Source organism: Ctenocephalides felis, unplaced genomic scaffold, assembly GCF_003426905.1.
Source record: "Ctenocephalides felis isolate EL2017-DRISC unplaced genomic scaffold, ASM342690v1 CF-g0.4_SCAFFOLD_01170, whole genome shotgun sequence".
In the NCBI taxonomy this organism is placed as follows: Eukaryota; Metazoa; Arthropoda; class Insecta; order Siphonaptera; family Pulicidae; genus Ctenocephalides; species Ctenocephalides felis.
Window position 1 is genome coordinate 21,169,487 of NW_020537324.1, and position 72,089 is coordinate 21,241,575.

Genomic DNA, 72,089 nt, shown 5'->3' on the forward strand with positions numbered 1-72,089 from the left:
TTTATGTAGATCTATCTATGTAACCATCTTCCTTGGAAACACCTGGTTGCTTCTGCACATATATTCCCATACAAGTACATATATTTTCTTTATAACACATCTTGTAGCAAAAGATTTATTATTATTTCAATTAATTTTTCACTCTGGTGAAGTAAGTACACATGTTACATTGATCTTACAATTTACATAAAATGTAATTTGATGTATTAAAGTATTAATTAAATACACACCTTGAATATCCATATTAATTTAAAATTGTATGAGAAATATTAATAATAAATATTAATGTTTGTAAAAATCAGTTTCAAAATATATTTTTAATAGAATACAAGTTTTGCGCTTTTACTTATAACTGTTACTTCTATAGAATTATGACTAATTTGCGATTATTTTATAATCATAATACGTATATGCTCGAGTTTGTTTATTTATTTTATCTAATAGCAATATGTCATGAAGTATTATTGGTAATGAATTGAGATTTGAAATACATATTTGTACGAGTATTCTGTTTAGACTTCAACACTTTTACTGGAAACAATATATAATAATTTTGCGATAATTAGCTTATAAAACTATTTGAATATTATAATATAAAATAAATGTATGATATTTATGATGATGAAATACGTTTTTATAATTGTTTATCTCTGCACATCTTAGATTATTGAGGGGTCAACAAAGTTTATTAAAAATATATCTTTTTATTTGATAAATTGAAACGCGACTTTGGCGAAAATAATTATATTAACTATTATCATTTACAAAATGTTCGGTTTGAAAACTGTTGCAAAATACATTTAAAGAAATGAAAAATCCTAGCTAAATAAGAAAATTTTTGCACAATCATATGAAAATTTAGGAAATTAAATAATACTACTTTCGATTTTTTTTTAAAAAAAAAGCAATCTTATTACTGTTTAATGTTTGTCGTTGACCGAAAACCTTAAATTATAATTTAATATTTCTTTATTTAATATAAATTACAAGCTGTCTTATAAAGACTATCTGTAATTGAGGTGATACTGATTTTTTTTAAGACTACCAAGTAGACCTCATACCAGTGGAATTATAACATATTTTTGGGGCATGATTGGAATATATATATTTTTTTAAATTTATTATTAATATATATTAAGCCATAATAATTATAGGATTAACGTTGTTAACGTCCATTTTAAATATTTTGAAATGACTAAAATATATTAGCCCAAAATAAATAATAATCCGAATATAATATTTGTCCAATTATATATTAATTATATAGCTGAGAAGGATTTAAGATTCGTAAAACATTGTCATAATATCGTACTGAACCCATAATATCACACAATTTTATTATTTTACCAAGTTGCCGATTTGTACTATTTTTCTATTAAGTTTTAAAAAAGTTGTTAGGTTATTAAGTTAGTTAATGTTATCATCATGTCTGTTAATTTCATTTAACTAAAATCATATAATATTTGCCAAGTTCTATCATTATCTACCCGTAGGGTAAGTTACAGTAATCGCAAAAAAATCGAGGATGAAATTTTTTATATATCTTTACGTTTCAAAGGTTTATGAACAGTTTGGCAAACCTTAGAAAAAATGGATGTATGTGTGTGTAGGGGCATGTTTGGATACAATTTTTCGTCGACGATTTCGGGCGCACGAATGATTCAAAAAACATTCAATTCCTATTGATGAGAAGACGTGCTGATTAGTTTTTGGTGGAGGCAGGTTTAACCGTTTCGAAGATAAGGGACAAAAAGTGCCAAAAACAGTAATACAGTTTTTGAGAGAACGGAGTACCCGATTTGAATGAATCAAAAAACATTTTACTTGAATTTATGAAGTGAAGAATGATGAAATTTTTGGTAAGGCGGTTTCGGAGATACGGAGGAAAAAAAATTATATTTGGTGGTCAAAAATGATCATTAGACATATGCACATCAAATTATCAGATATTTGATAAACATTTTAAAAATGAGTACTAATTTGTTAGGTTCCGTACCAAGATTGTTAATTTTCAAAGTTTACTTATACGGTTCAAGCAAATTTTTCAAAAATTTCAAAAATATACAAAGTTTTATACTTCAAATATGAATTTTAAATTTACAATTCAGTTTGAAAATGTATATAGTTCAAATGCGTTATTTCAATCGTAAGAATATATCCTCAGATGGATTCATTCGGCACCTATTGCTAATGTAAAGTTTCTCAAGTGTTTTGAGTGATTAGATCCTCACTGTATATTTTATGAACTATGAAATATATAGTGATTATAATTATCTATTGCAAATGTTAACAATTGTTACTAATCATTGATCAATATTTATTTTGATTTATATTGATTACTGATTCTTTTCCCTCGAATATTTAATTCTGGTACAGGAAGTTCCTGCAATTTGCCTTAAGGCACGATGCCATGTACTACTAGTTTAATTTCTAATTTACTAAGCTCATGATATCATATTTGCCCAAAAATATTAAGTAATTATTTGCCCAAGAATATTAAATCGTACCAACCCCATAATATTTTATTTGTCAAAATTTTATTATTTTCCTATTGGTATCATTCGAAAACAAACGTTCAGTCATTCAAGAGTAGGTTTTAAGAACGTTCGGTCATTTTATCTCTGGTAGTTCATCATGCGTGCTGTACGCCGACGGGTCGACTGTTCGGTGCCGCTCGTTCTTCTCCGCTCTGACGAGACCGCAGCCGGTACGGGCATTTGAACCAAACCATTTCGTTGAAATTAACTACATTGCAAGGCTCCGCTTCTTATTTTATGTAATTTTTATCAAATTTAACTTAAGTAAAATTTTAATTATATTGATATTAATTTATCATGAACTTTATGACACGTGCAAACAGTGTTTGTTAAGTAATTAGTTAAGACTTGTTTATTGAGTGGTACAAAGTGCATTGTTTATCCTATCCCGGATGGTTGGAATTGTCTGGAGTGATTCTTATTAGAAGTGATTATAATAAGTGAATTTTAACTGGTTTATGAATTGATGATAACTGTGGTTTTGTGTGACTTTTTATGTTGTGATGTACCGGATTTACCAATATGAAGACTTCTATAGATACCGTTCAGAATGGTGTCGTACTGATAAAATGTAAGTTCATTTAATTTAATTTAATAACTAGATACTAGTGTGTTTTTAATCTAACGAGTTCTGTGTGCATCTGGCTGAAACATTTTCGTTATTGAGTAGTCTGTAATTAGGATTCGTTTGTGTTGATTCACATCAGTGCTTTCAAACATTTTTTATATTGGTTGTGTGATAGTTTTTTATGTAGCCTCTACGTACACTTTTTTACATAACGTTTATGTATATTTTAAGTTACATATATACATTTCTTTAACATAAACATAATATATACTTTTTCTGTCGTTTTATTTCAATATTAAGTGTGAGAAATACTCATACCCTCTCAAATATGAAGTATATATATATGTATGTATTTATATGTATGTATCATACATACATACATACATACATATATACATAATATATTTATGTATGTATCATACATAATATATTTATGTATGTATGTAATAGCCCCATGAAACGGCTTGACCGATCTTCATGAAATTTTACAATCACGTTCAGCATGACTAAGAATAGGACAATATCTATTTTACATGCTTCCAATCGTATGCATGTATGTATATGTATGTATGTATATGCATACATACATATATACATAATATATTTATGTATGTATATGTATGTATCATACATACATACATATATATATATAATATTTATGTATGTATTAATCTATGTATGTATTCGTGTCATGATGTTAGTGACAATACTCCCCTGAAACGGCTTGACCGATCTTTATGAAATTTTACAATCACGTTCAGCACGACTAAGAATCAGATAATAGCTATTTTACATGCCTCCAATCGTAAGTGGTAAGGGTTGGCCACGTCTAGATTTTTTTTTAGTTTTTCGACCAATTTTGTTTATCTTATTTTATTATAATTTATAATTAAAGCACCACATACAGCCTTAAATTTTCATCGGTCTATCACAAACTCTTATTTCGTAATGATCATTCTACTTATCGAATAATTTTTGATCTCAAATGAATGAATATTTTTGACTTAAAATTTGATTATTATGATTTATTTAATTATTATTATTTATTTTCATTTTGATTTTGATTTCGTTCAGATTTTTTGAAGTTATGAAAGAGTTCAAAATTTACTTATAAAACAATTTATTTTTATCAAGGGTTGTCCAACCCTGATACATTTTTTTTTAAATATTTGGTGTCAATCTTCTTTATTTTGAATTGAAAAGTATATACAACACTAAATTTTCACTGTCCCACCACAAATCCCTGTTTTAAAATAGTCATTTTAGTAGTCTAATCGTTTTTCATGTAGATCGATATCCAATCAGTCTAATATATTAAAACCTTGATTATCCAAATGTGCCAAATTCATGAATTTAATGAAATCTGTTTTAGATTGGTACTTGCAATGACTATTAATAAATATGTTATATGAGACATGCATTGTAGTGGGTAAACCATCCATTTAATTTGTGTTAACTGCCTCTTTCACTTGGATACCACTTACTTTTACATTCACAATCAGTTAGTTATTTTTATACTAAAAATTTACCATTTTTTATGGCTCAATAATGTTTGCAGTATCAGCTAGTATGTATATATATATATATATATATATATATATATATATGCTCTCCAACATTTTTTTACTCATGTGTATACTTTTTTATGTAACTTATATGTGAACTTTTTCATATAATATTAATGTATATTTTAAGTTGCGTTACATATCTTTAACATATACATGATATTTACTTTTTTCTGTTTTATTTTAATATTAAGTGTGAGAAATGCTCACTTAATTTATACAAATGTATCGAGTATATTCTATACTAAACTCACGTGATTTTCAAACATAAAATTGTATTGTCCAAAATGTTGTTTTTTTTTAAATTACTTGTTTAGTATATTTTTTTCCTGCTGAATGATAATACACATTATGTTCTCGAAATTTCAAATAATTTTCATATTTCATTTCGATGGATTTGCTGTTAAATACTTAAATAATACGTTTCAACTTCTAACAAAAAACCTTTATATAAATAAATTTAAAATAAAATGTAATATTATTATTTTAAAAATAATTTAATTATAAACAATTGCAATTGCAATTATAATAAAGACCATCTGCTTTATTATAATTTAATTTTTAAAAATTAGTGATGCTGCGACTTAAATATATATTACCACACTTTTATTATTATTTACTTATATCGATGACTCTTCATATGTAATATCTGTAAATAATCATGCGTCACATAATTTCCCGAATTATTTGTAGTCCTCATGGTCTCAAAACTAATATTTGGCACCGTCAAACTTTTCTTCCAAGATCAAGGTGATTTGAGATCAATTCGACATTTCATATAGAATAATACAATTATTATATTTTATTCATATAGAATACTACAATTATATTTTAGAATATTTTGCAATGCTAAAAACATATTAGTTCTTGTTTGTACTGTTGCAGAAATTGAATTAAATCATGATTTAAACATATATAGGATGGGCCCAATTAAAATTTTAAACAAATTAGGTATAGTAATGACATTACTATTTGATTTCAGTCGATTAGAGTCTATTTTAATTCAAGGCGATATGTTCCAACTATTTGAATATTTTTGCCAATCAAAACTGTACAGAGAATACAAAATAAAAAATTAAAACTAAAAGCTGAAAATATAAATCTGAAGATAAAATAAAAATGTATAAACCTAAAAAATAAACAGAATATTAAGTAAATAAAAAAATAAATTGATAATAATGTTTTTTCATATATTTTTTCCGAAACAAATGTCTTAACTTTAAATGGCGCCTGCACTTTAAATAGCTCATTTTGCATTATTGCATACCAGGCATAACACTGATTTTTGAGATTGTTTTAATTTTTATTAAATTATTTAATTAAATATATTATCATATTTTTACATATTGCTATGTGATATAGTATCTAGCCAAAATTTGATGTGAATATTTATGTTTTATGCGAATGATATTGGCTTTTCTGTTCCTGTTGTATGTTTGCGAAGCTTTCAACCATGCCTTGCGTTTTCTCTGCACCTGAATGGCGTCTTACACCTGGCGCTGCGTGATCCCGACCCTAAGCCAATTATTTTAAAATATATACCTACTACAAAATTTACATCACGAAACATCGCGTATTATTTACCAATTTTCAAGTATTTTTTATTAAATTCAGGAATGTTATTAGATCATTTTACTTTTTATAGGATTTCCGGACACATACCTCTATTGTGAAACGAAATAAAATCCGTTCATTGTCCGATGCGGCGCGAATAATAAATGCGTACCACGTTGAATTTGTGATTGAAATGCTGATTATTTTATTTGTCTGCGGTTGTTCTCGATCAGGTTATTATACTAACTAAGGTTATAAAAATTCCTGGACAACTATTAGATTTGTTATATATAATAGAACAAAGAGTTTTTATTTTGACATCCATTCAATTAATATAAAAACTAGTTGTGTATGGCATCGTGCCTTAAGGCAAATTGCTGGAACTTCTCGTACCGTAACGAAATGTTCCAGGAATATTAAATGTTTTCAAATAGATTATTATGAATAAATACTGTAATATTTGTCTAATATTTATTTATAAGAATTATATAAACTAAATTACAAAGTTGAAATAAAATTGAAATCTGAATTATATTCAATATAAAAAAACTTACAGAATTTTTTTTTCAAAAGTAATTATTTTGTCAACACAAGCAGAAAATTTATTGAATCATTCAATTTGGATGCTCATTTCTCTCAATCATTACTAATTGAATGTTTTTTAGATCATTCAAATCGGATCCTTCGTTCTCTCAAAAACTCGATTTTTATTTTCTGCACTCTCTGCTCTTGATATCCGTAACGGCTGAACCTGACTTTGTCAAAAACTAATCAGCATAGCACATCTCCCTATCAATAGGAATCGAATGTTTTTTGAACCATTCAAATCGGTTGATCCGTGCGCCCGAACGAAAAAATGCGGACACACAAAACACACACGCACAAAACACACACACACACATACACACACATCAATTCTTTCTGAAGTAAGCTGAAATGTTCAGAAACCTTCAAAGCGTCGAGAAATGCAAACATTTTCATTATCGATTTTCGGCCAATTACTATAACTACCCTTTGGGAAATTGATAAAATCCAAAAGTATAAAATTGTAGTATTTTCAAATTAAATATTTATTATTCGAATGTTTATGGCGGTAATTAGATATATTAGTTATGGACCTGTCTATCATATTTAAATTATGGTAATTTTTTTATCTGCACTTATTCCATATGGAACATCAGAAATTTTTTGTTAGAACATAGAATGTTTAAATCGAATGCCAATGATTAGACGTAAGGGTTTGAAAATTGTGAAAACCAAAAAATGCATATAAAAATATCAATTTTGTAACCAATATTATTTGCTCTAAAATCATTTTCACTTGTACAATTACTTATATTTATTATACTTTTACATTGGTGTCAAGAAACCACATATTACGCTTTTAAAGTAATAAATAAATATAAAACGATTGTACCTGGTTTGCAACCAAAAATTTTTACTAAATATTTTTTTACATTTGGAAGCACTGTTATTTATATTCATTATATTTATTCCATTTTTAGAATAATAATCATTTTGAATCAGAATCAGAGTTCTATAGCAGTTGTAAGAACTGCTTTCTTAACTACCTACTTAGAAGGCAACCTAACGGATGGTCCATCTATATATGTTTGATATATTTTTATTATTAGAATTTTTTTTATGCTGATGACTTTTTAATTTGATGCACCAATGCTTGGGAATGGCTATTTTCATTTGGAAACGTTTTCCCATCTATGTTTTCAATTCATTACTGCATTATATCATACCTTCAGGGAAGAAAATGATTCTAATTAAAATATTTCCCTTAATTCTGGTCTAACGTCCTTTTAGTTTAACTTACTATTCAATGATCTTTTTTGTGGTTCAGTTCATAATATTTCATAATGTGAATCCTTTCATGTGAAACATCCAAAGTCTACTAGCAACCAGTCGTCATAAATTATGCAAATGATTGAGTCATCTCCCACATATCTTTCTAATCCTGCACAACATTTATGAGATATGTGATAAATACTCCCGCGTCTGTTATGACTTCCAACGGCTTTGGAGTTGTTGACGGTGCGCGTGTGCGCGAGGGTCGGTTATATTTAACCCGGTTTATAAATATAAACACCCTGAGGATTCTATCTGTTGGTTAGACTCTCTTTTTGTACTCAAAATTTTAATCGTGGCATGATAGAAGGAATAAAATTTTGGTAAATGTTGGTATTTCGTTTTTTTTTTAAATTTTATTTTCAATAGCGATCAGAATACATGACAATTCTATGAGCTATTTGGCTTATGTCATTCACTCGCACACATACACACACACACTTTCAAACACACATATAAATTAATCTGATAAATATTACATTGTTAGTTAGAGAATCACTTCAATAAGTGATTCTACTATCCTGTTCATATAAGTTTGTGGTAGTTCTAAAGCTCCTCCATATTATCTTTGGGCAACTTCTTCTTCAGTCTTCTTGAAGTTGGTGTCTCAAGAAGCTGAGTGACTTTAGATTTTGTATGATGTTCTAGTTTATGAAAATGTTTGACACTGTTGATTTGTATAATTCTGTTTACAAATTCAATATGAAGATCGTCGTGTAAGGTTTTATTTCTAACAAACCACGGAGCATCACTAATCTGCCTCAATATTTTCGATTGGGCACGTTACATTAGCACTATGTTGGACTTGCCCCACAATGCTATACCATAAGACCATATTGGTTTTATTACTACCTTGTAAATTAGAAGTTTATTGTCAATAGATAGAATTGACTTGAATCGACTAATTGCAAAATGGGTTTCTATAAATTTATAAATTGATCTTTGTAGATGTATAGTATGAATATTTCATTTTAATTTAATTTGTTAGGCAATGTTTTTATATAAGAAAATAGATTCTTCAACACAGAACCCCTTGTTCATGGAAAACTGGCTTATTCGGGAGTTATAAGGCAAAAAGTTTCTGACATCATTTTTATTATTATTCTCTTAAGCTTGGTAATTGGTGGATTAGCCACCGCTGGTTACTGGTTTGATCCCAACCTAAGCCATCAAGCAGAAAATATCAGATTGTCACCTGACGTTATAGATCTCTAGATCTCAAATTTGATATCAAGAGAAAATAGATTCACCTGAAATCAGGAGAAAATACTATTAGAAATTAATAATGTTTTGATTGACAAAAAGCTATTAGTCTAATCTAATCTAATCTTAACATACAGAGATTGGAGAACCACTGTTTTCTTGAAAGACTAGGTTAAGAAATGTGCAGAACTGCAGTTTTTGATATGACTTGATGATATGACTTATTACAAAGTAAGAAGAATTTTCAGTCTAAGAACGTGAGGTTCTGATTGCTGTTCTATAAATAAATGAAAAAAAAAATAATGGAACATAAGTATTTAAAATTCACGCATAGGAACATGATTTTTATAGATCTTAAAGACCTTTTATAGAGCATAGAATAATTAAATAGACTGTCTAAAACACTATTTTAAGCATTACTCAGTCGATTGGCTATGAGCTAAAATTTGAAATCATCTTTTTTTCTATTCTGGATAGCAATTACACACCTCTGTTTTATGTAATGTTTTGTTGGAACGTAATTCCTTAAACCTAGCATTATTAAAAAAAACAATCTAGTGTCCATTCCCTTTGTGATGAGTTTATTATTAGTTATATTTCCAATAGTGATATAAACGAATGTGCAACAATGTCCTGTAAGGCTAATTACTTTTAAAATCATATTTAGTTCTATATTTTTAAATAAAAACTTTTATCACGATATCAAACAGTCCGGAGCACGAACAAGGCTCATCAAATCATCAATTATCAGCTTTTTTCGGTTTGAATGTCGTCCATGGACGGCATCAACATGACGTGCTGTGTGTGTGACTTTGAATTCACTTTACTATTTTATTCATATTATGTTTACTTAACCCAGAAATGTAAAAATACACGTCAAATGCCTTGTTCGCCTATAATTTAAATTTTATATTTAAGTAAATAGTTCATTGTTAGTTGATACAACACATGGAATTCTCTTCAAGCTGTGAATTTTGGCGCCCAATGACTTTTAGCTTCGGAATGCTGTTTCTGTTTCAATTCATGTCTGTTTGCTTTAATACATCACATTTCACGAACATGCAATTTTTATGACGTCCGCTGCCTCTGACTGTTAAAACAACTGTTTTACTTCACGGTTTAGGTTAAGGATACACACGTGCTTATTCTTCTCGGTTCACTGGATGCATAAACTATGCATCCGTTTCGATATTGGGGTTAATTGTAGAATACATGTAGAAGATATTTATTATTTTATGGATAAATGATTTTCTGTGATATATTAGTAATTTGATATTGAAGTTATCGTGTTCGAATTAATGGTTTGATGGTGTTATTGAATTTTTTACATTATTCTGTGATCTTTAATTTCATTAGCACTAAGAGCAGTATTAAATTCATATACTGCAGGCTTTGCCGCTTAATTACACTCTATATTAGTATGACTCAAAAAACAAGTTATATTTATTAACAACATTTTATAAATTTAAACCAATCCCAGACAGCACGAGATGATCTATGGATCATCCCTAGACTATCCGCATGCGGACATTCTTCGTCCGCAGGACCATCCAACGGTCCGTCCCGCTTGTCCAAGCCTCATCCCTGAACTGTAACTATGTCCGCTCCTAGAGATAGCCGCCGGCTATCCCGCGTGGGATACTCCGTCCGTAAATAGGATAGGAATAGGATAGGAATCGGACATGCATTGTATCTTAATTCTGGGGCATTTTAATTCATACTTTCTAGCTAAAAATAATATTTACTTAAAATATAATAAGAAAAAAGAGATCATTTTTTTAAAAAAAAGTTTATTTCTCAAAAATAGTTTATAAAATACCACTTCAATGAATTATAAATTATAAATATTATACTGCCTCAAAACTGCATAGCTTTTCTGAAACATAAAACAAATAATTAATGCTGAGCAAAATTAAAACAAGTACACACATTATATATATATATATATATATATATATATATATACATATATATATAGTGAGTCAGAGCCAATACTTAGTTGTTGCGAAATGACACTTTGTTAGGCATGAACACAATTTTTAAAAACTGTGTCTGTAATTAATAGAAGATTGATTACATCTCATCAATACCTTTATCAATTACTCGAGTCAGCTTGTCACAAAATTTGCACTTTCTTCTCGCTCCTGTCTGTCTAATATCTTTAGTCACCTGCTCTCAAAAAATTCTGCACATAGCGTAGAAATAAATATTTAATTACATCAAAACTTTAATATTTGGGTATAATATAATACAAATTATTTAATAATATTTATACCATTTACTTTATTCACATATAATGAAGTACCACATTTTCTCGGTACTGATATCACTTTTACGACAGCTTCCTGGGTGAATGTAATCAGTCATAGGTGATGGAACTGACAAAATAAAGCATTGATTCTTACTCTGATTACATGATGAGAGTATAACGTTTGCTTATTCCTTTCATCATATTTATTCACTCATATTGATTCATATATTTGTTCATTGTTGTTTGCTTCATCTAACAATAAGTGCATCTCCGCTTCTATCAGACTTCTCGACTGTGCTATAATGATTTTAATATATAATACATATATATTATAAGCATTTAAATTTATTTAATTTGATTGAATAATTATGATTTATATGTAAATTTAAACTCACCACAAGAAGCCAAAATTCTGGAACTGAAGAACATTTTTTTGACACTCAGACACTTTCATTTTTTCTGCTTCTTTTATTTGTTTCCAATGGGGTCCAAAAAGCTAACTTTTTAGAAAACGTAATCCAATATCATTGAAGATATTAATGAAATCACTAAACCTTACCACGCGAAAATTTTAACCTCATTTTTACTAAAACAAAACTCATAATTAGTAAAATGTAAACATTCTTACAATATTAGAATTGAAGTTATTATATTCATACTTACAGTGCATTTTTCCCGTAATATTATATATTAATTAAGATAAAAATATTTCGGCGTCTGTGACATGTCTGTGAAAAAGCACTAACAATAAACTTAACACTAGCGCCGATGTTCACACAACATGAACTATTAGCAACGCGCTAAAGCGAGAGGGACATTCATCCTTCGCCACTGTCCCATCTTGCGGATAAGCAAGTTGGTCCATTGGACCATCTTGCTTATCCCGATTTGGGAGTCCCGATGCGAACAACGCTAGGAAGTTCCGTGGGATATGCGCGATATTGCAACGGTGTAGCGGACAAGCGGGATACTCCAGGGATTGTCTTATGCTGTATGGGAATATTAAAGATTATATTATTGAAACTAATTACAATATTGAAACTTTTCTTAATAATAATTACTACCAAATATGTGTGCTCCCTATATTAGGAATAAAATTTTGATTATGATAAAAAATAACAGTTTTATTAACATTTATGTAAAAAAGTGCCCAATGCTCCCCTACCTCCCCTACATCTAATCCGCCATTAACATAACACATGTACGAAGCCAAATTCATATACATAACAATAATCACTAAGGAGACGTCCTTTAATCACGTGAAGTTTTCAGGGGGAGAGGGGTTTGACAAAAAATCGCGAAATATCACGTGGGGGATGGAGGGGTATAGTAAAATATCACGTGTATCACCAAGGGGGAGGCGGGATTAATGGACGCCCCCTAACTTCATACTAATTGTCTTCAACTCAACTGATTGCAGTTTTATTTAAATACTTATTTCCTCTAACCTTATAATGTTAAAGTACAATATAAAGAGTAAAAAGAACGAACTAGTAAATAAAATTGCCACTTATTTCTCGATATGACATTTCTTTATTTTATATAAGCATTGGATTAGGGCTAGGACTCCTATCATAGGAGGTACTTTACAAATGTATTGTAAATAAAATAAAATAAAATTTTACATTTTGCATGTCCCTTGAGTTTAATTTGATATTTCTAACTTTTGTTACGTATATTCTCTACAAAATAAAATCATGGCACGAGAATTATCAATGAATGTTTTTTAAATCGTTGTTAGTGATATACATATATCAGAGAGAAGCTAACAAAACGGAACAAACATTTTTTACAAATATTTTTAGAACGGCAGTTTTGATACGCATTCAATTATTTTTAGTTTAATATGTGGTGTGCTTCTGCCTGGTTTTCAAAACATACTTTTTTGGCTATCGACAACTATTTTTTCCAAAAAATAATGCTGTGAGAAAATTCATAAGGAGTGCGTTCTGTACAATATTCTATATTTTTTCTAATATACTTTTTCATTGATTAGCCTCGTTATTTTTTAAAACTGAATTGAAGTTAGAGTTAATTTACAGATCATTATTATCAGTTGTTCAATTCAATTTTCAACTAAATTAAATTTTAGAAATCCCTTAGATAATTTTCAATTCTGCATATTACTAAATTTTTACTATTTAGAAAAACAAGCTTTTCAAGAACCTAATATTTATTAATTCGATCAATTTTGTTTCAACTAAATTAAATTTTACCACGTACATAATTTTTATTTAAGATAGAATATTACTAAAATTTTACTGTGTCAGACAACAAATTTGGCAAAAATCGAAATATCTCTTAATTCAATCAATAACTAAATGGATAATAATTTCTGAATCATCAACTAGTTTGACACAGTTAAGTCTGAAAGTGTTCCAAAGTGATCTGGGTGAGATATTTGAGAAATCATACTTTTAACAGTATATTTTATTTTTGTTTGATTAAATTATTCTAGTAATGAATTAAAAAAACTGAAATTCTTTTTTTTTAATTAGACACTCATTCTAATTCTATAATGCCGTTAATACAATAAAGTCACTTAACTAACAGTGTCGAATCTCACAGTAATATAATTACCATTAACTAACACTTTAAATCGTCATTACAGAAAGTTAGTGTTTATGAATTAGATATAAAAATATTCTACGAGAGCCTTACCATTGTTTTCTTACAATACTAGAGTCGTAAAATGTAGGAAGTGGTAACAATTCTTCTTGCGACATGCTGGATATATTTTTTATTATCTTCTTCCTAGATCGAATATATACACGTGTAATTCTGGACAACCATATAGTTTATTTGAAATTGTATTTGATTGTGATGATTATTGAATTAATAATTGAGCAATTAAATCACAGCAATCGCAATTTAATTGATTATCTATATTATATCATGGTTAGAAATAGAAATAAACTGGATGACATAGCAAATCGAATATAGAATTCTTGGTTCTAATTCACATTAGAAATCAGTTAAATGTCATAAAACTTTATTAAAGCAAAAGCGCGATTTTTCCAGAAATTTTTCATATTCGGGCGTTGAATTGAATTTTCAACTAAATTCAGTTAATATAGTAATAATAGTAATAATAGTATAGGCATAGTGATATTGAGGTTACATGATATTCTCTATTTTATTTATTCATTAAATTTATACTGCATGGTTTCAAAAATTAAGTCCAAAAACATGTTGAGAGTTTTAGGTTGAATGAAAACACATAGGCCTAATAATCAGTTTGATTGATCTCAACTTTTACCTGCAAAAAGCACTTAGAGGTGCTATTTTGAAATAAATTAATTTTCATTGTTTTTAGGCTTTATTTGTGCAATTTTGAAAGTGATTGGAGTAACAAAATTCACTATTCATGAACAGTGATAGGAAAAAATAATATCAAATATTCTAAGAAAATTCCATGAAAATCAAAGACATTAGATTTTCTATTTTCTATTTTCCAGTTAACCCAGTTTATTTTGTATTATTTACCAAATGTACATTGAATTTTTAATAACATCTTTGTATCATACAACCCAAATAGCATTTTTAGGCGTCATAAATTCCAATCAAATAACTTTAATTACTGCCTGCACCATAATCAATCATATTAATGACCATTTATACGTTAAAATCTATTATTAACAACAACGTTATCGTTCTAATAACACTTTGCCATTAATTACTTTTCAGTAGTATAAGTGTATCTTGAGTGCATTAGAAAATATTTTCATAAACAACATGATTCAATGGTGTTTATTTAAGACAAACAATTATTTGTTATTGAATTTATTAATAACAATTTGAGTTTTTTAATTATAAAATTAGATAAACGATGTTTTGTTTTTTAAATGTCTTTAGATAGTGAAATTAAATTAGAAATAATATGCTCTTGCACACAAGGACAAGAGTTCTACTTTTTTATCATGCAGTTTCAATGACAGTGAACCTTGCGAACAACTTTTTTCAATGATATATTTTATTGCGAAAAAAAAACATGACAATTATTTTTTCTAGTTGATTGAATTTGTTTCTTAAAGATTTTTTACGCTATGCTTTATTTCAACATAGTTCATGGTGTTAAATTCCAAACAAAATTTGCTAATTGGCTTATGAGATTTAATCTAAGCATAGATTTATGATTTTTTACTCGTAACTTTTGTTAACGTATTTATTTTTCAATCTTGTTTCACAAAACTTGTTACTTTTATATAAGTTTTAATTTAGTTCTTTAAATGGATTTTTGTAATACATACATCCAATTTCAAAGAGAACCTAGTAAATGTACTGGATTTAATCTAGTGATTATCCCTTTTAAAGGGTCAAAAACTCGCATCTAACTTTGTTAGTTTTAATCCAATGCCATTCTGAGTCCCTCTGTTGGTCTTGCTAAGGGAGAAAAATAGATACTAGAGTAATTTTTTTGCTAATATTTTCCATATAAAAAAATTGACAATACAAATCTTGCTTTGGTCTCCATTACGAACAATCTGGTATCAAGGAAAACTGATTCAATTTTGATTGAATATATAAATCAAAATTATGTTTACCTTGAAATGGCCTCTTCCGGGAAAATCTACGTGATTTGAACTATAAAGAAATTTCAATAAATATTTACAAATACGCACTGGAAACGTATCTTCATTCTAATAAAGTACGAAACAAAGTAATTTTTTTTAACTAAAAAAAATCTTATTAACAAATATTTTTGAGCACAAAATTAAATTTGAGATGATTCATATATTTTACATCGTAAAACTCAAAATAAGCATTCCCTAACGTCATAGCAGCAGACATAAAATTCAACTAACTCACTTTATGGTTTTAACAATTACGTTTTCTATCATTTAATATATCTTTATATCTTATATCTTACGACATGATTTATTATTAACGGTAATAACGTCACAGTTAGCAAAGTTTTAGAGTGACATAAAACAAACGTGACAGCATCAGAAGTTTCGACTTATTAAAAATTTAAAGAAGAATATAAAAATATATCATTGAGTGAGTAAAATAAGTTTTGGAATTTACTTCCAACCTATTTCGTTATTATGAAAGGGCTTTGTTCTATATATGGAGGAGAATGAAGAATTTTAGTTCCATAAATATTTATACTCGATTAAACAGACGGCTAACCAATGCGATAAGAAAAACGCTTCATAATAAAATGATTCTGTATTCAGAACAAGATCTTCATTTCAAAACAGTTTATCCATGTAACCCAATGCTTCGAGTTCTATTGAACATGTATTTCGAAACATATGATTCAGCATTTAGTGTATTTAATGTGTAAATCAAAATAGATTTTACCATAATAATTTAATTAATAGAATATTGAAGTCGTCCATAAACATTGATGGAGATCTGAAAGAAAATTGTACATCATAGAATCATTGTCAAATTCATTTCGATAACGCTTACTATTTCCACAAAATGCATTTTTAGGGGATAATTCTCTTATAAAATAGAAATGTTATAGTCCTTCATATAAATCTTCTTATAAATTGGTATCTTCATATAAATAGGTAGTAAAAACTATTAAAATGCCATGTATGTGTCGTGCGATCAGGCATTTCGCATATAAAACCTAACTTCATGTAGATGTTATCATTACAAACTCTATGGAAACAATGACTTTAAAAATTCCAAACCATCTGACTATTTTCAGATATTTAGAAAATTGACATACTTTAAAGTAAAATGAATTTTTTTTTTAATTTTGCCCTGGTATTGTTGTGGAATAGTTCTCTGGCAAGTGGGTTTGGATGGTCCTCGAGGCGACTTTTGTACATAACAATCATATTAAAAATAATACATACTTATTTTTGTTAATAAAAAAGTTGTAAGCGAATATACAGAATTTTAGCTATTTTGGATTATGAAGTTTTCACTGATTTTTTTTAAACTATTACATAGTAATAATCTTGCTACCAAAGATTCTGCCTAGTGAATTTTTTTTAAATATATTGATGTTTCAACAAATCTTAAGGAGAAAACTTATGTCTAAATACTATGTAAACTCTTCATTAAATATAATATACTTCATTAATATAATTGTGCTTTAATATTTTATCAACTATTGCGTTTAAGTACATATATTTATTTTTAATGATTTTTTTGAACAAATTAAATTTTATTGTAAGAAAGTAAACTTGATATGTGTTCAAGAAATTATAACATATATTCATTGATACGCTTCAAGTTTCTTAATATGTTACATATTAATTAATTCAAGTTTCTTAATATATTACATATTAGCAGTGGTGTTGTGCTAATATTTTTTTGCCGGAACGCTAAAATTTAAAACCCGCTTCATAAACCGATTCAAAAAATTTGATATATTTCGATAAGAACTCACAAATGAAATATATTGACTTATTATAGTATAATTAACTCTATTATATACAGCTAGTCTATACATTAAATTGTACAAGTATGAGGGAATCATTGAGTACATAATTTATATTCTTCAATGACATTAATTATATTTATTCTGGTATTATTTGTATTCATTAGTATCTACATGTATTTATTATGATATAAACGTACTCAAGATTTATTACAATACTTTATAAGACTTATCCTAATAATATGATAGATAACCTATTACCTATCATACTATATTGTATATCATAGATAGATATCTATTATCTATCATACCGTGAGATACCTATACCGTCATTAACTTATTATATACCTACATACCTTTTACTTCTTATTAATATTACTGTCTAATTTATATATTCACCTATATTATATAGGTTTACCTTACGTCCTATGTATTATCTCTACCTATTATATATATTATCTATTGTCTATACCGGGAATTGAACCCGGGACCTCCGCGTGGAAGTCGCGCACCTTAACCACTACCCTATCGGGTACCCCCCTTAATAATATAATATGGGACGCATTGTTGTTTCCGCGGGTCATTTTCTAATTAATTGATAATTAATATTAAGGTGGCGCGACGACACGCGAAAAAAGACGGTTGATTGTAGCGTTACGGTGGTGTAGTGGCTAAGGTCGTAGCGTTCCACGCGGCGGACACGGGTTCGATTCTCGGTAGGGTTAATGTAGCGTGTTTAAAAAAATATATAGCTAATAGGATATATAGTAGATATAGGTTAGGTGTATTCGGTATACAATGTAATGTGATGAAATATAGCGCATGGTATATAGATGTAAGGCATGTAGTATAGAATGCAACGTATAGGCATACGTAAGGCTATAGAAATACACGAATAGGAACCTATGATGTAGGTGTTAGCGTATAAGAAATGCGTCTTTATATAAGATTATAAGATAAGATGAGATAAGAATTATAAGATAAGATTTAATTTATAAATATTATTTTTTCTATAAGAAATTTTATCTCGGTATTAAATTTCTGAAATATCCGTTAAGGCGTCGATTACACCTTACTGCTGCCTTTGCCGTTATCACTTCATAAAAAATTAATTACTGCACTTTTAAACGATTGTGTACACTATGCGACAATAGACATAGAACTATAAATTTTATTAAATGTTTGAGTAACTTGTGCGAGCTGAATTTCTTGGGGGTATTCTACTGTAGAATTTTGAAAAAATCGAAAAAAATTTTTTTTCATATTTTCAAAGTTTAGTTATTCAGAAATATGTCATTAAAGGATTTTTCAAAATCACTATTATTTCCTGAGTTATATCCGTTTAAGTAACGTGGCCTCGGTTTGGGTCCGACCGAGTCTCAAACTTTGAACGCGTTTTTCTCGGAACTACTTTCTTCGAGCTGGTGGTAAGAATATCTCGAGTTCTAATAAACCGATTTACTTAAAATTTGGAGAGGATCTTCTCTATACATCGCTCTATCCCATGGACCTTTCGCAAAACTATAACTTTTTATTTAGTATTTTTAAAAAATTCGGAATTGTTAAAAAAAACATGAAAAAAATTTTTTTTTTCAAACTGTCGCAATTCAAACAAAAAATTTTTTTTAACTTATCGAAGGTTCATACGATAGCGGCATCTATAATAATTAAGAATCAATCTATTTTTTATGTTTCGGATCACCAGGAGGGTTGGAACCATGCACCCCAGGACGCCCTCTTTTTTTTTTTGAGCCCCCACTTTGACTGCTCATAACTTTGTGAATTCTATTTTTTTTTTAATTATTTTTTTATGTAATAATAAAATATCAATAAACAAATCATAAAAAATCGATAGTAAAAATATTATTTGTTTCCTTTATTCAGCGCTTCAAAAACCGGCCAAAATTCATGCTTCTACAGTAGAATACCCCCTTAAGGTGTTCTTAGTCGCGCAACTTACTGAATTCTAAAAATTCTAAATTTAAAAATATAATATAAAAATTATTATACCGCTGTTTGGGAGGTATGGCAATTTATAAATATACAGACTAATATATACAAAATTTGGAATTTTTCTATAATCCGTAATATTGAGAAAGTTTGCATTAGACCTAAAAAGGGATCCGTATTTACCTAAGCTATGGAAATATATATGGAAAAATTATATGATTTGCACATGCATCCTGTGCTTACTTAAACTAAACAATGATCATAATATGTTTAACAAATTTTTAACAGTATTTACAAATTATATTCAAATCACCTAAAGCAAGTGGGTTAGTCGTGTAATTTTTTAATTTGCCTCCCCCCTCTGAATTTAAAAATGGATTTTCCTGTGGGGCGTGCGCTCCACGTTGGGAATTACTAGTCTAGGAGTACAATTTTTTAATCTACTACCAGGTTAAAATAATCGAGTGATCATCAATTCCACAGAACCTTCATCAGATTTTCAAAAGATCAAAGTTTCTATGAATATGCATACAAATCTCAAATTGTAGGCCGAAATTGAGACGATAAGTTTATTGAAATATCAGGGTAACTCTTTTGCTATAAATTGTCAACTAATTTACCACTAAATAAATGTCAATAAAACAATGATTAAAAAAAATTACCAATAGATCTTGGATTGTAAAAATTTACAAGCGATCGAACGGCTTATATTTTTGCCTTAGATGGCAAAAAATTAATCGAATTATTAAAATATTATTTTTTTTAATTTAATTAAAAGCAAAAGAGTTCTTATGCTTTTGTATTTATAGAATTGCTTTTTTCGCTACAATCAATTTCCATTATATGAATGTCTTAAATTATTTATTTTATTCGACTAACGCCCGCTATGTCCGAAACAAGTCCAACTTATATCCGCAATATTAGGGTGTCAGACACTTTTCGGTCTTAAAGTAACATATGTGAAATTTGAAATACACTACTGTATTGTAATTGATATTTCAATTCATACACCTCAATTTGTTACTAAATTAAAAACGACTTTGATAAAATCAGTGGTGTTGTGCTAATATTTTTTGCCGGAACGCTAAAATTTAAAAACCGGTTCTAAAACCAGTTTTCATGTTTTTTCCGGTTCCGTTCGAAAAGGAAAGAAACAAAAATTATTACAAAACCGATTTTGTGCACATGTATGTATGTTTATTACAATAATAACATTTAATAAAAATTAGTTGAATAATAACGTATAAAATTTACTAATTAAATCATTTTCTGTACATAGCAATTTTTTTATATTTTTCTTGCCGGAACGCGTTCCGCCCCAAAAATGATTTGCTGGAACGACGTTTATTACAATAATAAGAACATTTAATAAAAATTAGTTGAATAATAATTTATAAAATATACTTATTAAATCATTTTCTGTATGTAGCGATTTTTTTATATCTTTTTTTGCCGGAACGCGTTCCGCCCCAAAAATGATTTGCCGGAACGACGTTCCGGCGCGTTCCGACTCGACAACACCACTGCATATTAGGTAATTTGCAAAACATTCTAATTCTTTAATATTTAGATGTAGTTTATTCAAAAGTTTTAGACTATTAATTTAAAACTAGCAAGTTTTAGCAATCTGTCTGAAGTTAAGATATGAACTCAAATTAAAGAAGTTTATAAGTTTTTTTTTTATGTAACAGATGATAATTAAGAGAAAAATGCAAAACCTTGTACACATGGATATATTTTCATAAGACACAGAAAATATAATTCTGGCTTTTCTGTAATTGAAAAACAGATATAAGAAAAGGCGAAAAGCCCTAAAATTAAATGCCATAAATAACGTTGGAGTAGAAATAAGAGCAATAAATTGCAAAAATATTTTCTTTGCTTACTGTTTAAGAAAAAGTTATTTAAATTGGTTTACTGGACATCTTACTATTTCATCTTATTTTACAGAATTAGTTATAAATTACTATTAAATGAATGATACATCATATATTCATATGTTTCTTTACCGAATCTTTGCCTGTAAATGTTCCCTGCTGGTATTGAATTGTATATAAATTAAGGGATTATAAAAAAGAAATAATTAACTTATAGTCATAAAGAAGTCGTAAACGCCAATAAAACGTTCAATTAAATTTATTAAACAATAAATTAATACATTATCTATAAAACAATTCTCAAAACATGTATCACTTTTAGGGACCACCTAGAATTTTAACAAGACCTCATGTCGAGTTGCATCTTTCGGTACACGAAGACTCAATATTTCATTTCTGTTAGTACATGTCCCAATCGATTTCTCTTCGGTTATCTAGGGCCCTTTGCCCATAAAAGGAACAGTTTAGAAAAAAACACAGATAAGAATTCAAACATACAAAAGTCTGATTTCTAGTGATGGTACAACAATGCATGTAGAGATATAAACACTGACGATTTATTTTTGACGCCGACGTCTGCATAGCTGAAGAGTTTTATTTCTGTCGATTATTTGAAAACTGGGAAGTTAAATTGACACGTTGATATATAACGCATTCGGTCTAGGAGAGCTACAATAAATTAAATGAAGAAAAAAACGTTTCAAAGTCATATGATTCTAGGTCACTCGTATTTCGGTTTAACTAACAGAAATTCTAGTTAAAGTAGGTTAGGTTTCTTCAAATTAATTGGGTAACATATGGTCACAGTTTTTAAATCTAATTTATATAAATAAATATATATTTATGTTTTGCTGGAGATACTTATTAGCATAAATTAAAAACAAGTTGCTGCATGTTGATCGTTTTTTTAACAAAAAATTGTTTTTATAACTATTCCGCTATATAATAAAAAGAGTCGATCGTTTTTAAGTTAATCGATCGAATAATTTATTATTAATTGTTTTCCATAAAATTTTTAGAATGCATTGTACTGTTACATAAACTCAATATTTTAATGCGATAAACGGTGTATGGCATCGTGTCTTAACGCAAATTGCTGGAACTTCCCGTACTGAAACTTACATTTTTAAAAAAGCTATAAATCGTTCGACAACTTTTAAAAAAATAGATTTTTGAGAATTTCAAAAATTAAAAAAAAAAAAAATTAATACATTGGTACGGATCCTACAAAAATGTAAATGAAATTATTATTATTAAATTCTCTATAAAACATCTAATAATTTGATGTAACTGATGATCATTTTTGACCAATAAATTTGGCTTTTAAAAAAATCTTACCACCGTATTTTCGAAACAGCTGGACCTGCTTTTACCTAGAACTAATCAGCACGTCTCCCCATTAATACGAATTGCATGTATTTTTAATTATTCAAATCGGTTGATCCGTGTTTCCGAAATCGTCGACGAAAATTTGTATTTGCACACATACACCCACACATACGTACGCACACAAACACACACATACATACATTTTTCTCAATTGTAAGGTATGTCAAAATGTTCAGAAACCTTTGAAATATACAATGTCCCTTTTCGGCGGACTATTGTAAAGTCATTAAATTTACTGAATGTCCTTTACTGGATAGTTGTAAATAAAAGAGTTAATAAAAAAAAATGATTTTTTGCGATTACTATAACTTACCCAAGGGGAATAACAAGTGTAAAAAACTATAAATGTTACTAATATAATCATGGTTCTGCATACATATCAAAGTACTATATACGTCCAAATTTATTTTAAAATATTTTATTAGTCTATTGTTAGTTTATCTAGCATATATATGTTGCTTATAATTTGTTTATTGTTTAAATTGATTTGATTTATGAAAGCTGTAAAATAAATACAACAATATAAACCAATGCACATACTCGTATATCAATTTATATATAAGATAATGTGCATTTATTTGGTTTATGTTGCATTTATTTGGTCGTATCGTTAAAGATAAATATTTGTAAATAAATGTATATATACGTATATATATATATATATATATATATATATATATATATATATTATTCATAGCTATCAGTTATTACAACAAATCATTGTTTGCACATATGAACTCGCTTTGTCATGTTAATTATTGCCTAAATATTTAAATTTGCACAACACGAATATGTAAAATTATTTGGTTATCCTTGAATTTGACAAGTGTCTATCGAGAATTAATGTTTTTGACATTTGTCGTTGTTCGAGAGGAAATTATCGACAAGAGCTTTTTGAATATGTTGGCTAGTTAAATAGGAAATATCGGATGGTCGATAATTAATTATCAAGCTTATTCATATGGCAAACTTACTTTTTAAATAAATTTACATATTTATGACAATACACCATGGTATTGTCATAAATATATCTATATATCTATATATGTATCACACAAGTAACTATAAATTTTCACTCTTTTTATAATTATAAAAAGCACCTATCTAATTAACTTTTAATCATTACTAATTTAAAATAACTTAATCATTTAAAATAATTTCTTATAATATTATTTAATTTACAACATATATTAATAATATATTTAATCTAAAATTAGTTAGATAACTAATTAGTTTATACTCATACTATAATCTCGAATAATTAAAAAAATACTTTTTTTGACTATGCATTTGTTTTCCAGAAATTACGTTATAATAACACTAATAACACATAACTCTATTAGCTTTATTTTACTTTCCTCATAATTATGAAAGGCCCAATCAATTAATTTATTTAAAATGCGTATTGGATTTTTATTTAAATTTGAAAACAATCGTTAAAAATTATTTTTGTGTTGGCCCCTATCCAATTGTAATGTTTTATTAAGTGTTATACTAAATATAGTTTAAATAACAATAGATGCAAATTTTAAATAACTTGTCTTACTAAATATTATGTCATACCAAATTGTTAAAATTGTGAATATTAATAATAATTATCACATAATAATATTATTATATGAGATTAATAATAATTAATCATTATGATTGCTACGATCTACACTTGAATCGATGACAACAATAACTACTGAAAAAGACATTGAAAATATGAGGTTAATACTTTTTTTTTCTTAAAGCTAGGGTTATTAAATTTTAATTTAATTCGGACAATCAATTTTCATTTTCAAGTCACTTACGATTTGCCTAATTCTTTTTGTATTTTAAAAAAAAGTTCACTAATTTTAGAACAAACAATGTAATTCTTGATAATAATTTAATTTTTTATCATTTTTATATTTTGGAGTCATTCGTCTTCACTGAACACATTATTTTGATTCAATATTATATATAAATGCAGTAATATAAAAATAATAAATTCTTTTTTTTTTCAAAATTATGCAACGTTTTGTATAAATTTCAGTTCAATCATGATACACATATAGTATCGAAACGTGTAATTAAATGATTGTCAATGCTTACTTAAATTTTTTTTAATTTGGCGTACTGATCGTTGAATTAATAAAAAAAATCTACTAATTTTTTGTTAATCTTCAATTAACGCAACATATTTGTTAAATAAAAAAATATTTCACTCATGAGCTTTTTACAACATTTTAACTCATGGCATATTGCATTATCATATTTTATTTGGTTTGCTTGAAATTTTAAAGGACTTATTTAAAAGATTGTTTTCTTAGTTAGGAAATAGTATTTTTTAGCTTGGCAATATTAACATTTACAAGTTTTTAATTCTTTCAACATGAAATTGAGTTTTTTCCAACACGATATACGTATTCATGTGTTTTCCCAGCCAACAACAAAGTACTGGTGAACTTCTGTTTTGTTAAATTCAGCTCGGAAGTCTGCTCCATACACCACGAGATGAATGTAGTGGAACAAACTATTTTCAAGCATACTTGAAAAGCTGAACATTTTTATTAAAATTCAGAGGTCGGTAACCAACAGCCTTCGCTTAAAATATTCTTTTGCTGTTACAAATTTATAACTGTCACTTGCAATTGAATTAATTGCTCATTCAATTATTTATGATTAATTGTGATAAATTATCAAGATGTTTTTATCAAAGCAACAAATTTAATATTATAATTGCAAGGGCAATTAATAATATAGTTAATTGAGTAGATGTTCAGTTTTATTATTCGATAGAGAAAAAAAGTTTTAATATAGAGCCACATAGTCACATATGTTGTGACTTATATAAAAATTGTGTTTTTCCATTAGTTTTGGCAAAAAAATTCTTTATACATTTTTATATTATTGCCTTATAAAGTTACAATGGTCCGTGTTAATTTTTCGCGATTAAAGTGTTTCAATCATTTATACTTAGCTCTGATGATACTATTTTAACCAGTACTATTACTTCTTATTAATTATTAATAATTATTCTTATGATTTATATGATTGAAATAAGTTATGTAAATTATAGCGTATAAAATTAAATGAATATTTAAAACCATGTGAATATATAAATTAAATGCTATTGGTTAATATGCCATCAGTAGATGGGATTAAATATCAATAATATAAGATTTAATAAAAATAGATAACTTATTATTTTAAATTATCTGCAATATTTGAATACTAGTCAATATAATTATTATTTCATCAAATATATTCGGAATTTAATTTAGAATCGATAAAAAATATTTGAGATTATTTGACTACGATTTCAATTAAATTTAAAATTTTGATTCAACCAGAAATAATTTTTTAGCCTAAACATTGAATGGTTGTGCATACTTTAGTAGTTTCATGTAATAAATAGAGTAGTTGCCAATCTTTTGTATCCAAATTCAAATAGATAAGGTTAATTAATTTCCTTAATAATTATTTAAGTGAACGAATTTTCATATATATTCAAATACAAAGTATTACCAAAATACGAAAAATAATCAGACCGTTCTTCATATATATGCTATGACATATATTATCATTATAAATTAACTTCAAATAATGTTTAAATTCTATTAAAAACGATCAATTTATTAAATTTATCTGAATTTAATTTAGCGATAAAAATATTTAAAATTTATTGACTATTATTACAGTTCAAAATTTTTAAAATATTGATGTATTCAAAATACTTTTCTCTACTTCATTCTATATTTTTATGCAATAGATCTTATGAATTCAAGATATTAATTACCTGTATAGTAGATACAATTTACCTAATAATTACTTGAATAATTGGTATCTTTTTTATTTATTTACGTTATTTTTGTATTAGCAAAATACTAAAAATAATCAAAGTATCAACAATATATATAAAGAGTAGCTTCTGTAATCATCTCTTATATTTTAGTCATTTAGTATTTTCAAAAGTATCTATATTGAATTCTCGAATCGAATGCTAGAATAAGAGCATATTGATTTTTGCAGATCAGTGATTTTCGAAATTACTGCTATCGTTTAGTGCATATTATGACAGATTTCAAATGTTTTTTTCATTACTCAATAAATTTATTTCAAAGCATTGGAGCTATCCGGCTTTCTATTTGATTAAACGCACTCATGTGCATGGGACCCGCATGATTTTTATAAATTAAGTTGTCGAAACACGTGCACTTCATTTCGATAGATACTGTAAATGACTAAACTGGAAATAAATTTCAAGTATTATATTAATTTTATCATTTATTGATTTTATTTTATTTTACAATGTTGATAAAGATATTGTTTTTGTGATATGAGTCGATGATTTATTTACTTTGGCTAGACATCTTATATCTTCTCAGTCCATGAATCAATAATAATTATTACAGTTGATTTGATATACTTATGTCTTAATAAACTTCATGAAATTTAATTGCAAATTTAAGCAATTTTTTAACTAAAAGTGATACTAGAAGACGATTTAACATCAGTTTGTTGACTAAGAAATTATAAAATATATGTAATCAGCATTGTTATATAATATAAACAATAGTATCTAAAACAATAAGTTTCTTAAGTAGTTCAATGGGTCAATAAGTGCTTGTAAGTATTTCTTATTAGATAAACAAGTTAAATGCAAATTATGTGTCATTGTACAAACTATCCATTAGCATAGAGCGGCTCCCAGGCTTTTGTTCTTCAACTACAACTTCATTACCAAACCATTACTGCCGCGTTGCAAGTCCTTTATGGTACTAACATCTTCAAATAAATATGTTTTAGCAAATTTAAATTTGAAACACTTGAATAATAAAATAGACAATCTATTGTTGTACCGGATATGATTGAATATTTATCATTGGCATATTGGAAAAACCTGACTGTGATCTAGTATTTGTAGATCATGGTCTTACTTCTAGGACAAAAGATCATCTAGTAATAAATTAAACGCTTCATTAATATTGGAAGGCTCTAACTGAAGATAATTAATATATTATTATTAACTTTCCCTAGAGTAAGTTACAGTAATAGCAAAAAAAATAAAAACAATAATTTTTATATCTATTCGTTTCAAACTTGATGAAAAATTGGTGAATGTGTGTATGTGTATGCGCGCAAGGTAGCTTTGGTAGAAGGAAAAAAAAGTTTTAGTATAGGACCATGTCAGTCATATATAAGTAACATAAAAAATAGTGTTTTTCCAGTAATTTTGACAAAAAAAAATTTTTTATACATTTTGAACTGAACTGAAAATATTTATTATGATTATCATGGCGATTATTGTGTTAATTTGTTTATAAACCAATTAAGAATCTCTGAAATCTAGGCTATTAGAATTATTATATTGAATGATATAATATTACATAAATATAAACACTCTACGGTAGGGCAACAAATCATAGCTGGTACATGTATATAGATTTTTTTATTGAATTCTCATAAGTAATTGAGTAGTGTTTCATAAAGCTAATAGAGTAATATTGCATTCAAATCTGGGAAAAAAGGATTTAATTAGTTAGTTGTAGGCCGTGTTTTTGAAACTTGTATTATTAAATTTTCATTGTCAATAACAAAAATACTGCCTTGTGCTTTCGTTATTATGTTTTTTAAATTACTATTCAACCTACGGGCATCCGATCAAGTCTTCTAGTTCATCCGGTGTCAGATTTCAAACAGATGTTGCACAGAAGAGGCAAAGCAAAAGGCGCCATGGTATTTTCCACCTTTGGGCTCTTGTTCAAACATATAAGTAGCACCACTGTTGATCTATAAGTATTTACATCAAAGGGCAAGTTTTCATCACGTAATACAATGAAAAACAACGAACCATTTTTGACACCATCTCATTGGGAGTTGTGTTTCAATTCTCACTAGCATATATAGAGTCAGTAAAAAAAAAAACAATAATTGAAAATAGGCTGTTTCATATTTGAATTTATTATAAATATTTGTAATATTATTTGATCTGGTTTGAAATATTATTCGATATTTTGTAAAAATGTTATATTTTGTAAACCCTCTTTTGTAAAATATGTCATCATATTGGTTTAAGGAATTAACAGTGTTTGTCCGCATTTTTAGGAATGACTGTCATGTGTGCACATTGATTCATAACCTTTGTCAATTTTTGTCAATGGCATCGTCAATTATTAGTACTATCGGAAAGTTTTTGCTACTTGTCTTAAGACAAAATGCCACTTTCAACTAGTTTATTATTGATTTATTTCAATAATCATATTAGAACTAAATGATCTTTCAAAGTTATACATAAAAAAGGAAAGGAACATATTGGAAAACGAAGCAATATGATGAAAAATATATAAATAAAAAAAGTATGTATAAAATAAATTTAAACGAGAGAAATTAAAATGTAATAAAATAACATGTGAGCAAAATGCATCTAGTTTCGCCAAAAAATCATTTTGGAGATGAAGCAATCGCTGGGCTTATCAAATGTAACATTTACCAAGCATTTGTATAATTCTTCTATCGAATAATAATCATCTATCAATGCAAACAAAGTAAAAATCATCAGATGGATTTCTATTGAGAAAGTAGCTGCCTATATAACAATGTAATGCAATTTATGCCGACTTGATTAAAGAGCAGGTTTATTTCTTCGTGATCGCGGAAATCATTATCGAACATTATAGATGTACTATATCGCTAAAAATATTTAATAGTTGTAAACTTCAATTCACATGACATGAATTCTCAATTAAAATACGAGATTTGAATAGTTGCTGAGAAAGTATATCACGAGAAATGCAATGTAGAGTAATTGGTAGAACTCTATAAGTTGTAAAGCTAAATTGAAAATAAATGAAATTAAAACAAGAAAATGTAGAAATTGCTTAAATGAGCAATTTTCTTTGTAATATATATTTTTACCTAAGCGTAAATATGGGGATTTGGTTAAATATTCTTTCGGGTGGAATATCAAGTAAATTTGCCAATATTGGATTTAAACATTCCATTTTTAGATAAACGGTCAATTTAAAAAGGATGTTGTTAAGTATGATTTTATCATTAACAAACCATTCAGTGTCAGTAATTGCTCTTAAAGTTATGGATAGTTGATAGTATATGAAGAAGTTCATATAAATCGTTAGTTAAATTATAATATGCCTTTAATAGAAAGTATTTGGGTATGTCCGTGGTCTAATTATAATTTTGTCCAACAAGAAGCTTGCAGGTCCGATACCAAATCGGACAGTCTGATGTCAAGCAGTAGGGCTTCTTCTTATTGAGTTTATTACACTTATAGCCTACCAGACTTACAGCTGGGTATCTCGAATTCCAAGATTCTTACCTAATTTAAGCTTGAATGACTGGACTAAATTGCTTTTAAAATTGTTAAAATTTAAATTTTAATCATCTTATTATCTATTTTTTTAAACTTTGATGAATTATTAAAATAAAACCACTTGTCGTATGGCGTAATATTTTAGTATGCTCTTTAAGACCCTGATATCTATCAACATAAATAGTTTCATTGGAAATTATTTTATTATAAACTATGTACTGGTTGAATATTTATTACGATTTCTCATATTTTACATTAATGTTAGATTCTGCCATAAAATAGACCAATGTTATGACAAGGCTTTGTTACGTTCCAGTTTTTATACAAAATGCTACTAAATGCGATAAGGCATTTTACACACAAAATGCAACTTCTTTCATATATCGTTGTTTTTTTGGCATTTGTGCAATTTCTAGGTTAGCTTTTGTATCTAAAACGCCTGACTGCACAGCAACCACATAGGATTTTTAGAGTTTTTAGTACCACTTTATATGAAAACTGATATATAACACAGCCTTGTCATAACATTAGCTTATTTTATGATAGATTTGGCCCCATAATTGTACAATTCTAGAAGCTTGTGTAACATAAAATGTATAACAAATATTTCAGCCTAGGAGTGGTTATACAATTGATATTTATAACTTAATACAATATCCGTTGGAAATTCATGTTCCATGGTTCATGTAATAAAGAGTTGATGAACTCAATTGCGTGTACCGTTACAAGAGCCTGTTTCCGTCCCCAAAGCTTTATAAATCTTTCAACGTCGACATCAGTTTAGTTCACTCGGGGGTGTTTGTGATTTACCAGCTGTTTCTAGCACAATCGGACATATTACAGGCAATGTGTTTTCCGTTAACTGCTCTTCATTTTAATTTTCAGCGAAATGGCAGATGTAATGCATATCTCTACTTTAACTATGTTGACTCATAACAAAATGAAAAAACATTACTAGAGTTTGATTCTATTTCGCTAATTCAATTAGTCTGCATTGGCTGGAACAGTTTTGTATATAATCCTGGACGTTTGCCAAATAATTCACGACCCAATTCTTGTTACAAAATTTTAAAGCGAATTTGCTGTTTATTTTATATTAATTTTAGATGTCTATGTATTCTGCAACTTGAACCGTTGACTGATATTGTAAAGATTTTGGTAAATATTTTTGCAAGAAAGTTGTGAATTATTTGAATTTTTCCAATGAATTCGTGCTTAAATTAATATAAACAGATTATATTTAATTTTTATGCGCAATGATGAAAAATAAGTTATTGCAAACATTGGAATATTCTATCAACTTATCAGTAGGTTATTTTCCTCTATTAGATTAGGTTTTGCCTTGTTCTGGGTTCGAGGAAGTTTAGTATTTTTTATTCGTTTTTCTTATTGTCGTAGGGTTATTTCATTCCAATTTGTTCTCTAGTTCAAACAAAATAGAGTGCACTATATAAAACAACATGGAACTTGTCATTGAAATAGTATCGGATTTCAAACTTCCGTCCACACCTATATTGCTCATTTGTATAATGCAACGATTTGGCCATATTACAATATTATGTCCTTCTACGATTAATCTGTATCACATCTTCTATGGATTAAAATCCAGAATATATTTAAAAGTACATCTGTAAATTAATTCATAATTACTTGAACAAGTTAAGAATTATTACATGATTCTGTTTATGTAAAGTTCAGATTAAACTATATATAATTAAGCAATTTAAAACTACAACCTATGATCTATTTTATTAAGTCCTATCTTTTATTTAAATAATTTATCATTTTATTCAAATTATAATTTACAAATAAATAACACTAAATGCTTATAACACATTTTTTCTAGAAACCAGACAAGGTCATTTAAATTTTATTATTGAAGTTTTTTCTATAATTATCTGATTAACTATATTGTTTCGAATCAGTATTAAAAAGCATTTTAACTGTCTGCAATCAACACTAAATCAATTCTTCATAACGTAAGAATTTAAAATCAAAATCCAGTAATGCTGTTCCTAACAGTGATAGTAGTAAAAACAAAATGGTAGATTAGATTTATTTGTTAAATAGTAACGTTAAATAAATTGATAATTCGTTATTTTTTATTTTGTTTTTAATTTGATCTAATAATTTTTTATCTGAGGTGTTAGGATGTTCATTTAATCTATTTTTATTCTTATCATTTTGTATGATAAATATGTACTTGTAAGGGAGTCTATCCCAGATCTTTGTGAATGAATCAGATTATGATTGTTGAATATACATATTTGGGTGCATTTACAATTTTCCAAAGCATTTTTGTCGCAGAATTAGATAGAGGAGGTTCTATCTTGCTATCTTCAAGCACTTGGCCGGAATCATCGGTTTCGTTTTCGATACCCATATTGACCTGCTTGTTATCAAGCAGCGGTTACATTAGATAATGGCTTGAAATTATAGATCTCCAACATATCAAGTGAAAATAGCTTTCTATAATATGAACAGAAAAAGAATGGTCAACTACTGATTGTGTTCTCGAAACACTAGGTTAAGCAATGAATATTGCTGCCAAAATCTTTATAAATATTAATTTATTATATTATTAATATTAAGAAGACGTGTTTTATGTATCAATGGTACTTTCATGTCTAAGTTTGTAATATAAATATTAGTTACAAATTTAATTCACTCGCCTGGCATTGTGCTTTAATTTTTCGTTCTGAAGTGTGCACTTGATCATCACTGCATTAATTTATTATGATGGAACAAGAGACAAGAGTGGAAGTGTATTTTTGGAAAATAAAATTGAAACTTTAACTTAAAATAAAATACTTATTTTTTATGTTTTTTTTTTATAATTTATTTGAACAGCGATCAGAGCTTATGGGTTCTATGAGCTGTTGTGATTAATATCTTACAAACGTTTGTTTTTATTATAAATGGTAACTCAAACAGTTGTCTCATCTCTATGTGCTGAATTTTTATTATTACAATAGTGATGCATTTAATTGATGCAGCAATGCCGTACTAGGGCTGTTTTCACTTGGAAACATATTGCTATCTATATTTCTAAGTAAAAATCGTTGTCACTGCTGTCTGACACAGGCTGCTCGAAGTGGATATTGAACCGAGATCCAGGTCCAGTATAAAATATTATAGATTTCAAATTAAAATATGAAAAGACAAATCGATAAGGTTTTATTTAAAAGATTACACATTCTTGATTTATCCCCAAACAAATGTTTCTAAAATGTTTCTTGCGTGCGTTGAATTATGAGAATAACAATCTCTTTCGTATGTTTCGCGAACTGCCGGGCTTGCTTTATCGTGTACCTTGCCGAGCGGCTCGGCGGTTTGATCGCAGTTTATATTCAGCGCCATATCTCATCATGACATTAAAGTGTATTTTCTGAGTACCTGCACTTTCGAAGAACATTTGTTACAACACGCACGGTATAAAACGTGCCTAAAGACTAAATTATTGGATGCCGCCCTATTATTTGCCTTAACAGAATGTTACTTATAAAGTTATACCTACTTATGGCTAAGTCCGGGGGTTTGCTAACTGACCTAGATAAATTAAATGCTGGTATTCTTAGAGTTTTTTTTGTGATTTTGCAAGAAATCTACAATTTTATTCATCAATTATTTTATAATGATCAAAAGAGTAATTATGTCCTAAGAGTTGACATACTGAGTTGTGCAAAATAAAAACAGAAGAAAATTATGGAATTTAGGGGGCTAATTCTTGGATAATATAGCTATGCCTTTATATAGGTCTCTTATGTTGAGCTAATAGTCAACTATGTCTTTGACGTTTAGTCATTTTTACACATCAACTGCTAAAACCTAACCTTCAAATGGCACAAAGTAAAACTGTAACATTAGTTCGACTTTATGCATGTTTCACCATAAGTGACAACAAATTGTTGCAAATATTTAATGTGGGATTTATTGGCCCCTGGGTGTACGTGGCATTTTATCTTATGGCCAGTTGCAAAAACTTCCCAACATAATCGCAACTTGAGATTTACCAACTTTTAAAATTGTGAGGAAAATTGCAAATTATTAAATTTTGTACAAATTATTCCAAAATTTAATAGAGAAACAAAATTCAATTGTATGATATAACATTAACCTGACAGTATTCTGGGTGGTAATTTGATGATGTGTAGTAGATCACTTTTTGATCATCAATATAATTTAATAATGAAATTTATAAGTTATACTCATACTACGGACAGAGGAATTATGATTTTAAATGATTCTATTTAATATGATTTTATTACATTTAGTACAAAGAGCTAAATGCTACATTTTGCTATAGTGATTTTTCGCTAAAAATAGTTCGCGCTGAACAATCGGGAAAAATTGAGGAAGTACCGCATGATTACTTACATTTTGCTTGGCTCATCGGACCATGACGACATTGTATTAACGTAACTATGTCAATCTTGTTTTTTTTTTGCAATACGTGTATTTACTATAATGAATACATTTATCCTTATTGAAGAAGAAAAAAGTATATCACAAATGGTTTTATTATTAGTTTGTTCAAAGAATTGCGAAGAAAGTATATTGAAACATGCAAATTGGATGAAATTTTCATCATTTTAATAGATTTTATAATATAATAGATTTTATAATATAGTATTATTTTTTATAGTAAATTTTAGAAATTGTGGACTTCTATAATAATGAATATGTAATAATCATTTGATATAGCGAAAAGTTAATTAACAAAAAAGTATCCGTTGGAAAATAGCATCACTTATGGATGTGAAAACAGCAGTTCAGTTTTTGAGATAACGTAGCGTCCGATTTGAATAATTCAAAAAATTGCTTTAAAAAAGTTGAAAAAGTTCATATTTTTCGAAATATAAAAAAATATCAAGTTCAACTCTAAAGATAGAGTTGGTGTCTAGTAGGCCAGAGGTATACGAGGAGGGTTAAGAATATCTATATATCTGAATTTCTATATTTTTTAACTTTTAGAAGATGCGTTTGTTTTAATTTAATGACTTCGGTTGAAAATGTTTAATTTTTTAATGTCTATATTTTATTTATATTCTATTAACCAAATATTTTTACACGATATTCGACTCGTGTCATTCAAATGTAAATATTATTGTAATCCACGCCAGTGTAAGCTTGGCATGCCTACACGTTTGAATCAAAATAAAAATGAAAAGTATGCATTATCTATCCTCATATTGTTTCTCATCCGATATCGCGCTAGCACCTCTGCGTTTAAAATAAACGTTTAATTAGACAAACGGAAATCTCTTCTTGCGAAATTGAATTATGTACAATACAAATTCAGAGTCATTTATGAAGATCAGTGGGCCGCGGCGCCGCGTCTGTCTGAGCGCAACGTGCCCGTACTTTTGTCTCGATGATTCATTCCGCGGCATCCAGTTGGCTTGCGTAATGCCAACAAAACACCGACGATGCAGCTCCACACGGCGTTAATCTGAAAAAGAATGAAAAGAATATTAAAAAAATCAAACCAGCTTTTGCGATTTTATAATGGACGTCTTACGATGCCCGCAGCCTTCCAGGTGAGACCGGGGATCGAGTTTATTAGATTCGCCACCGCACAACGGAGATACTGCGGCCGGAGTTACGGTGCAAATCTTATGTTGATGACAACAATACTTATGATAATAATAATGCTTTTATATCGTTTCATTCACGAGCGGAGATTTTTACAGAATTAATACTTTTTGTTTTTATGGCTAATGTGCTGGTGGATGTTATGGTTCACAATGGAAGTTTATTCATAATCTTTCACACTTACTTGTAAATTCATGCTTTAATATAATATTGAAGACAAGAATAACAGTGAAACAAACAAATTTTAATTACATTAACATTAACTATTCGGGCAGTCATACCTTTTAATGGCAATTAAATTTTATTCTGTATATTAAATAAAAAAAATTAGGTGATCATTTGAAGGTCAGAAGGGGTTTAGCTAATCATAATATGTTTTCTTCAGCTATAAGATTCTTCAAATCTGTTATTACTTTTAGTAGGAATTCGGTTCTTTCAAATCTTTTAATGTAAGTACTAAATAGTGATATCACATTGTTCTAATAGAATTATTATTTGCATAAAATTACTAATATAAATTATCTAACTAGATTGAAACTTGCATGAATTTACTTTTAATTATTGATGAGACTTAATATTGCACATATTACTTAATTATGAGTCTTCGATGGGGTAATGGTTGAGTCACTTCAGTTCAAGGTCCCGCTCTGGCCAACCTGATATTATGCAGTCGCGATGTTTATTTTCACTTGAAAATAGCACATTAGCTTTCAATTCAAGATAGCATTATGTGTGGCATTATGAAATCTATCACAATATTCTTTCCTTAATCGAGTTGGACTCAGCTCACGGACCTGCCCTAGGACTATCAATGATTATTACTTAATTAACCCTCTATGTGATTGAGTAAATTCCAAGCAAATTTCCGTTTTTCGATATTTTACCAAATAATTATGGTCTTTTTGTTAAATTATGTATGTATCTAGAACATTGTTAAGAATACCAATATCAATATTTATGACCTTTGCTAAGTTTTTCAATCTGAAATAACATTTTCATACACAGAAGTGCGAACATTTGCCGCTGTAACTTGAAAATCACAATTCATTTATACAAAAAAAAATTGTTTAACAGATTTTTTTCGTTCATTTGCATATATAGGCTTATGTGGATTATATAATTGCTGATTTTGATTCGCTTTTTTATGTAAAACAAAGGTTCGGCTCACTGTAGTTATGAGGTCTATGGTTAATATTAAGGCAATTTTTATTTATGCTAATCCGGGACGGGGGGTATATTTATTTCTATAATAATTGCGGACTTTTAGTAAGAACTTATTATTCGATTATATGTCATACTTTTTCATCTATGATATTATATCTCATATGGGTCTATTTGTTTTTCGCGCTTTTGAGCCTTGTATAATATTCTATTCAATTTTATTCATAAATATTTTGAAAAAAAAAAATTAGCACTTGTTTGTTTGTTTTCATAATTTTTGTTAATTCATCTGTTAATTTTTGAAAAATTGCGACGATCCGTCCCGATCTAAATTCGGTACAAATCATGCTTTTAAATTAACTCGGGACACAAGGTGGAAATCCGGGACTGTCCCGGCCAATCCGGGACGTATGGTCACCTTATTAATGTACATGAATTGCAAGTCATTATTACAAAATATTTGTTCATTTATATTAGCCGTCAATTTCTACTTAGATGCTTTTTTATTGAAAATGCTAACTTTTAGAGAAAAACAATTTTTTGTAGCTGGGTCAATTTTCTGGTAAAATTAATATGAACATGGCGTTGTTATGGCAGCGCTATGCTACGCTCCTTTCTTCGTATAAAATAGTACTAAAACCTGCCAAAATGCTATGTATTTGCTGTGCGATCAGTCGTTTTACACATACAATCTAAATTCATGCATGTGATATAAATGCATATCAGAAAGATGCAGTTATAACATTATTTTTTTGACGTTTATGCGTTTTCTAGATTAGGTTTTATATCTAAAACGCCTGGCAGCATAGCCAAAGCATTTTGACAATGTTTACTACAAAGAAAGAAGCGTAACATAGAGTTGTCATACAACGATTAGGTTTGGTATATTTTATTAGAAAATTGGCCCATTAAAGTTTTACAAAGTAAGATTTTTCTTGTATATATGCCTGGCTATACGGCTACCGCGTGAACGTTCATGTGGCGCGTGGAAGTGTAAATATAACTAAGAAATCATCTCTATTTATACATTTATCCCCAGTTGTATAAATATATACATATATGTATATATATATATATATATATATATATTAATGTGTGTGCTTGTTTATATAAATGATTTTTAAATCTATTCATCATTAAATCGTGCATTTAAAAGAGCTAACTTCATAAGTTGTGTTGTACTTATCCCGTGTCGATAAATGAAATCTATTACCTCTGCTTCATGAACATACACCATTGCATTCTATGACAATTATAAATAATTATTATTAATTAGTATTAAACTTCAGTTAAACGATCGCGTGTTCGAGCGTGTGAAAGTTTGAATTATATGTCGCCGCACGTAATGCGGTCGGCATGATAATTTACCATTAATGAATTTAAACGAGCACGAGTCCGCACATGTCTTATGTTTTACTTATATATTAGCTCATAGGGCTTAGAATTGCATGCTCCATCCACTGCCACCAACTCGTAATGCATACAGAGTAAAAGCATGACTAGAATTTATGAGATTCATGCTTTCTGCCGACGTTTGTTTTAGCTTTTATTTTGAGTCAGATTATAGTAATATGATAATTTAATGTAATGTTTTGATTCTGTTGTATTTGTAATTAATTATTATTTTCTTTTTGTTGCAGGTGAGTAGTACTAGTGAAAATAAGCACTATGAAGTCATTTTGATCATGGCAGTGGTATGTACTTAATCTTATAAGTGATTGTTTAATAAGAGAACACAAGGAAAGGTATACACAATATTTGTACTTTGGTACAAATATTGCGATTATTTTATAGAAAAAAGCACGTAGAAATTACAGCCCGTGTACATATAATAATTTTTTCCTAAAAACTCAGAGATGACAGCTTGCATATATACATTTATTGAAAAGTAACCAAATCGTAGATCAATAGATCGTAACAGTCTGTAACAAATCGTAGATTTTGTAATCTTATATAAGCACATACACTTACACATATTTACATATAAAAATACTTATAAAAAGAATATCAATGCTTTATATTCATAATACATAGGGATTCCTTCATACAAACTCTCATAGGAATATATTCTGATATGTAGGTAAAAATTTCGTACATAGGTAAAAAAAAACCTTCAAATATTGTTTTTCGAGAATTAGAAGAAAATGTTTTTATATTTATGTGTTAACTCAGTAATTTGACTTCAACAATTTATGTCTTTCAACTTAAAATCATTTTTAATGATATGATACAAATGAAGAATAAATTTTTCAGAACTTAACGGGGACTTTCAGATGAAACGAGGTGATAGTATTGACCATAATTGTCCTGAAAATTTTAGAACAAAAATTATCATGTTATTTGGAAATTATGAGCTTTTAAGTGCTAATTAGAGCTTTGTTGAAATTTTTAACATTTATTGGTTATCGTGGTTAATTTTCATTAATTTTGTTCATTTAAACTTTGAAAGCGTAACCGTGAATAACATTCCTAGGACCACAGTAAAAAAAATATCACAATTGCTCCAAGTTCTCAAGAATTTAAACTTTTTGTTGAACTATAAATTTAAATTTTTTAAAATGGGTCTACTTTGAGAGGTCCTTGTTTAAAAAAATGTACTAAAGTGTGTTGGCAAGTTTCATCAAAAGTTGGCACATTTATTCGAGATTATAAAATAGTAAAATACTGTGATAATTAACTTCCCGAAGGAGAAGTTTGTCTTCATCAAAAAATCCGATTCGCTAATTTTATGTTTTCTCGACGTTTCAATTTCAATTTTGAATAATGTTTATTAGTAATATTGTAACACTCGTGATGCACACATTTATTAATTTTAACCATTATAGCTATATTTATATAAAAATAAGTTATAAATTATATATTCATAATAGCATTAAAAATTGTTTCAAGCCATTCTGAATCGAATGAGACCAAATTTGTAAAAAGTACATGTGTGTGTGTGTGTGTGTGTGAACAGATTTTTTTATTATTGAAGTAGTAAAAAAATAAAAACTTAACCTTTTTCTCAATTGTTTCAGGATATTTAAAGTCAATAGTATCAACCCCGTTTTGTCTATACTCAATATAACTAATTCATAAAAATGTTGTGCAAATATTCGCAGTTGAGAAAATCAATTCATTGATTGCAAATTTTTTCATCAGTTTAAAAACTTTGTACGAAATACTCCAACTCCCTTTAGAACCGTAAGGAAAGTGAAACATGATTAAAATGAGGTTTTTATATTAAAGACTTCATATTAAAAAAATCTATGAAATGGTTATGATTATGAGATCTCTTGTTTATCTTAATTGTTTCAAAATTAAATAAGTCTCAGATTCTATAGCAAATATGAAAATTCTGTTAAATCTGTTCGCAACACATGCATATATTCGAACCATGTATTTGAGTGATATTGAATGGTACAGCGAAAATAATAGTACAGATACATTTCAGAAACAATAGTTACGAAAATAGCATAAATGTAATATCCGTTATAACATATATCTGACAAACTTTTAATGACTTTTTTGGTCTATTGAATGACTATTCCGTAGTATAGAAGGTGGGCGTCAATTTGTGCTCTCCTGTAGATGTTTATATTTAACATAAATGAATCACTTCGTGACACAAAGCATTTTGCTTTTCCGCCAACAAAGGTAATGCAAAAAAATCTAAAAACAGCATTGACGTATATATTCCAATATCAGCTACGATATTACTCATTCGACCGCTTTTACTTTCTATAAGCAATTCAAATGGATAGTATTATTAGACTCATCTGCTATCAAAGCGTTATATCTATAAAAAAGTTTACAATGGCAATCAATTTATACGTCCTTGCCGGTATGGTAACTCTTATAACATAGGAGATCGCACTGTTATGACCTACATGAGTCATTCGAATAGTATTCTATAAAAAATCGCATCGAGTTTTTTGCTCCTGAGATGTAATCACATAGGTATTGCGAATTGTTATGTCGGACGATCTCAGACGTTTGTTTTGTTTGTTTCGTCTTCGGACTTCACTCTTCATTCCTTGTTAGTGGAGCGCAATAAACTTATATACTTTTACTTCGGATTAAGAGAAATAAAATCTAATATTTACTAACGAATAATTCACTTCACTTCAATTTAGTATAATTTTAATACAATATGACATACCACACCTCACCACATTTTTTTATAATAATTATCAATTAATATTCAAATGAACAATAGGCTTTTTTCCATGTAGTCAGAGCAATAAAATCTAATATTTGTTAACAAAATATTTACTTTATTATTATAAATTTAATATCAATTTAATACAATATGGCATACTACACATCACCATATTTTTTATAATAATTATCATCTAATATTCAAATGAACACTAAGCTTTTCTCTATGGAGTGAAATATATTATTTTAAATGCATGAACTCTAAATTATTGTTTTTTCTTCTATTCTAACATTTTTTCTCTAATATGTAACCACTGCTTATAAGATTTCATTGTATTTTGAATACTATTTTTTAACAATTCAAAGAAATGAAAAAAATCTATTTTTTTCAATCAATGTTCTATAAAATCGAGATAATAATAGTGAAATTACATAAATTTACTAATATTCGTATACGAAATCGATAAATGTATATGTAAATTAAATTTTATAAATATCTCAAAACTATCGATACGAACTTTCAGATAGAATATAATGCTATTTATATTATTTTATTTTAACATGTAATACGTATCTGTCAATTTTGTTTTATTGGACGAGTATTACATTTTTCATATTTTGATGTTTTGAATAGTTTTTTCGTTAACTTCGTCCCAATGATGAAATATACATTAGACACAAAACATACATTTGATTTTCATCATTTTGATTTTATAGCCAATTTACACCTTTATAACCTTGAAAGTAAATTTTTTGCTTAATCAATTTTTATAAAAACAATTCCTAATACAACATATTTGAGAACAGACGCAAAAACAATACATGATTCTTAAATTTTTTTATTTCACAAATTAATCAATCAAAATTAGCATTTATATTGACATTAAAAGTTATAATTTATAAATAGACACAAAAAATAAGATTATAGATATCAAAATCGTTTAAACTAATAAGATCGCAGTTGATAACATTATACAGCCCGAAACGTTGAATAAAATCATTAAAAATTTTGAAAAAATATTTTTTTTTTAAGAAAGGAGCTTTTGAAATTTCACTCGGTTTGCTATTCATACCACAACATACCAGGAAAATGAATGTTCGGAATTTGCATCGTGATTAAATAATTAATAAATTAATAAACAGCAGGGTAATTATATAGCAAAACCTTGAATTTCGAAATGTGGCCATTCTATTTAAATAAAATCGGTTTCAGATTTATCTGGCACTTGGAATGACTATCAATATGACCCAAGAACATTTATATGGGCTATCCATATATATTTTGTGTTATTTGACCCTTCCAATGTTATATCGCATACTTCCACATTTACAACAAGATAGTTTTTGATTATATTAAATATTTTCTAGAAATATTTTTTATGGCTAAACAATGTTTGGCGGGTCTGCTAGTATATTAGTCCAATCATTTAAGCCTAAATTAGGTAAGAATCTCGGAATTCGAGATGCCCAGCTATGTCTGTAAATAATTGTAAATTGAACCTTAAAAGTTGTCTCCAAACCTACGTATGGTAGCACTAACCTATACACGAGGTGAACTTACTCTAATGACTGGACGTTGAAAAAAAATCACTGAAAATTAAAAAAAAAACAAAAAAATTAAGAAAGGTGTTTTAGAAATTTCACTGAACTTCAACTATATTTATTCAAAATACGAATTTAATTAATCCAAAAATTTGTCGCTAAAGTTCAGAAACATTAACTTGAACTAACGTAACGGCATGATCTTTGAAATTAGTGGGTGAAGAATAATTTCTGTGATACTTCTAATAACTGATAACTAATAGTCTTAGTTCTATTTTAACAATAGATAAAACATTTTGACGCTTCTGTGAGATTTTAAGTGTATTACAAATTACTATTGTTTGAAAATTAATTAAGGAATTAAGCAATTTGGAAATTAAATTTCCAAAATGAAATGAAAAAAATGAATATTAAATTAAAATTCAATGAGCTAATATTTTATTTTAAATGCATGATATTAATTATCAGACATAAAAAGTCATTATAAATGCTTCGAACGGTAAATCCTGATATTGCATTCTCCGGCAATATTTACTTTAAAAAGAATTTTGATCGACAACGGCTTCGATCTTTGGATGTTTGCACAAGATTAATGGTGGTCTTTCGTTGATCTTTTGATGTTCTTCACGTACGAACTCGAAGCCTCGAAGCACGGAGAACGCGATGCAGATGCAGCAATGGCATTGACCGCACTGCACCAGTCGTCGTGAGCTCGCATTCGATCCGAAGGACTGAACTCTGCGGTCATTCAAAAGCCCTTCGTCAGACTTTTAAATATTAATTATCATATAGTCAAAATAAAAGTATCAAAGTAAATTGATGGTTATTATGGAGAATATTGTGTTACATTCTTTAAGCTTCGTTTCACAAAGGATAATTTACCATGAGGAATGGATTGTAATTTATATGAAATTAATTTTGTAATATGTAAAAAAAATATTTTAATTTGTTCAACACAGAGATTTTGTATTTGTAGAGATAATTGAGAGTTCAAAAATGTACTTGAAAATTAAATGCGAAAAGTAGCACAAACACTGCTTGTATGTCCTAATATTTTAGCTTATTGTTCAAAACTCCTGTATTTACGGTGACGTAGTTATGAAATTTATTAAAATTCTCCTTCTGTAACTCAGGTTGTTGGGTTATAATTTAACCCTTGTAGCTGTAAACACTGATTTGTTTTATATTCAACAATTAATTCATTCAACACACGGATTTTCTATTTGTAGAGATAATTGAGAGTTCAAAAATGTACTTTGAGTTTCAACACGAAAAGTAGCACAAACACAACTTGTATGTCCTAAAATTTCAGATTATTGTTCGAAATTCCTGTATTTATGTGACGTAGTTATGAAATTTATTAAAACTTCGATAACTCAGTTTGTTGGGTTATAATATTTCTTTTTCTTCGAACATATAAGTTCAATTCAATTCCCCTTATATTCCCCTTGTAGCTGTGGACTGTATTAAACACTGATTTGTTTTATATTTGCATGTATTTGTTGCAGTCTTTTAACAATCACTGATTTGTCACTTAGTTATAATTAAAGAAGATATATTTATTTATTTATTATTTATTATTCATTATACATGTTGCTCCGCGGATTTTATTTTATAAATGACTTATTACCATTCCGTGTAAAATCTCAATGCCATGAAGATTGTCACCTTCATGGCCAATATAATACAACGAAAATACGCCCAAATAATTTCAATGAATTTATATAATTCAACCAAATTATTGGTTGATTGGATTTTTTAGTGCATGAACTTTCTTACCGAATTTATTCCAATGGCTATAATTGTATGTTATATGTGATATACGCGCAGTTTTTTATTTTATTTAAATTATATAAATTCAAATAATCAGTCAATCAGATTTAGGCTATATGTTAGTTGAAATCTTATATGTACAATTTATTCCGAGCTTTTTTCATAAATCTCAGCTTGTTTATTAGTAGAGTCCTCATACAAATTTATTTATAAATTAACGAAATAAGTAATAATAACTAAAAACCGATTTAATTTGGAATTATATCATAAATGTATCAAAATTATTCATACAACATATTTTATTTTTCATTTTTGTGATTTATCACTGTCATAACTCAAAAATAGATAACGTACCATTTGCTATTTATATAAATGTTTAATTTCGGAATTTATTTATATTTACGGTATGTATTTATTCGTGTCTTCAAAGATCAAGTAAAGCAAATTTATTATTACATTAACTAACTAATTTAATAGATGCAATTAATAGAATTCAATTTAAAATGCCTTATGATAAAATTGCTTTATATTATATTAATCATAATTACACTATCAGTTATAATTAAGTCGTACGAATTTAATATTGATACTTTGATAGTACTTCAGAACTTTAAAAATTTATATTTTACATCATTACATGAAATCATGAGTACCTTGTTTATTTGAATTAGATAATACTGTAGAGATTTAGATGATTAGATGTAGGTACATACATATTTTTTATTTTTGTTTTTGAATAGTTATTGAAACTCAACTGTTTCATGAGCTCATGCGATAAAAGGCAATTCATGGGGTATTTATATTTGAAATTAATGTTACTACATTAGGACTAATTATTATTAGGACAATTAGGACGAAAGGACTTTTTTTACATATTGTTGATTTTCAATTTAAAATGGACATCACTACCGCTTGATATCAGGTTATCGCAGGATTGAAACTGGGTATAACTAGACAATACATTTATGCAATAAATTTGTAAAATTTATCCATGATTTGCCGAAGATCTAACTTAGCCAGCACTAAACGCTTTGGTTTGGAAATTCTATGCAAAAAGACTTGGTCATTGCCCCACGTGTTAAATGACCAGTAGGTACCTTGTAATTCCAAGCGATTCTTGTGCCGTAATCATAATTGTTGATCTGATAATGAGATCATGAGATAATAGTGCTTGTGTGAAGAGTTGCCAAGTTGGCGAGCAGACACTTGTCGCACTAACGAGAACTGTGATTCTCAACCTGAAATTACCTGTCTTGGAATAAATGATGTAATGAATATTTAATATTTAAACCAGATCGTGATATCACTAGCAGACATACTGAAGTGACCAGAAGTATTTTCTGATAATTGCAAAAAAATAAGAACAAAAATATGTTCACAGATTCTGATAGTGGAAATAAGGCAAAAGAATAAAATAGGACTCAGTACGAAAATATTAAAATCTATTTATTTAAATATTTATATATAGGTATTTAATAAATATATAGGAATAAATATTATGCTTTTAGTCCATATGCTAGTTTAAAACAGATCTTGAAAATTTAATTGTACACCTATAATGGTATCTGCATTTCGAAACTCTGCAGGCAGTTACTGATGAATTTATTTAGAGTCCATACCTCTGATCTATTTGAAACCAAGCACCAAATCAGCTCATCAGTAGAGTCTTCGTGCAGTAACAGTAATGCTCCTAAAATACTTGAAGTAATACTTAAATTTTTGTTTTTTTACTAAAAGAATGCTACCAAAACATACCAAAAGTGTTGATGAATACTAATTATGACGAGAAAATCGAGTTCGCCATGAGGTCGATATTTTCTAAAAACAAGTGGAAATGGAATAATCAAATTAATGGATGCTGGTCATAAGCTCCTTGAAATGTTGTGTATATAATATACTTATATTATATAAATAATATAAATAAAATAATATAAATATAATTAAAATATCGAATTCTAATTTCGGCGAGAAAATTGAGTTTAGCACGAGGTCGTTATTTTCTAGAAACAAGTGAAAATGAAATAATCAAATTAATGGATGTTGTGTACTAATCTCCTTGAAATAATTGATTGAAATTGATATTTTTAATCTTTTCGCTACGAGTGTCGTTCATGGACGGCATATTGTGTTTGCCTTTGCTTGAAGATTAACTGTGAGTTAAGCTCTTGAGAATTCTAGTTTTTTATTGTAATTTTCAGTTAATTTTAAACTGAGTTTTTAATTTTACAACACATTTGTATTGATAATGATATAAATATCTTAAAATACACCGTTATCGCTCAGTACTAATGGTAGTAGCGCTAATACAATTTATGTACTTAATAATAATAATAATAAATAGTAGTCTGCCCGAAGGCAGGTCCATGGTATGACAACACCACAAAATCAATGATTTTCTGCCCTTCCATTATTTCCATTACCATTTTATCACCACTAATTAATGAGCATTAATCACTTTATATTTGTTCTTATGACTTTTTCTTTCCAAACATCTGCTGCCATGCTTCCTGGTCCTGTACTTCGTCTTTCAGTCCTCTGTATTTTGTCTTCTCGCATAAGTCGTCAATCATCTGCATTTTTCTACTCCCAATCCTTTCAGTTCTTCTATTTTGTCTTCGACGACGTCGTGCAGGAGGCACTCTTTTTGTAGAATGGGTCCAATCCAGTTTCCTTTTCTTTTCAGAATCGTGCTCAGTAGAGTCCTTTCTTCGCTCACTTTTCTTAGGACTTCTTCATTTGAACTAAATACTATTTGTTCTGAATGATATTATAAATGTAGTTCAATTTATTGGTAAATAATACGAAAAAATCTACGATTGGAAGAAGATTTTTAGTAGAAGGTGTTTCTTATTGCTTATGACGGATTCCTTTATTGTTCGTGTCTGATTTAAACAAATTCAAATTCATTCATCACATTTGGAATTAAATATAACCCAATGAAGATGAAGCACTAGTGGATATAGAAGAAGTCAGTGAACGCGCTTTCCGCAGGCGGACCAGGGTGCAATCAGCGTGTAATAACCGGCAGATGACTCACGACGCGTTGCCCGGTATAAATCTAGATTAAGACGCAACTAATAAATATATTGCCGCGTTTGCATGCCGCGGCGATTAAGATAACGTTCGCCGTTTAATATACTCCGAGGTCCGATCTTATGTAACACTCGTCGGGGGATTTGAACTTATGAAATAGTAATGTGAACTTTGATTGTGTGTTTACTATTTCTCGGAAGTATTTCAGATGAAACCCGTTTATTTAGCGTGTAAGCCAAGATTTTTTATTGTTTTTATTTTATTTATAATTGTTTTGGTAACCAATTGGTAGTCATCACACTGTCGATGCTGACGTGCTTCATCAGCTACCTTGTTGTAAACGCATTTACGGTTTTTCTTTTGTTTTAAAAGGTGGCAAGTTGAAAGTTGATCTTCAATACTCAACACCTCCAGTTCATTACTACATGACGTTAATGAATTGATGCTATTTGCAATGTACTATATAAATAATGAATTATGAGATATTATTTAATTAACTCAAGTAGCTATTAATTAAAAATCATCAATATTCAGGGTGTTCCAGAATTCAACAGTATCAGTAGTTACCTCAATGGGTATTTACTATTAGATGCAATTTTACTAGATCAAGTTACTTTTATTATAAAAGTTTAATTTTTTTTAAATTTTCTTATTTCTGGTGTATAGAACAGCGGAGCAACTAGTGAATTGGGGTGATTTTCTTATTTGTGATGATGATTAGTGCCACTAATTTAGTGGATTGTTAACTGTCATAAACAAAAATTAGAAGCAAAAATTATTTCACGTAGTTTGAAAATTATGAGCATTTAAGTGCATTATGAGGCTTTGGAAAAAATGTGATCATTTTTCGGTTAGTGTGGTTAATTTAATTTTGTTTAAAATAAATAATGAGACAATTTTCGTAAGTTTCAATAATTGATACTTTTCGTAGAACATATGTATTTAAAATTTTGAAAATTGGTCAACTTTGAGAGGCCTTTTCTTTAAAAAAAAATTACACTAAAGTGTATTGACAAGTTTCATGAAAAATGGGCGCTTTTAATCCGAAATAGTAAAGTATAGTTTGATTGCTTCAAATAAAAAAAATTCTAGTATAAGAGAACATAAGTAACTCAAAATAACCATTTAAATTTCAACAATAATAATTATTTGCTTTTTTCATGATATCAATTATTAACCCGTTTCGGCTGGACGTTGATTTCTGGGACACCTTGTATAGAAGTTAATTGATTTGGACATAATATTAAGTAAAAACTTAAGTAAATGAAAATTGCAGTAGAAATGAATATAAATTAGCCAAATTGAAATTAAAAACCATGTATGCAGTTGTTTAGGTAGTAAACTAGCTAGGTGTAAATGGTATTTTATCTTAAGATAATAAGAAATACTGCCCGATGTGTGTAACTAATCGATCTAATTACTAAGAATTGAGATTTACATTCCTTAAAATTATTCCAAATTTTGATGAATATTCGTAATTGCCCTATTATATAATAGGATGTTTGTTTAAGCTATGATTAAACAGAGTTTCATAAAAAACGCGAACAAATGTGTTTTTAATATTTGATTATCGAGAAACATCTGGACCGATTTTTACCAAAAACTAATCGAATCAACACGATTTTCAACTAATTAATATCTTTCAATTGGTTTGATAATTATCGATTATAATCGATTCAGTAATTTGCAAAAAAAAAATTGGACCGAAAATATTAAATTTTTATGCTAATATATAGAAAGGGCTCGGACAATATTGGAATTGGCAATGCTCATCAATTTTACTTCAAAATGACATGTCTCGCCGTTTATAATCAAACAAATTGATCCCAATTATTATATTTTATGATTATTAAGATGGTAATTGTACAATATTTTTTTATATACAATTGTATATTTTTTTTATATACAAATAAGTATTACTTTAATAAATACTTATTTTTGATTTAATGAAAATTATATCAATTTAAAATTATTTCGAGTTTTTGTGAAAATCAATATAAAATATAGAATCTATAATATCACTAACATGCAATCTAAAGCCATATATTTTTATCCTCTGAATTATTTGCTATAGTTTCATAAAGCTCTGCGAATTTGTCTTATTTTTTAAGTTTATTTTTATCTTTATAACTCAATGTGCATTGTGTGCAACGAATCTGCAGATATATAGGAGTAATTGATTGCATTGTATTACGGTATTTCATCATTGCACCAGGCACAAATATCGTTTTACTCTTGCAATATCTGTTCTAAGAACACCATAAGACTTTGCGAGTTATCGTTGGGAGCTCATCTCAAATAAAAGTTGATATTAAATTTCTTATTTCAGACATTCTCTTGAAAACTATATATTGCAATCATATCTTGGATAACTTTTAGCTTCAAGTGCGAGGAAAAGAATCGTTACATAAATTTGAGGAAATGATAAATTGTTTGTTAACGATAATTTAAAACTGTAGAATATTTTTTATTAATTTGCACAATTGCAATTGGAATTAACTTATGGATATTTTGTATGATAGACAAGAGAATACAATTCGATGATGCGTGTACATTTGCACATTGCGTTATTTAGTTGACCCAGTTTGCAATATGTAGATTAATCTGAGTTTATTTATATTATTATTTAATAACTAATGAGGAAGTGCAATTTATTTTGCTCGATTAAATTTCATAGAACCTATATATTTTAAAATGCATATTTTGTAATTGAATTTTTTAAATTATAGATACTATATATCTTATAGTATTAGGATCGTCATAGTTGGCTTAAAATTTTGATTGGATTTTAAATTCGATGGTTGCATTTAAATTGAAATATGGTGGGTGACAGCAATGAAAACCAATTAGAGCAAATGTACATTTGAATTGTACAAAATCTTTTTTTGAATTTTTTTTCTAATTTTTATTAAAATGATGATTCCATGCTACCTTACCACGCGATGAATCAATTCCATTATATAAACTAGAAAGTGAGTTGAAACTAATTCAATAACATATGAAATAGTACCCTGCGAATTTATATAACTGTGCAGACATTTGCATATGCTTTAGTCCCTGTTTTACAAGAAAACCACCTTATATTTCATACGGATACGACATAATAAAACACTCTAGCAAGACGGTGAGTCCTTTTACGCTAGAATAACATGTTCCATTCTGGTTGAAACGATCAACTTGGCGCGTCTTTGGCACCGGTTAGAAGTCTCCATGTAATTTTGCGCTTACTTGGTCATTTATTAGGCGCCTTGTCTTAGTTTTCTAGAGAAGTTGCTTACAAAGCAATCAGAGACGAGAGAAGAAGAGATTTTATTTAATTTTTACTGCAGAAAATATTATTGGTCAATAATTTGACCAGCTGGTAGAGTGAGATTACCAAGAAGTATGAGACATATAGTTTTTGGGTATCCCAAATTGCAAAGTAGTTTTGTTCACTTTTTACTGGTGACGGTAAAATCAATTATGTACGGTCTACTAATTAAATCACGCGTTTCTTACCAATTTCGTGAGATATCTTCATAGTTTCTTTAAAATACGATCATGATTTTTTGTCCCGATGAAGATGTAGTTGGTATGGTAAAGTTTAACTAGGCACATTTTTATATAAAATATATTATATTGATTTGATAATGGTAATTTGGCGCTAATTGAATAAATAAATAATTAAATTATTTGGATATAACTCCTATATAGCTTGGATATAGAACTTAAGTGTCAAAAATATATTAATTGGATCATACAATTCAAAACAAGCCTCGCTGAATAACAGTTATTATTTTGATATTCTTCTAATAACATCATGCCATGATCACCACACCAAGCTAATTGGAATCTTCTTTTTTTATTTGCATAGTTTTATTGTCAATCAAAATAATATACATTTTTCAGACAATATGATGTTGGTGTTAATACATTTAAGAGATTATCTCCTATGAGATTTCTCTCTTTTTTTTATTTTTGACATTTTATTTAAGATTGTGTAGCCATTTTTTTCAATCTTCGAGTGGGATATTCATTGCTTAATTCTTTTAAATATATGTTTGGATGACCTGGTAGTTTTTCGTGCTATTTTTTGCTTCTTTCTTTTATCATTTCATTAATAGTTTTTATTTTTAGGTCTTTATGTAGAGTGTCATTTGTAATATAACAGGGTGCGTTCACAATGCATCTTAAAATTTTAGATTGCGCTATTTGTATTTTTTTATATTTGAATTGCTTGCGCACGCCCATAGCTCAATTCCGTATGTCCAGATTGGGATAATTATTGTTTTATATGAAATGAGTTGTTTTCATAGCTCATATTTGAACTTCTGCCAATTAGCCAATACAACTCTTTGAACTTCTTCTCTATCTGTTTTCTTTTCATTTTGATGTGCGTTGACCAGCTTAATTTTCTGTCGAGATGAATTCCAAGGTATTTCATGCTAATTGAAATCTAGGTGCACAATTTGGATCATCTCTAGTAAAAACATTTCCATAATAATATTATCTATAATCCTCAAATCATACCTGTTTATCAGCATGTTTATACAACTTCAATCACTAACCTACTCCAATTACTCTAAGCTATGCAAATATTTTATCAAAACATCCAATCAACCTTTTATGTCTCTTATTTCCCCAAGATATATCAATAAGTCATCACAGACTCCGTATCTAATGCTGATATATAGTATACTTGTCCGTTTTCTTCGCACTTGCAAGTATTTTTTATATTCTAAGCTCCGATCTCGGTCGTTTGCCGTTAATAATTACGCAATAAATAATGCGCATAACTCAGATAGGCACGTCGGACGCCTTCAACGCCTGCCAGAAGAAAGTGGCAGAATTGATCTGCCATGAGTTATAGCTCATTTTTGCAAGGTAGATGGAAAAACTTGATTTATCAGAACTGGGGCTGTCCAACATCTACCTGTCTCTCATCGGCAAGCCGGTCATTATTTGCCGTTGCTGTCTTATTAACTTCACCATATACAGAGAAATGATGAAGTAGACTAAGTTGTGTGGATCAACACCTGATTGAAATTGCAGAGAAAATTGAAAAAATAGATATCGTATAAAGAAAATTGTAAATGTTGATATGCTTAAAATCTGCCAATTTTAGTACGATTTTGCTAACTTTGATCAAGGTGTATATGCTTGTATTGGAAATACAATAATGTGTATGTAATACGAAAGGTTTTGTTTAAAATTTTTAACTGTACATTTTGACCACTATTTATGCTCAAGTTATTAATAGTAATTTAGTTGTTAGTCACTTTCTTGTGATTGGCGAATATACTTGCCATGGAAAAGTGGCAGAACTTTGTGAATTGACGTATAATCTCGTCATGCTTGTAAAACTTTGACCATTGGCTATTTAGATTAGTTTAGTTTTTGAAAAGAGCCAGTGGTGGATGGTGTCGTGCCTTAAGGCAAATTGCTGGAACTTTCCGTATTGTATAGAAATATTCGAGGAATATTAAATGTTTTCAAATAGATTATTATAAATACTGTAACTTTCATTATTCTAATTTCATAGAAAAATATAAGAGCTTTTGAATTAGGTGAGGGCGTTTATATATGCATTACAGAAAAGAAAACAAAACTTAATCTATGCTAATATCTAAGCAGAAAGTTTTTTGAATCATTCAAATCGAATGCTTAGATCTATCAAAACTGCCATTTTTTTGCAGTTATTATTTTGAAGCTCCGTATTTCCGAAATGGCTGGACCTGCCTTTGCCAAAATCTAATCACTACTTGAATGTCATTCAAATTGGATGCTCCGTTTTCTCAAAAACTCGATTTCTATATTCTGCACTCTTTGCTTCATATCTCCGAAACGACTGGACTAAACAGCTAATCAGCACATCTTCCCATCAATAGGAATCGAATGTTTTTAAAATCATTCAAATCGGTTGATCCGTGCGCCCGAAAACGTGGACGAAAATTTGTATCTATACACAGGCGCGCGCATACACACATACATACACCCATTTTATCTAAGGTATGACAAAATGTTCAGAAACCTTCAAAATGTGAAAAAATGCAACAATTTCGATTTTTGGACGATTACAATAACTTACCCTACGGGCAGTTAAAGAGCACACATTATCAAATTTAAAGATTTTTAGAATATTTTGAGGGTATGTTGGTATAAAATAGTCATAAGTGGCATTTCACAAATCTGTGCGCAAAGTTATCTGGTTAAATTCCCTTGGAGCTGCCACATCTTCTCTTTCAGAATTGTTTTATTTTCTATTATGTAAGAAGTTTCCGAGTAGTACTTCTACTTCGTTAGATATTTCTAACATATCATTAAATATTTTTACCCATTTAATTGAAAATGAACGAGTTTTTAAATAATAATTATTCTGCTAGATCTCATTTGACATCAGCAGACGGTTGTAGCTGTAATCTTGATTTGCGCCTAGCAAAAAGCATTAAAATGAATAAATGAATTTAAATGGAAATGAATAATCGGCAGAGATATGTTGGATTTCAATTTGTAATTAAAAATGTTACTATAATTAGTAGTCATTGTAGATGAATTTATTGAAGTTTGTAATTGCAACTTCTTATCAATTTTATTTGAAATTATTTGATAGAACATACTATCCCCATGTGTTGATTGTATGTCCTGAATCTTTTTAGTATTTTTTCTGCAATTATCAATGCTTCACCTAAATTAATTTACTTGTTTAATATGATTTTGAATTTTGCATTTTTTTATAACTTAATTTTATTATAAAAGGCAATTTCCGTCACTTAAAGATCCAAAACCAACAATAATGCTCATTATTTTACTACGCAACAAAAAAAAATTATTTTCGTCATGGGCTTTGGAGTAACGCCAGTCAAGATCACGTACGATTCTTGGTATTGCCTTTGCTTATTTAACATTAGATATAATGACTTCTAATTCTCAGTAAATAAATATTTAAAATCTACACAAGCGCCTGTTATTTATAAGAAATGGGTTGAAGTTTACATACATTATAACTTTTAGGAGTTTTAGACCAAAATATTAAAAACATTATAATGTTTAGGCGTAGGAAACCAAAATATAATCTGTTAAAATATTTATTTATTTATTAGACACCAATTGGCTGTATACAGTTAATTATGTAGTAATGTAATGTATATCAAAACCGCAAAAATAGAATATATTTTTTATCATTATTTCATTGGCTTCATCTTAATATTTTAAATTAGGTACTCTTATCCCCTGTTTTGCACGATACTCGTTTTACACGTTTTCCATCTTATACGGTTTTTGAAAATATTTTTAACGGAATTTATTAATTTTGCATTTACTCGAAATTATAAACACCAAACTTTCATTGTTTTACTATCAAAATGCAGAACTACAAAATGTATGTTAACCTTACGAATCCTTAGTAGCATATGTTGGAAATATGTAGCTAAGATGGGCAACCCCCCGTTTTGTTTGTTTGAAATACCAAAACAAAGAGCTCATTCGTTTTTAAATTTTATTTTTAATTAGTGTCTACATATAACGCAATAGGTGTATAGTAAAATTACTATTTAATCTAGATTTTTTATCAAAGTCGTTTTTAATTTAGTTACAAATTGAGATGTATGAACTGAAATATTAATCACAAAACATAAGTGTATTTCAAATTTCGCATATGTTACTTTAAGACCGAAAAGTGTCTGATGCCCTAATATTTCGGATATAAGTTGGACTTGTTTCGGGCATAGCGGGCGTTTGTCGAATAAAATAAATAATTTAAGACATTCATATAATGGAAATTTATTGTAACGAAAAAAAGCAATTCTATAAATACAAAAGCATAAGAACTGCAAAAAAATGTAATATTTTAATAATTGGATGAATTTTTTGACATCTAAGGCAAAAATATAAGCCGTTCGATAGCTTGTAAATTTTTACAATCCAACATGGTAATTTGTTTTAATCATTGTTTTATTGACATTTATTTATTGGTAAATTAGTTGAAAATTTATAGCAAAAGAGTTACCCTGATATTTTAATAGACTTATCGTCTCAATTTCGGCCTACAATTTGAGATTTGTATGCATATTCATAGAAACTTTGATCTTTTAAAAATCTGATGAGGGTGCTGTGGAATTGATGCTCACTCAATTATTTTAACCTGGTAGTAGATTAAAAATCGTACTCCTAGTTAAAAATTCGTTAAATATATTATGATCATTGTTTAGTTTAAGTGAGCACAGGATGCACATGTGCAAATCATATAATTTGTCCATATATTTTCATAGCTTAGGTAAATACGCATCCCTTTGCAGGTCTAATGCAAACTTTCACAATATTACGGATTATAGAAAAATTCCAAATTCTGTATGTATTAGTCTGTATATTTATAAATTGCCATCTCGGTATAATAATTTATATTATATTTTTATACGGATATTTTAGATATTTAATACCGAGATAAAAATTCTTATAGAAAAAATAATATTAATAAATTAAATCTTATATACATTCGCATTTCTTATACGCTAACACCTACATCATAGGTTCCTATTCGTGTATTTTTATAGCCTTACGTATGCCTATACGTTGCATTCTATACTACACCTTAAATCTATACCATACGCTATATTTCATCATATACTCTCAATCCCTATATTATATAACCTATCTACTATATATCCTATTACCTACAATTTTTCTTACACGCTATTTGTACCCTTACCGGGAATCGAACCCGGGTCCGCCGCGTGACACGCTACGACCTTAACCACTACACCACCGTATCGCTACAATCAACCGTCTTATGCCGCGTGTCGTCGCGCCACCTTAGTATTAATTATCTAATTAATTAGAAAATGACTCGCGGTAACAACAGTGCGTCCCATATTATATTATTGGTGGGGGTACCCGATAGGGTAGTGGCTAAGTCACGCGACTGCCACGCGGAGGTCCCGGGTTCAATTCCCGGTATAGACAATAGATAGGTAGAGGTAATAAAAAAAATACATAGGGCGTAAGGAAAACCTATATAATATAGGTGAATATATAAATTAGACAGTAGTATGTAGGTATATAATAATAAATGACGGTATAGGTATCTCACGGTATGATAGATAATAGATATCTATCTATGATATACAATAATATAGTATAGTATGATAGGTAATAGGTTATCGATCATATTAGGTTAAGTCTTATAAAGTATTGTAATAAATCTTGAGTACTATTATATCATAATATATACCTGTAGGTATTAATGAGTACAAATAATGCCAAAATAAATATAATTAATGTCATTGAAGAATATAAATTATGTACTCAATGATTACCTCATACTTGTACAATTTAATGTATAGACTATCTGTATATAATAGAGTTAATTATATAAGAAGTCAATATATTAGATTTGTGAGTTCTTATCGAAATATATCAAATTTTATGAACCGGATTTCAAATTTTAGCGTTCCGGCAAAAAAAATATTAGCACAACACCATTGATCTAGATTCATAAATAATTTTTTACCTGCTAACATATCTTTAGTGGTCTTATTTATGTGTAAACTGTAGAGATTTGATATATAATAGTGTTGTCGTATATGTGCTGCAGCAATACTCACGAAATGCGTTTTTACTTGAGATTGAATTTGAGATGTACAGCCTAAAGTGGTTTGCTATTATACTGCTTAATATCGAGCTGGCCAGGACTGGCCCAACATATAGAATTTAATTAGAATTTATTTTATGATTTTTCGAGAAATATTAATCTTTCATTGTTATTATTTGATTCTCATTTTCAACTGCCATAAATGCATTTCATTCCTCATTTCTATAAATAAATGCCGAATTGCAAATACCGACTCTGAATTGCCGATGTTATATATAGCTGCATAAATAATATTGAAAGATATCGTTGCTTTGTGCAATTGCCGCCATAAAAGGATTGCAAGTTTCTTGCCTTGGATTTGAAAACTAATATTTCAACTTTAATCGCGCTTCCTACATTGATCGCAAAAGAAACAATAAGAACGATACAAGTGTGATTAATGGATTAAGTCGCTCGTAATAACTAAAGTCGTATCAAGCTACTCAAAAAGGTAACCGTGTTTTATTTTTTTATGAACATTAAATGAAAATAAATTCATTTTATTTTTAAATTTAAAAGAAGGTTATTCATTATAATACAAACTTTACTCTCTATTCTATGAGAACTGTGCTCACCTATTTTGCATTATGATAATGCAAAATATGTTTTTTAACGATCTCAGCTATGCGAAGCATGCAGAATGCATTTTTTATGCATATTTTTGTGCGTTTGGCTTTATTTATATTATATCGTTTTAAATACTTACTGACAAAGCATTCGAAAAATGTGGCATTCTGTTGCAGGAGTTTTGAGTTATTCAAAAGTCATCATCAAAATTCTTTTGGGACTCAGTTATGGAACTCTCCTTGTTTTAGTATTTTTTTTTTGTTTTGGCCATGAACATGAAGGATTTTTGGTTTGAACTGTTTTCAAATTTATCATATTGCGTAGGTTAACTAATTTTTTTTATTATTATACATATGATTGAAAATCTAAACTGGCCTATCCTTTAAGAAATTATGTTGAAAAATAGTATTCAAGTCAAGAAACCGATAAAACTGAATAAAAACATTATTTTTGATAAATTTATTAGATCTTTATAATACGTTATATGTACATCTTCATTACTTCAATTTCAATGATATAGCTACAATATAATAGCTATATAATGTTTGAATACTATTTTTGACTTTTAAATTATACTTTTGTTCCTTTTTTGAATTTCTATACAATCGTCTATTAAATTTTATATCAAGTTTAGTATTATTGATAGAGTATTTAATACATTTTACACAATACAGGCATATATATATATATATATATATATATATATATATAATATAAAAATGAATCGCAAAATGTGTTGGTAAGCGCATAACTCAACAACGTCTGGACCAATTTGGCCAATTATTTTTTTATTTACTTATTATTTTATTTATGGCAGTTGTATATTTAAGATCCATATGGGTGGATGTATATACATTTCGGTATAGACTATAGTGCAAAAAACATAATAATGTTTAACTAATTGGTAAAGATCAGTATAGGTTATTAAAAAAAATTGGAACATTTGAATTGTAAACATAAGTACAGAACAACGTCTGTCGGATATATATATATATATAAATATATATATATATATATATATATATATATATCTGTGTGTTTGTGGGTATGTGTGGGTATGTATTTACCAAAATATAATTTATTTCTGTCAGCACATGCACCGTCGAATAGTTCAAACACAATTTATCTTATCCACCCTGAGCGCATTTTTATCTCGTTATACACTTTATGTATAATTTACATAATTAGTTATATCTACACAAACTTTGTTTGAACTTTTAAATGAGATTACAATGACTGAACATTGTAAAGAAATATGTTTCAAAAGAAAGTTAATTTTTAACACTTCCTACTCGTGAATTCCGAGTTTTACATGAATTGTGCGGCGACATCCTAGTCAAAAGGGTTAATATTATAACTATTAAATAGGGCTGTTTTTGTTTCTCACGCGGAAGCAATTAATAATTACTACTTAATATTACTAGTTATTTCTATGCTAATTAAATTTTGAGGTTTATGGGATCGAAATTAATTGCTAAAACCATTACATTAATTTATTATAAACTTTCAAAAATGATTAATATTATTTCGACTCAAATAGCTCTACATTTGAATCGTGCTATAAATCAATTTATATGTAGTTTATTTTCTCAAATGAACTCTGCAATTGAACTCTCAAGGTGCGCCAGAAACTTTTATGAGAATAGGATTCTACGCAGTATAAATTTACAGTGTTCTAAAAAAAAATCTTGTGTTACTATAAAATTTTTACTAACAAAGCTCTTGGTTTGTTGATAAACATACCGCGCTCTGCTTCCTAATGAGAAAAGTAATGTACCTCAAAAACACTCTCAGACGAAGAGCTGACAGTATTATACAAATATCTTAAATAAGTTTTTATTTTAAAAGATTTAATGTTATAAATCATTGAAATTCATGATTTTCATAATTTTTTAGTATTAATAGGTTCTCAAGATGAAAGTTGCTTAGTCAAGTTTTTACTTGGTGTTAGTTCTTCTTTCTCAGATCTGTAATAACTAAAGAGTGATAAAAAAATTATCAAATTTAAATATCAAAAATTAAATCAATCTATATCAACTTTTACTAACGAGGGCTGTGATAAGCGCCTTCGGATACGCATTGGTGCTTTTAGTTAAAATATATTATCACTATTTCAACTTGCTGAAGACATGTTATTCTCAAACATTGATAGATCGCTCATAATAACAAGCTTTTTAGCTCATATCTAGTTAATAAGTAATTTAGATTAAAATAGTTGAAATTATTTTATTCTTAATCTCAACAATTTCAAATTTAACGCTTTAATCGCCATGTCAGTCATGTCTGAGTCCAAGACGATCTACATAAACCCCATGTCACACGTATGTGTGACATAAAAATTGTTTTTTCAAGAATTTTGGCAAATTAGTGATTCACTAATTCTGTTTATTTCTCCAAAGATGTAATGATGTTTTGTCTTGAATATTGTCTATTGCAAACTTATTTTTCAATCTTGAAACTGATGTCTCAAAAAGTTGAGCGACTATAGAATGTATATGATTATCCAGTTTAGGAAATGTTGAACACTGGTTTCTTTCTGTTAAATGGAATTTTAGGTTGACATTTTTTAATTAATAAACAATATATAATACACACTTTATTATATATATTTGTTTATTTTTTCTTTGCTACATTAGGTTTCTTTGATACATTTTTAACCTATGTGAAAATTTTTCTGATATTGCGATTAACGTGTTAAAATATCTACTTCAGGACAACAGCATTTTTAAATCTTAAAATATTGACCAAAAAATCTGAATTTTATTTTGTACAGTTTGTAGTTAGTCGTCTGTATCAGACAAATATTAACAAATAAAAAATATAGCAAATTTAGATAAAACAATCAATGGGTTTACTTCTAACAAAAATCACGTAGTTAAGTTCTGATTCGAGTGGTGTATGGCATCGTGCGTTCAGGCAAATTGCTGGTACTTCCCTTAATTCGAGGAATATTAAATGTTTTCAAATAGATTATTATAAATACTATAACTTACATATGTTTACAGAAAAGTAAATAAACCAAATTTAATCAAATTAAAATAAAGGATATTGTTTAATATTTATAAGAATTATTTAAACTGAATTGCAAAGTAAAAATTATTTAATTGAAGTATATAAATGATCTTTAGAATGAGGTCTGGGTATACAAAATGGGTATGCCAACGAAAGTCCGGTGTCAGTAGAGTAAATGCGTTAACTCGCGCTGACCCGAGGACTGGTCGTATCTTTTAAGTAGTCACGGAAGACCAAAATTCAAAATTCGCATAGTTTTCGCTATTCATGTAAAAATGTTTTTATTTATTTTTACATACATACACACATCCATTTTTCATGAGGTATGCCAAAATGTACAGAAACCTTCAAAACGTGAAGAAATGCAAAAATTTCAATTTCGACTTTTGGACGTTTACAATAACTTACACTAAGGGAAGTTAAAAATATATAATATTCAACTTATTATATTATAAATACTTATCTATATATTATTAAATACTTTTATAACATTCTGTAAAAAATTATAAAGTTTGCTAAACACAACTATAAATATTATTTTAATCCGATACATAAGCCAAATCAGTTTAAGAATAACTAGCATACAAGCCAGTACATATTCCAAAATTATCAAAATAAAAAAAACATGACGCATACAATTATATTACAATCGGTATGATTTACGAATGCAAAGAATTTGCTAATGTTTCATTTGTCCATGTAATTAGTAAAAACCCGTTTTTTATTTTACAACCTATCTCAAGACCATGATTTGAATTAATCTGTCCGTCAGCTCTTCTGCTAAAAGGACGGTTCATCTCCCAGGGGCAAACACAGCTAAGGAATGTCTATTTTAACGGTCCCGTCATTGCCAGTGTTTACCTTCTTGTTCTACTACATGATACATAGTGTTCTGTGCGGTGTCTATTTAATGTTCCAGGTGAATGCACAAATCAAATATTAACTAAATGGTCTTGATTTGATAACGCGGACTTTTCCGTTCAGCGTATAACTTTCTCGTCAAACCAGGTACGAGGTGTATCGGATATGTTACTTAGAGGAGTGTAGATATTAATGGAATAATAAGTTAATAATATAGACAATTTTACTTTTCCTATGTTTAAGAATGTTTTTTCATTTTTTTAAAATTATTTTTAGCGTCTTGTATCTGAAGTGGCGGCAAAGAAGGAAAAAGTCAGCATCACATGGAAATGTATCTGCTAACTTTCATATTAGAAAAAATCATTTATTATGTATTAAGCACGTGTTGGTTTTCCTTTCAATAATGTATAAGATTTAAACTATTTGTCGAAAGCATATACAGTAGAACCTTGTTTATCCGACACTCGGTTATACGGATTTATCCGGACTACCACCCGCGACCAATTTCTATGTAATGCTGTAATTTAGTATTTGTATGCAATGTGATCTAAGAAATGATATATGCACATACATAGTTTTAATTTCTTAATAAACATTATTTTCATTGGTATCTATGTACGTATTTGTTATTTTTGTTGTTGATTTGTTAAATCCGAATTTATATCGACAATAATTAGTACGGTTAATCGAGTGTCTATCTTATTAGGTTTGAAAAATTTTACACAAAATTGAATAGATTTACTTTATGAAATATTTTTTATGAAGAATTATCTCGTTATTAGGAACTACTTTATTTAATTAATGATATAATTTAAGAATAATTTATTGTAAATCGTTTAAGATTATTTGCAATAAGTTCTAATATTTTTCTTATTTTATTCTATGAGCTATTTGCTTATTTTAATTTAGCTCATTCACTCATACTTTTAAATACACATAGGGGGCGGCGTCCATTAAACACGTGACCGATTTTTTAAGAATTTTTAGACCCCTCATCCCCCTTGGTGATACAAGGTGATATTCAAAATTAACACCCCCCCTCCCCCAATAAACATCACGTGTATTTAGTTACGAGAGAAAATTGTAAAATTTTTTATTTTTTTTCAAAAATGTTTGGATTAAAAAAAAAATCAAGTAAAAAATAAATACACGTGATACCTCACTATACCCCTCCTTCCCCCAGGTAATATTTCGTGATTTTTTTTTGTCAAACCCCCTTTCCCTAAAAATCTCACGTGATTAATGGACGCTCCCATATGAAAATATTCTGCTAAATTTCAATATATCAATAGTTGTCACTCCAATGAGTGATTCACAAATTCTGAATATTTCCCCAAAGATGTAATGTTAATTGTCTTGAATATTATTTATTGCAAACTTCTTTTTCAATATTCTTGAAACTGGTGTCTCAAAAAGTTAGTCTGGTGACTATAGAATTTCTATGATCTTCCAGTTTTGGAAGTGTTGAACACTGTTTACTTGTTATTAAATGAAATTTTAGATCGATATTTTTGAATTAATAAACAATGTCTTCATTACATTAAATTATATATTTTCTTGACCAGTATGTAAGGCAAGTGTTTAAGTAAACTAGCTGTAATTGGCATTTTGCCTGGGTAAGTTGCATGAACTGATACAATCCTGAAACTTCTGATGGTTAACTTTTTTTGTAGTTTTTTTGAGTCTTGTTTATTTTTTTGGTTAACTGTTCTAATGTCAAGTTTGAAATATTAAATAATATAGGAAACATTTTTAAACAAATAAAACAAAGTGGCATAAGAACGCAGGTATATAACAGAAGAAATGTGATTTTGATGCCTAAATCAATAATGAATTTGCTAGCTTATAATTAATTAGCTTATGATCAAAATGTGCCAATATTTAACTAAGAAGCTTGATTTTTTTCTAAGGGAGCGTCCATTAATCACGTGATCGATTTTTTAAGGATTTTTGGACTCCCTCCCTCCTTGGGTGATACATTGTGATATTCCAAATTACCCCCTCACCCAAAAACGTAACTTAAAAATTTTAAGTTACAAGAAAAAATTGTAAATTTGATTTTGGATTTTTTGGAAAAAAATACAGATAAGAAATAGATACACGTGATATCTTAGTATACCTCTACCTCCCTCACGGAATATTTCGTGATTTTCTGTCAAACACCCCCCTCCCCTAAAAACCTCACATGATTAATGGACGTGCCCCCTAAATAAGAAATTATAAAATTATTTTCTTTCACTCGGAACCTTTTGCTAATAGTTACCTATATTCTAAGGATTATAAACATAAACTGTTAATATAAAAGTAAATAGCTAACCCCCATAAACCAACTAATAACTAGAAATATAGGGTATTATAATCCAAAGATTTATGCTTTTTATATAGCTATAAGAATAATCCATCTAATAAAATTTGCCACATCTCCGTCTTTCTGGAATATATTTGAGCTTGTAATAAATTCATATAAATAACCAAGCTGTTTATCACCTCTTTCGCGAAATTTTTATTATCGATTCTGATTTGTATTGTATCATAAAACCGCATTTGATGGGTATTTATACGATTTATATTTATTGCGATGGGTTTATAATTTAATACAATTAAAAATAGATTTTTTTAATTGGCTAAAATTCACTCACCGGTTTCAACGAAAAGCAAATACGTGGGATTGTAATTATTTTTGAATCAGTAAAAATATTCTGATTATGAATATATAAAATTTTGATTGGATTTACTTCAAATGTAATGTAATTCGGTGCATTCATGAATTCTATTTAATTTTGACATTCATATGCGAACGAATTTAGCATCACTGTGATGGATGTTCTGTTTATTCGATCCGAACTGTATTTGAAATTCATATTTAATGGATTTTTGCTGTTATTTTATACCACGATCATTAAACCAGCTCATAGTTACAGAAAGCATTTCAATTATAGCCTTGATATACAGTTTAATGACTATAATTTTTCCTATTTAATGCAATTTTATAGTTCAAAGGTCTTTATAAATGAAAAATACCATCGTTATGTTATCATCGTTATCAATAATGAACTCTTATTGAGAGTCAACATTGTTAGTGTCTGCCATATGTGTAATTATCAGCTTGTTCGTCTTCTTTGGGAACAAATGACAGTTTTGCGTTAGCCTGCAACTGTGACAGAAGTGTTAGTGTTTGTCAGTGATAATTTATATAGAATGAATTAATTTGAAATGCAAACAAGATATTTTTTATTGGTCGATACGAAGTTCGCTTGGAGTTTATTTCTATAATTTTAAATCTTGTGCTTCATGCTATACTCACATAGTGGTGAATTTGTATATTTCTAGTGGATTTTTCTTATTTTTATTATTTTGTGCTGTGTATAAAATGACATGTGATTTTTATAATATTACCAATCAATATTATTTAATATTTCTTCAATATGGTGAAAAAACAATCTGTTTCTCCCAAACGTATAACCAGGAAAGAACGCTTTCAAATAACTTTCAAAGGATACTTATCGTCATTTTCAAGTAGGAGAAGGTTATCTCGAACAGGCAAGTCTATTAATGTTTTCGCACCCTCATATATTTTCTAACATGAGGAAGTTTGTACGGAAACGAAATGAACTTATGTTGCTACCCAAACTTTAGTACAACAAGATTTACTAAAATAAAGTCACATGGATTATGTGGTGTGTTGTCTGCAGGATGTATAATCTTTTTAAATTGTGTTTAAATTTATGGGCTTTCTTAACACGTTGCAGATTTTAAAAATACAGTCTGGTAGGAAACGGGATAGTGACATAAATTTACTAAAATAGGTATGATAACATTGCATTATGAAACTAAATTAAATATAATGGCTGGATTGATTTTGACAGGATTTTTAGTGATAGGTAGCTGATGTAATTAGGCGTAAATTAGACTACTTTATTTTAGAAACGTTGTAGATTTTAAAAACAAAGGTGGGACAAAGCGAGATTGTGACAGAAATTTACTGAAATAGACATATTAACATTAAAATAATGCTTCCATTAAGATAATAAATTAAATAGAACGGCTGAACCGATTTTGACAGGACTTTTTTATTGGCTAAGCAGGTAGCTGATGTAATGTGAGTTAAATATTCAGATTTGCGTTGAAGTTGGTTAATTGTTTGTTATGGTGAAGTTGTCTCGGCTCAAAAAAATGTAGTCTAAATATTGTATAAAAAGAATTTTTTTTAAAAAGCTAATACATAAAACTGGCATTATAGAAATAAATGGTATTTACAATAAAAATGCAAAAAAATTGAAGTTTTGTTAAATTTTACGTGCTCGAAGTTGTAAGTACCTAGTCATAAATATAACAATCCGTAATCAATTTATTGCACATTTTTTAACATCAATCAGGAATTAGTAGTTGTATGAGCTCGAACTTCTCCTTTTGGGGTCGTCCAATAATTACATCATCGATTTTCAGACGCTTTTCTCTGCCTTGGAGATACGTGGTAATATTTGAAATCAAACCCTCCTTCCCCTTCCTCAGCAAATATAAAATGTATTTTTAGTGGCTAGTAAAAATCATATAATTTTAAAATTTTTTTTTTTTTTTTAATTCTGGTAAAAAATAAGTATATGTGATATCTTACTAACCCCCCCTTCCTTTGAGAGATTTCGTGATTTTTTGCCAAACCCCTTCCTCTATTTTAAGCCACACGTGTATAATGGACAACCCCTTTGCTCTGCTTCTTAGATTAGCAACCCAACGGTTATCCTATTTTTACATACCTAACAGTTTTATTATTAGAATGTTTAAAATTTTATCAATATTGATAAGTGACTTCACTTTACGTTTACTCTTTATTCACCTTTACGTTTCTTTATTTTAAAGAAATTTAATCATTCTTTGTGAAATTATCTTTTGTTTTTACTTTTCATTTTGAAATTAATAATATTTGAGAGCACGATAACGGTATAAAGTCAAGTATATTTTCAATTGTTCAGAATCTTTTAATTTTCTAACTCGAATATCTACCATAGCAGTAACCGGTGCAACATATGGGGCACTCCAACCATATAATACAACATATTTTGAGATTTGATTGCGCGAGTTAGTTCCAAAGGATTTTATTGCTTTCAGTATATTGCTACAGACTTCGATTTTACTCGTATCTACCACATATAAAATAAGCTAATAAAATATTACCTTTATTATTTCATATTAATGTCACAGTTGACCACATGTTTCAGTAGCCGGTATAAATCATTAGACAAGCGATAGAATTGCTAAATTAATTGCGAAATGTTTTTTTTTTGTAATTGAATGTGCAGGGATTTTCATTATCATATTAAGTTGAAGAATGTGGGTGAATGTATTTTCATAGATATATCTGACAATTGCAATTAATTCTACTGGTTGAGAGGAATTTGAAATTTTGATAACTTTCCAATAACCTGGCGATTTACTTTACAATCATTTATGACTATTTTCTAATAAACTGAAATAACTTTTTATCTATTATCATTATCATTTGGTTCATTATACATTCAAAGACTATATTATTTTTTTTTGGGTGTATATTTTATTTTCTTATAATTTGTTGTAAGTCGAAACGCATAAGTATTTAAATATATCAGACCATAGCAAAAAAGAATACTTAATTATCAAATGATTCATTAATGCTGATAATATAGATTATAACTGATGAGATAATATAGATTAGATTAATGAAGTAAAGTTGTTGAAAATTGACTTTAGAGTTATGATTAATAGTTATTTTACTATTTATTTTTTTTTAATTTTAAGGGTTTATAACGATTATCAATTGTGCTAAAAAAGTTGTAAGTTTGAGGATTGGTCCTGTAATAGTCAATTTTTTTTTCAAAGAATTCCACATCAAAGTCAAGTTGAAACGTTCAGAATTATTCTTTATGAATTACAAATTGATTAGCAATTTTTCGTTTATACTATAAATACGAATTAAAATAAGATTAAACTAAATGGCAGGTAAATAGGCCAACATTTTTGAGTCTTCTTATAGCTGAAAAAGAACTAAAGAAAAAAATTCTTTTAGTGTTTTTTTTTAACTTTCCGAAGGAAAAGTTTGTTTTCACGATTCGCTAATTTTATGTTTTCTCGACGTTTTAAAGCCATTCTGAATCGAATGAGACCAAATTTGGAAAAAGTATATGTGTGTGTGTATGTGAACAGATTTTTTGCCGTAAATCGACATTTTCTCAAAAACAGCTGGATCGATTTCAAAAATTTAAAAGCCATTCGATGTATCTCGATGAGGACTTATTGTTTGGCAGTTTTGTGCGACGATCGGCCAAGCCGTTTTTTTATAATTAGCAGAAAAGTGAAAAAAAAATTGTCCACGTTTTAGCCCGCAATTCTGAATCGATTTTGAAAATTCAAAAATCATTCGAAAGATATTGGGTGGGAATCGTGCTGATTAGTTTTTGGTTAGTTCATGTAACTTGCCTCAAGGCAAAATACCAATACCAACTAGTTTTCAGAATTGTGTATCATATACGAGTTGCGAATAGAAATTTGGATTAAAAATGATGATTCATGATCTGTTTAAAACAATGTAAAAGTGTATTTCCGTTTGAGACAAATTATGTTTTGAAACAAAAATTTTGTTTAAATTTTTCTCGACAAAAGTCGAAGTATTTCGCTTTGTTTTGCTATTGGAATTTTATCCAAGATATTTAAAGACGCAGATATCCGTTCTATTTCTTCTGCAAATACCTCGATTGTTGTTACCAATACACTTGACTCATACATTTTTTAGCTTTTATATGCGTTTTAATCTGATCTATGTCCACAAATCAGCGAGAGTGCTTATCTATTATTATGCTCTCCATATAAACATCCGTGCCAATACACATATATGAAATATTTACTTTCTTCATGGCTTCTTGTAAATTGTGACGCACGGCTTCATGAAATGAACATATAAGGAAAGAATCGATGGAGATGCTTCTGTATATGAGGATACTCACATGTTAGGGCTCTTTTCAGACGAAATGGAAAAAATTATAAATTTAAAATGCCATTTTGTGGACGTAGCAATTAAATCCTGTGGACATTTTACCATTTGTATCATTTTTACAAAAATGGTATAAATTGTTTACAATGATCTTTGTGATTCCCAAGATCTATTTCCCCTAAGCTGATAGTTTTCAGAATGTACCTGAAGTCTATTTTTAAAATACTCGTGCGTAGACACAAAAAAACGTAGACACGCCGTCACAAAAAAAAAATGAAGGAACCTCACTGGAGACGTGATTTATAATTGTTTTCGAGCTAAAGAAAAAAGTACATTGGGCCTTGGATAAAAAGGGTTTTAGTTCCCTACGAAACCTTAATGGTGCATCTTAACATGTTTTCACTGATGTCGTTATTTGTCACGTGTAGAAAAGCATTTTGAAACAGCTTGAAACTATTATATTAATTATTTCATGTTAATTATAATATTAAAAGAACAAGTTATTATTATCATTGTAAATTACTCGAAGCCCTACTAACTAATAATAGAAATGGAAAGTGGATTGCAAATGAAAAGATTACATTTATCAAAATCAGCAATTTCAAAATTGTAAGACCCTATTTAACATGTGAATAAAAATTCATCAAGTTCTTGTCCAAATAACATTTTGTACATTATGGTTTATGAATTTATCACCATCGTTATATTTATTTTACTATATTTTAGCATTTCAGGTTCTAGCAACTTGCATTTTTTATTATGCACCTGCTCTATTCAATTTTTTGTTCATCATATTTTGCAAACTTTATTTTATTTATTTTACTTGCCATTCATATAATATTCTATTTCATATGCTCTATATTGATTTTTTACATACGCTTCAATATTTCGAAAATATTTTGGAAATATAAAAAAAAATCTTTTCTGCAATTCATTTTTTTTTCAAGAAAGGCTATTTTTTTTTCAAAAATATCAAAATACTCAAAAATATTTTTATTTCAAAGTTTAAAAAAAAAAATTGGTACCGGAAGTACCAGCAAATTGCCTTAAGACACGATGTCATACAACACTAGTTTTAAATTTATATATAAATTTATATACTATACTTAAACGTATAATAATATATTACAAAGAATATTAATCTAACTACTGTCTTAATATATCTTAATTTCTGCAATTCATTTTTTTATACACAGCACCTACTATACTTGCTCCAAATTTATTATTCATAATTAAAATAATATATATACATGTTGAATGTATGTATCTAATGCATTCTTACATAATTAAAATTACTTTGAACAAATTATATGCCTCATATTGAAATAAGTTTAATACTCTTCTCAATTTCAATTTGAAATAGATGCTTTGATTAAGTTAAAATTTTGAAATTATGCTTCGAATTTTTCAATACTCATGGAAATTTGGTTAAATAAATTCTAATAATCTAATTCCTGTCTTAATATATATTAGTTTTTTTCAATCCATTTTGCCTCCTACTTATGGCATGCGAATTTTTTCTATGCTAATGGAAATCTTGTTAAATAAATTCTAAAAATCTAACTCCTAATATATTAGTTTTTGCCACCTACTTATGGCATCTTGATGGTCCATGAGTGCTCCAAATTAATTTTTATTCATAATTAAAATAATTTATGATAATACATGTTGAATGTATGTATCTAATTCATTCTTACATAAGTAAAATTACTTTGAACAAATTATATGTCTCATATTAAATTATGTATCCAATTTTTTGATGCTCATGGAAAGATGGTTAAATAAATTTGAATAAGCTGGTTATTAAATTTAATAGTCTATTTCAATGTAATATTCTTTGCTAGACTAGAGCCATGGTAAAACTTTTAACTTACGCGTAGGGTAAGTTATAGTAAACGCAAAAAAATCGAAAATGAAAATTTTTATGTATCTTTACGTTTTAGAGATTTCTGAATATTTTGGCGTACATTAGAAAAAAATGGATGTATATGTGTACGTGTGTGTGTGTATGCGGTTACAAATTATCGTTGACGATTTCAGGAACAATGATCAACCGATTTGAATAATTTAAAAAATATTCGATTTGTGTTGTTAAGGAGACGTGCTGATTAGTTTTTGGCAAAGACAAAAATCTATTTTTTTCAAAGTTTAAAAAAAAAATTGGTACGGAAAGTTTGAGCAATTTTCCTCAAGGCCGATGTTCATGGAAAGCTGATTGGTTTTAAACAAATTCCAAGTTCTTGCATCGATTGATCTCTGAGAATTTATTTATAAAGTTTGATATTTATTTATATTTATCAATCTATATCATTTTGTGTGTAAAGTGCCTTATGGTGAGCCTAGACATCCGGATGTATCTAGTTAACATCATAATATTGACTTCGGTTTTCGAACGGATATGTGAATTTTTTAGCGTGCACGTGCTAGACTGTCAGTCTTCATTTAATCAAACTGTCACAAATAATCTAAAGTTGCATATGCGCGTATACCCGTTGTCTGTCATTAAATCACATAAAGGGTGTGTCACACTGATCTTCCATGAAATCAAGGATATATTTTATCTCGCCGAGCATATTTTGTATGTGCGATAAATGTACAGGAAAACCAGATTTTTACATAATTTTGTGTTATTCTTTGTTACAAGTTTTATGTTGACATGTTTTTTTAAAAAAAACTATAAAATCAGCAAAGTGTCTTACAATTAGCATGTAGTCCAGTCATTTAAGTTTGTTAACATCATAATATTGACTTCGGTTTTCGAACGGATATGTGAATTTTTTAGCGTGCACGTGCTAGACTGTCAGTCTTCATTTAATCAAACTGTCACAAATAATCTAAAGTTGCATATGCGCGTATACCCGTTGTCTGTCATTAAATCACATAAAGGGTGTGTCACACTGATCTTCCATGAAATCAAGGATATATTTATCTCGCCGAGCATATTTTTGTATGTGCGATAAATGTACAGGAAAACCAGATTTTTACATAATTTTGTGTTATTCTTTGTTACAAGTTTTATGTTGACATGTTTTTTTAAAAAAAACTAATAAAATCAGCAAAGTGTCTTTACAATTAGCATGTAGTCCAGTCATTTAAGTTTAAATTAGGGAAGAATTTCGGAATTCGAGATACCCAGGTATAAGTCGTAAATACAGTAGAACCTCGATTAACCGGATTAATTGTTGTCGATAGGCATCCGGATAATCGAAATCCGGATAATCCAGTGTATGAAGGATAATTATGTGTATTTATCAAAATAACCAATACATACATAGATATCAACGAAAATCAATGTTTAATTAGAAATTAACATTTCCTTATGTATGTACATATATATATTTTCTTAGATTATATTGCATACATATACTAAACTGCAGCATAAATCGTTCAAAAATTCGAATTGTAGGTATGTACATACATATAACTCTGTCGCAGTTGGTAGT